The 72,089-nt window shown below is 40.6% G+C and overlaps 2 protein-coding genes across 4 annotated transcripts in view; one reads left to right on the top strand and one right to left on the bottom strand.

The window, feature by feature from the left end:
- Nucleotides 1–19,958: 19,958 nt before the first annotated feature.
- On the top strand, nucleotides 19,959–48,960 carry LOC120533180 (gastrula zinc finger protein XlCGF26.1-like). The gene is made up of 3 exons (XM_039759912.1): nucleotides 19,959–20,257; nucleotides 26,179–26,645; nucleotides 46,684–48,960. The coding sequence occupies exons 2-3, from the start codon at nucleotides 26,240–26,242 to the stop codon at nucleotides 48,174–48,176; spliced, it is 1,899 nt and encodes a 632-aa protein (XP_039615846.1). The 5' UTR covers nucleotides 19,959–20,257; nucleotides 26,179–26,239; the 3' UTR covers nucleotides 48,177–48,960.
- Nucleotides 48,961–70,046: 21,086 nt separating this feature from the next.
- LOC120533173 (gastrula zinc finger protein XlCGF57.1-like) overlaps nucleotides 70,047–72,089 on the bottom strand; it is a 47,518-nt gene continuing 45,475 nt past the window's right edge. For all 3 annotated transcript variants that reach the window (XM_039759903.1, XM_039759902.1, XM_039759904.1), the window contains one exon: nucleotides 70,047–72,089. This exon is cut by the window's right edge and continues 102 nt beyond it. In XM_039759903.1, the coding sequence (XP_039615837.1) occupies nucleotides 70,582–72,089 (1,508 nt within the window). In that variant the 3' untranslated portion in view covers nucleotides 70,047–70,581.

Below are 72,089 nucleotides of genomic sequence, written 5' to 3'. Positions count from 1 at the left end.
TCTGCCTCTCGCGTTTTGAAGAGGAGGGCTAAACGCACCCCAAGGAGACACGGTCGCTCCTCTGAAACCTCCTCTTAAATGGATATTCAATGGGAAAAAAAGTTTTTTTTTTACCTCCACTATGTAAGGTATTTTGTTTGACGTGTGCATGTTAAATCGGTTGTATTGACATGAGGCTCTCATTGTTGTATACTCCTACTGAAGACAAAAAGTGATAATATACGAGGTGTGATCACAAAGTATGGTGAATGTTGATGCAGAGCACCATCCAAGAGCAACGCAAAACAATTCAATGCCAGGTCCATCTTGTGACAAGTTTCAAGTTGTTTGATACTGTCAGTCGTTTGTGAGTCACTGTTTGTCGTTAATAACGTATATCAAGCAACGCATTAACATGAAATTTTGTTTCAAATTGCAAAAAGCTCAGGAAGCCCATCAGATATTAAAATCGGTTTATGGTGACACTGCACCGACAATTAAGACTGGTTACAAGTGGTTTGATCGATTTTGTAAAGGATCTGACTCGGACGAAGACAAGAAAAGATCAGGACGGCCTTCAACATCAATAACCAAATTTGAAACGGTTTCATTCTTCATCATGACAACGCTCCTTGTCACACATCCCTTCTAGTACGACAATTTCTTTCTAATAAAAACATTACGCTGTGTCCACATCCACCATATTCGCCGGATCTGGCACCGTGCGACTTCTAGCTGTGTTCCCTAAATTGAAAATGACCGTGAAAGGCAAACGATTTCAATCCATTGAGGACATCCAGGCAGCCACGAGAGCCCAACTAAAGACACTCTCGAAAGAAATTTTCCATAACTGCTCCGCAAAGTGGCAGGAGCATTGGGATAAGTGCATTCGAAGTGGAGGAGAGTATTTTGAGGGTGACTAGTAGTTCTAAATCTTTTATTGCAATAATTGTTTCTTTTTTAAAACATTCACCGTATTTTTTGATCACACCTCGTAGATGTATACTATTTGAAGAAAAATGAGCATTGCATGAAAACATCACATGAAAATGGTTGTTAATCTTTTCATATGTATAGAGTGGATATATACACTCTCTGGCCACTTTATTAGGTACACCTTGCTAGTACCGGGTTGGACCCACTTTTGCCTTCAGAACTGCCATAATTCTTTGTGGCATAGATTCAACAGGGTGCTGCAAACATTCCTCAGGGATTTTGGTCCATATTGATGTGATAACATCACACAGTTGCTGTAGGTTTGTTGGTAGCACATTCATGATGACAATCTCCCATTCCATCACATCCCAAAGGTGTTCTATTGGATTGAGATCTGGTGACTGTGGAGGCCATTTGAGTACAGTGAACTCATTGTCATGTTCAAGAAACCAGTTTGAGATGATCTGAGCTTTGTGACATAGTGTGTTATCCTGCTGGAAGTAGCCATCAGAAGATGGGTACACTGTGGTCATAAAGGGATGGACATGGTCAGCAACAATACTCTGGTAGTGTGGCATTTAAACAATGCTCAGTTGGTACTAAGGGGCCCAAAGCGCACCAAGAAAATATCCTTCACACCATTACACCTCCTCCTCCACCCTGAACTGTTGATATGAGATAGGATGGATGCAGGCTTTCATGTTGTTGATTACAAATTCTGACCCTACCATCTGAATATCACAGCAGAAATCAAGACTCATCAGACCAGACAATGGTTTTCCAATTTTCTATTGTCCAATTTTGGTGAGCCCGTGTGAATTGTAGACTCAGTTGCCTGTTCTTATCTGACAGAAGTGTCATCCAGTGTGGTCTCCTGCTGCTGTAGCCCATCTGCTTCAAGAGTCCAACATGTTGTGCATTCAGAGCTCCTCTTCTGCAGACCTCGGTTGTAATGAGTGGTTATTTAAGTTACTGTTGTCTTTCTATCAGCTCAAACCAGTCTGGCCATTCTCCTGTGACTTCTGGCACCAACAAGGCATTTTCATTCACAGAACTGCCGCTCACTGGATATTTTGCCTTTTTCAGACCATTCTCTATAAACCGTAGAGATGGTTGTGCATGAAAATCCCAGTAGGTCAGCAGTTTCTGCAATACTCAGACCAGCCTGTCAGGCACCAACAACAATGTTACTGTATGTTCAAAGTCACTTCAATCACCTATTTTGATACTCGGTTTGAACTTCAGCAGGTCATCTTGACAACATCTACATGACGAAATGCCATGTGATTGGCTGATTAGATATTTGCATTAACAAGCAGTTGAACAGGTGAACCTAATAAGTGTTTATTCAGTTGAAGTCAGATGTTTCCATACATATAGGGTGAATTATGATGATCCGGCCTGTTGCTCTGACGTCACATCTGATGAAGACCATGGAGTGGCTGCTGCTACACCACCTGAGGCCACAGGTCCTCCACGCCCTCGACCCTCTGCAGTTCGCATACCAGGAGAAGGATGGAGCGGAGGATGCCATCATCTATATGCTACATCGATCCCTCTCCCACTTGGACAGAGGCAGTGGTGCTGTAAGAATTATGTTTCTGGACTTCTCAAGCTCCTTCATCACCATCCAACCTCTGCTCCTTAGTGACAAGCTGACAGAGATGGGAGTAGATTCATACCTGGTGGCATGGATTGTGGACTATCTTACAGACAGACCTCAGTATGTGCATCTTGGGAACTGTAGGTTTGACATTGTGGTCAGTAGCACAGGAGCGCCGCAGGGGACTGTACTTTCTCCAGTCCTGTTCAGCCTATATACATCAGACTTCCAATACGACTCAGAGTCCTGCCACGTGCAAAAGTTCGCTGACGACACTGCTATTGTGGGCTGCATCAGGAGTGGGCAGGAGGAAGAGTACAGAAAGTTAATCAAAGACTTTGTTAAATGGTGCGACTCAAACCACTTACACCTGAACACCAGCAAGACCAAGGAGCTGGTGGTGGATTTTAGGAGACCCAGGCCCCTCATGGACCCCGTGATTATCAGAGGTGACTGTGTGCAGAGAGTGCAGACCTATAAATATCTGGGAGTGCTGCTGGATGATAAATTGGACTGGACTGCCAATACTGATGCTCTATGTAAGAAAAGTCATAGCCGACTATACTTTCTTCGAAGGTTGGCATCCTTCAACATCTGCAATAAGATGCTGCAGATGTTCTACCAGATGGTTGTGGCAAGTGACCTCTTCTACGCGGTGGTGTGCTGGGGAGGCAGCCTAAGAAGAAGGACGTCTAACGCCTGGACAAACTTAAGAAGGCAGGATCTATTGTAGGAGTAAAGTTGGACAGTTTAACATCTGTGGCAGGGTGACGGGCATTAAGCAAACTCCTGCCAATCATGGAGAATCCACTGCATCCACTGAACAGTGTCATCTCCAGGCAAAGGTGTAGCTTCAGTGACAGACTTTTGTCACCATCCTGCTCCACTGACAGACTGAGGAGATCGTTCCTCCCCCACACTATGCAACTCTTCAATTTCACCCGGGAGAGTAAATGCTAATATAGTTATTGTCTGCTTTTACATGCATTTTTTATTACTATTTAATTTAATATTGGGTTTTTTTTTGTATCAGTATACTGCTGCTGGATTATGTGAATTTCCCCTTGGGATTAATAAAGTATCTATCTATCTATCTATCTATCTATCTATCTATCTATCTATCTATCTATCTATCTATCTATCTATCTATCTATCTATCTATCTATCTATCTATCTATCTATCTATCTATGTCTGTGTGGGCCCATGGTGTTTATACTTGTGTGTTATTGTTTGTACAGATGATTGAGGAACCTTCAGGTGTTGCTCTCCATGAAGGGTTTAGTCAGGGAAATTTGGGTTTGGAGCCACAATGTTTCCCAATGAGAAATTATTTAGGTTCCATACCCACACTTCATTGCACCCCAGGTAATGCTGGGTACTCCTACTAGTATATATAGAAATCAGAAACATAATACTGGCTGATAGACTGAAATTTCAACTTTTCTTTTTGAAATAATAATAATCAGAAAGCACAACAACATACAATACAGGAAAACAATACTTACTGCAAATATGAATAACAGCCATCGCTTTCCTTCAATATGTGGCGTGACTGACCACCCTGCCCCACAGTTTGAGAACCACTGGGTTAATCCATGGTGTCATGTGCCATGTCTGCCTGCAGTATGCCGATGGCCCTCTTCCCTGACTCTGCTGACATTTTAGGCATTCTGATGTGGTCTTGCTGTGACTTAAGGCCTTTGTAAAGGTGGTCTGATCACTCACTGTTCCTCCCGCACCTCACTGGTTATTGTGTACCTGATGAGCTTTTGTGTGTTTGGTGATGAATCCATCTCTGCACAGACTGGATTTCTGCTCACTGGGAGTAAAAACAAAATGGTATTATTGTATGAATGTACTCAAGATGGAATTGTTATTATTCTAAAATATGTTGCATATTCTATGCAAATACATAGCAATATATCTCATCAGGCTTTATTATCCTTAAGTATAGGCTATTGTAACAAATAGGCGCTATACATAAGCACTCGACCCGACATAAACTCACACCCCAGGCATTTATAAAAGGCAAAGAAACTTTTATTTCTCTTCACCTGTGGGCACGTCTTCCCCGTGACCAAGAGGCGCAATACAGTCCCGAAAACCCACAAGTAAACACACAAGCACAAAACACTCTTCCTTTCCATCACCACTCCTCCCAATTCTGGCTCCCGGAGTGGTGTCTGCTGGCCTCTTTTATAGTTCACCCAGAAGTGCTCCAGGTGGTTGACTGCTGAGTTCTGAGTGGGGTGAAAACACTGCCCATACAGGCTCAGGAGTCCCAGCTGTAGCACCCCGCTGGCGGCACCTGCCGGATCCAACAGGGCTGCACCCAACTCCAATTCCCATGGAGCCCTGTGGGAAATGGAGGCACCGCTCCAACCCAGGGGGGCTGCCATCTAGCATCCCGAGGGATGTATTGCACAGTCCTTGGCTGCTACCCCTGAACATATATAATGTTATAATATAATATAATATAGCGACGGGCATGGACCCCGGCTGTCCGCCACACTATATGTGCATGCTATATAGCATTGCTGATAGTTGAAAGCTTGTTTTGAAAAAAAATATTGCTTAGTTGTTTTCATATTAAATGCCATGCTGTTGTGGTGTGAAATTTTGTATACACATTGATAAATATTTTGTACATCTTTATTTGTTAGTCAGACGAAGCAAACGTAATATTAGTGTTTTATTTAAATGATATAATCAATATAATTGATTGATAGTCCCAACCCTGAGTCTTTAGGGCTGCCTCATGATTTGAATTTTATGACAGGGTCAGAGGAAGTGCCTAAAGCCAGTTTGGCAAGTGATTCTCTGCAGGACTCTCTGGATCAGCTCCTGCATGGAGGCCAAACTACCGAGCTGGTAAGCATCAGCTGAACAAATGGTATTGGGGGCAGGTGTGAGACCCATTGTGTTGTACCAGAATTCGACTGGTCTAAAATCGACTGTTTGGGTTTGAATCAGAAGACATTAAGTACCACGGCGCCCTATTGGCTGTAGGATCTGAACAGAGAATGGATACATTCGGCTACTTTCTCTCACACCATTATAATATAAAGGACAACACACTGAAGAGCACAGCTCAGCCGACATATTGAGACAGGAATATGGCCTGTCTTGACGAACACTAGAAATGATGACTTAACGAAAGACATTTAAAGTAATTACAAGTCTGTGTGCCACCTGGAACTACACATCAGCATTTATCAGGGTGTATGGTTGCCAATATTCACATGTACTTTGCATATTGTAATTATTGTATGAATATTATCCTGTAGTAGTAGGGTGTTGTACTGTGTTAGAAATTATGGATGTAATGAGAAGATTGCAATATACAAGCTCAGTGGTTCTCAATCTGTGGGGCAGGCCCCCCTAGGGGGCTGCGAAGTAACAAAAAGGGGGGTGCAAAGTTGTGAAAAAAAGAAAACAAGAACCAAAAATATAAAAAAATACATCTTTTGAAACCAAAACAAATTAACTTAAACTACATTCTGATACTAGAAAAATAAATATAGAGTTACATAAATGTCAATAAATGTTAAGTAGGTATAATAAAATATGCATCTATGATATATCATTAATTTAAAAAGAACAAATTGGTATTAGTTGGCTCTTTTCAAAAAATGTTAGGGGGTTGCGATTAAAACTGTTATGAAAACTCGAGTCGTAAATACTTAAAGGTTGAGAAACGCTGGATTAGCCAATAAAATGTGTCATTTTGCTTGACTTCTCACTACTTTTAATATTATCAATAATACATTATTTAAAGTTGTGACTTAACTCCTGCTTGTCTTTTACTCTATGTAATTGAGTGAGGTTATAGATGTAGAATGGAAGGTGTGGTGAAGTTATAAAGTACAATCTTATATATAAACGTCTACACGTGGAAGTATATGTCTCTCTGTCTGTCTGTCTGGCCCGGAAGTGTGAGGCTACAGCATGAAGCTCAGAGAGCAGGCAAGATGGACTCAAGTTCACGAGTCAGAAGAAGAAAGAAGGACAAGGCTACAGCATGAAGCTGAAAAAAAGAGACTCCATCGACTAAAGTGAAACCTCAGAAGAGAGAGAAACTCGCTTAGCCGCTGATAGACGAGGGGGGCGAGCACATCGGCGAAATGAAACCTCCGAGGAGAGAGAAACTCGCTTAGCTGCTGATACACAAGTGAGGTGAGCCCATCAGCAAAACAAAACCTCAGAGGAGAGAGAAACTTGCTTAGCTGCTGATAGACGAGGGGAGCAAGCACTTCTGCAAAATGAAATCACCGACTCTGCGTTTCAATTTTTTTCTGACGATTTCAATAGTTTCTAGGAGTCCAGGCTTTTTACAGCACAGGCTTACACAGCTAGTACCTTATAAACAGCAGTAAGTCTATGGGATTTGAGGCATTTTGACAAAGGTTACACAATAAAGAATACAAAAGGGGAAAGCAGAGTAATGTAGAACTCTACCAAGACAAAACACAAGCCATGTAGGAAGGCTGCTTCAGGAAGATTATTTTTATTTTTATCAAAGAGTTACTATTACAGTATGTTTTGCTAAAATAAGCTGTTTAATTTAGTATAATTAAAAGAAAAAGACAATTGATGTGTGATGAGACTGGGAGATTTGAAGTAGCATTTTCACATTTAATGAAGTTAAAAAAATTGTAATTTGTTCTCTTTGCTTTTCTTTTTAAATGTGGGGGGAATGCATTGCAGCACATCATTAATTAAGAATGTTAATAATAAGCACTTTCCGTTATTTGGACATGACTCACAGACTTCAAATCAGCAGCTACAGATAGCCTATCGTACTTTTTGTTAAAATCTAGACGGTGTGGCCACTTCCTTCTCCGTACTCACAGAGCTATGGGCACCTTGTTATCTGTATGTGCCGGACTGTAGCTATGATCACACCCATGCAGAATATTCAGCCCCTTCAAATCCAGAAAGACGCCTTTAATCAGGGTTAAATGAAGCATGTTTCCTCAAACTCAGATTTCTAAATGAATAAGGAAAATGTAATAAATCAAACATGTAATTATTTGTACTGTGCTCTTTTGTTCTTTGTAATTACTTTTCCAAATTATCACCACATGGGTTCACGCACTTCCATACTGAAAAAACCGAGGGCCCAAAAAAACAATCATGGTTTATATTTTATGACAAAAGAAATTCAAAGTTAAGAGAAAAATCCAAAATATACAGTGGACTTGAAGGGCAAAATGCAAACACAAATTAACAAAACAAAAAAAGAACCGCATGAAATTAATAAAAAGTGACAGCGTGAAATAAACATTAAAAAGTGAGAGCATGAAGTCAACCAAAAACACATAAGGGCAATGATGTGCACCCTCTGGCTGAACTGGAGCCCTGATTCCCACCCCTTGAACTGCCTTGTTGAAGATGTGTGAACTAGGAGACAGTCGGAAATACTAAGAAAATCAACTTAATGTGTTAAAATTACCCCCACAGGACCACAAGTGCTCCGTTTCACAGCTGCTGTTATATGTGTGTATATATAAAATGAAGGGAACATCTAATCATCCCATTCTAACACCAAGTCGATGAAGCTTTAAGGATATCAGTCTGACCGGTTAGGAAGCGTAAGCGACTGTGGATCAACTTCACTTGCTCTGGTGAAGATGAAAGTGACAACAGGCGACCTTGTGATGGCTCGTATGGATGTGCCATCCTAGAGGAGCTGGACTACCTGTGCAACCTGAATGGGCTGCAGGTACCACCTCAGGCTACCAGGAGTGACAAGGACACTAGCAAAATGCAGAACTATAGAAGAATCCGCCAGGAAGTATAAAAAGAGAGAACAATTGTCTGTGGCCACCATTCTCTTTTTGGGGGCCGTCTTGCTGGTCACTTGAACAGGGTCTGCTGGAGAAACGAGGCATTTGATGGCCGAAGGTTTAAGTCCAGTGTACCGACGATTTGCCAATTAAAACACAGCACTTGCTGGAGACCCGCCCTCTCCGCTTTGACGAGTGAAAATGACAGATTTAAATTCAAGCCGTATTTCTTGTTGCATTTGGAAGAATACTGCAGATAAAATGACATACATAAGCAACACAAAAACGTATTTCGTGACACATTTATTTATGCTCGTATTTTATGCTTTTTCTTTATTTTATTGGCACATTGCACAGAATTTTTTTTTATTTATGCATTAGAACAACCTACACAAGAACAGGCCATTCAGCCCAACAAAGCTCGCCAGTCCTATCCACTTGTTTCCTCCAAGAAAACATCAAGTCGAGTTTTGAAAGTCCCTAACGTCTTACTGTCTACCACACTACTTGGTTGTTTATTCCAAGTGTCTATCGTTCTTTGTGTAAAGAAAAATTTCCTAATGTTTGTGCGAAATTTACCCTTAACAAGTTTCCAACTGTGTCCCCGTGTTCTTGATGAGCTCATTTATTTTGTATATACTGCACGTTTCAGTCAACTTCTTCTTTTAATTGGATTCCAGATCCAAAGTACGTTATTCCCAAATTCTGAATTTCTGTATCAATCTAAAAACTACATACTGGTTATGCAAAATATTTACTTAATACAGCAACAATTTGTGTTTTTAAAGGTCAACCAAATTCATTTTATTATTTCAGATCTCCTGGTTATTTAAGCCAGTATTTACTAAGATGGACACAAACGGGTAACACCCATTTAGCTGCTCTTTACCCTTCATAGATGATTCATTTCTGTTAACTCTCAGTATTAACCCCAGGGTTTAAAGAATAAATGCTGTTTTGTCTTTTCAAATATATAGCAAAAAATGACAACTATCTGAATCTGAACTGGGCAGCACGGTGGCACAATGGGTAGTGCTGCTGCCTTGAAGTTAGGCTTCCCGGGTCCTCCCTGCGTGGAGTTTGCATGTTCTCCCCGTGTCTGCGTGGGTTTCCTCCCACAGTCCAAAGACATGCAGGTTAGGTGGATTGGTGATTCTAAATTGTCCCTAGTGTGTTTGCTTGGTGTGTGGGGGTGTGTGTGTGCCCTGCAGTGGGCTGGCTCCCTGCTCGGGGTTTGTTTCCTGAGTTGCGCCCTGTGTTCACTGGGATTGGCTCCAGCAGACCCCCGTGACCCTGTAGTTAGGATATAGCGGGTTGGATAATGGATGGATGGATGAATCTGAACTTTATGGCCAGTTTCTATAAATTTCTGTTGGTGTTACCTCCATATACATAGAATTAAACAACACAATATTGACATCCTCACAAAATTACACACAGTAAACACAGATATATAAAACAATATAGCAAAGAAGAATTGCACTCCTGAATGAGAACATTAGAGGGTCAGCTCAGGAGGGATGGTTGGGAGAAATAGTCAGAGAGGAGAGATTGTGTTGGTTTGGTGCAGAGGAGAGATGGTGGGTATATTGGAAAAAGGTTGTTAAGGATAGAGCTGCCAGGGAAGAGGAAAAGAGGAAGGCCAAAGAGAAGGTTTATGGATGTGGTGAGAGAGGACATGCAGGTGATGAGGGTGACAGAGCAAGATGTAGAGGACAGAAAGATATGGAAGAAGATGATCCACTGTGGTGACCCCTAACGGGAGCAGCCAAAAGAAGAAGAAGAAGAAGAAGAAGAATTGCACTCCTGCACAGTAATATATTGGGTAAGTCTTATACATAATGAACATAATTTGTATTGAATGGAGAAGAATGGAAATCAGGAAGAGACTGAAGAATCAGAGTCTGTGTTTAACCAGAGTGACTGCAATAGGAAAGAAAGCATTTCTCCATCTAGTAGTATGGAAAATAAAATTAGTATATTCATGTATTAGCATAAATGAATATAGAAAAATATATAAGCATTAACCTTAGTGCAAATATTAATACAAATCAGGTCTGCTAAACAAATGGTTAAATAAAGGCACATGCCATATTTCTTTTTTAATTAAAGCTTAGCTCTAGCTACCAATATAACCTAGCTAGAGGACCCAGGAAGGGAGGATGATGAAATAAAAACAGCTTAAGGGTGGAATAAGGGAAACACCTGCTGGCTCAAGACCAACCAAAAATAAGCAAAGCAGAGAAAATAAAGATGAACAATAGACAGTAAAAATACCTATGGCCAGCTGCAGAAGGGAGTCAGGAGATAATAATGGTTCCCATGATAACTTGGGAAGCCAGCTAGCCAGCTGCATAAAGGAGTCAGGGGAAAGCAGCGAATGAGCTGCTTTGAGTGAGGTCAGAATGATAAGAAATGATTACATAAACTGTGATTTTTGAACTGTTCGGGGCTCGACTCGATTTGGCCAGATTGGGTTGAGTCCGCGTTATCGTTTTATTGCAATAAAGCTATATACTCTGTTTGCCTATCCTATGACTCCTAATAGCCTTCTTTTCAGGTAAAGCCTCGACAGTAGATGTTGCCTTTAGTGGCCAGTAACATTTCCTCAGTGGTAATAACTGAACAAGATGGTTGCCCATCGGGAGTGTAGTCTTTGCTTTTATTTCCTGACCCGTGATGCGTATACAGGACTTCAATGGAGTCCAGTTTCAGGCCTACAGTCTTTTGATGCATTGCCATACCAGACTGTGATGGAGAAAGTGAGGCTCCTTTCAAAGACAAACCCATAACAGTGAATCTGCACCAACTGGGACAGCTGAAACTTTTTAAGATGATGGAGATAAAGCATGCTGAGCTTTTTGGATAAGACCGGCTATATTTTCATCCCAGTTCAACATGTGAGTGATAGTTATGCTAAAGGAATGACAGTATTGACAGTAACATCATTTACAACTAGGGACACAGGAGGTGAGGAGCGTCTCCTGAAATCTACAATTGGTTATCAAGAAATTCAAGTTAAGGTTGTTGAGGGTGAACCAAGCAGGCAGCTGATCCACCGCCATCTAATATGGCACCTCATTGCCCTCCGTGATCAGGCCAGTCAGGGTGCTGTCAGTGGCAAACCTCAGCAGTTTAACAGATGGGTCACCGGAGGGGCACTCATTTCTTAGGGATCATTTTTTTCTGCGTTTTCTTACTTATTAGTACTGCATTTTTCCAAATGCAAAATAAGAAAAGGGAAAAAAAAGGTTAGGTAAATAAGCAATAAGGTTAATTTACGGGTATAAATGGCTGCCTGATTGTGAAATTGGTTGAAACACAAATCTACGCTTCACTACTTTACTTACAAATCAATAAGGAATAAGCACCAACACTTATTAAAAAAAAATAAGCATTTTGTGACACTCCCACACTTTCTCCGCTACTTATAATTTTGTTGCTTTGGCCCCAAAACCCACTTTTCTTTAACCATAACCACCTTTTGTCAGCTTTCTTGGTAGACTGGTAACTCTGAGGCTAAGGATCTGCGCTGGTATCTGGAAGGTTGCCGGATTAAATCCCATTTACTGCCACTGGGTATCCAACTCTGTTGAGCCTTGAGCAAAGCCCTCAACCTGAAAATTGCTCTAGGGGTGCTGTACAATGGCTGACCCTGTGTTTTGACCCCCAGAGGTCATGTGAGAAGACAATTTCCCCTCTGGGATTAATAAAGTGTATAAAATCAAACATGCACTGTGTGAACTGTCCTCCTGTTCATGCCCACTTGTTCTACAGCAGCGATGCTCAGTTACATCCTGGATGTCTGCAGTGGCTGCAGGTTTTTGCTTTAACCAGTTTCTTAATTATAATCCATTTATTTTGTAATAAAGCAATATTTTTTTTGGGCTTTGTGATAAGTGGATCATGGTATTGTGCTGATTTTAAATTAGTAGTCATGTTTGGGTGTGTGCAGGCACATTTTGTTCCATGGTTATTTGTAGTACTCTGGCCAATTGTACAATACATTACAATACAATACAATTTATTTTTGTTTAGCCCAAAATCACACAAAAAGTGCCGCAATGGGCTTTAACTGGCCCTGCCTCTTGACAGCCCCCCAGCCTTGACTCTCTTAGAAGACAAGGGAAAAACTCCCAAAAAAACCCTTGTAGGGAAAAAATGAAACAAACCTTGGGAAAGGCAGTTCAAAGAGAGACCCCTTTCCAGGTAGGCTGGGTGTGCAGTTGGTGTCAAAAAGAAGGGGGACAATACAATACAATACACAGAACAGTATAAAAATAAAAATATTACAAGTACTGACCAGAATTTAACAGTAGATGATATCCCATAATATGATTTGGATTTGTTTAGAGTCCTGGAGATCGTGGCCATCATCCTGCCTCCCCCTATTGGCCATTCCACGGCTGAGTCAGCGCTGGGCCAGCCAATCCGATGAAATGACTCCTCTACCCCACGGTTCGTGCGATCCTCCATCAGAGATGACTTTACCTTAGGCAGGCAAAACAACTTGGCAGGTGGGCTGTGGCACCAAGTCCCACATTTAAATACCGAGAAGAGAAACAGAATAGGTGAGGGTTAGTATCAAATTATAACTATCATGTTACTTATGTTTTAGTGCTAATGACTAACAACAGAGATGCAGTCTGTACAGTTAATCAGCAGCTCTAGTCAGGGTGTGCTAAACTGAAGTAGTGAGTCTTCTGCTGGGATTTGAAAGCTGAGACCGAAGGGGTATCTCTTATAGCAGCAGGCAGACCATACATACACGTGTCACATACATGTGCATCGTGTCTCAGAGGTAGTGGCTTGTCACACCCAGTTAAAGAGGACAGATAAAACGGAGCCTGCATGACAGAGAGGGGGACAGGAAGGGAGAGAGCCATTGTGGGTGAAAGGAGGCAGGCAGCCAGGAGGAGATCCCCTTACAGGAATGTAGGGCCGACACTCAGGAGGCTAAAGAGGATCACTCCGGCTAAGAGTGTCTGTGTAGAGTGACCCATTGTTCAAGCGACTCTTCTGTTTAAGACCAAGGAGGGGCAGTGGGAGACAGGGAGGCTCAGTAAGGTGACTCCCGGGGCCACCAACAGCAGCAGAGACCCAAGCTTAGAAGAACTGTGGTTGAGCGTGGCACCCAGCTGGGAGCCATGGACAGCAGGGACCCAAACCTGGGAGAGAAGATTGGCTGTGCAAGGACGTCTCTTCTGTCTGCAGGATCCCATGTGGGGTAAGCAGAGCAGACATCGGTTTTAAAGGGATGAGTTTTAAGAGACTGTGTCCTGCTTATTGATTTTTAACCTTGTTTTAACACATTCTTTATTGTGTTTTTAACCTCCACGTAGACAATGTGATTTTATTGGATCTTTTATGGAACATTTTGCAGCACTGCACTTTAATTTGAAAACTTTGATTGCTGATGATTTTAAATTAAAGCACTTGGCACTTATGCACCTTCTCGTTGCTGCATGTGTGTGCCCTCATTCGCCCGGCTCATCTCAGTAATGACTATCGATCATCCAGGTTCAAGAAGCTCCCCAGATGCAATGGGGAGGGTGGAGCCGACCCAGACCAACACAGGTTTACTTTTAGGTGACTCACTTGTTACAATTCAGAACCCATAATTGATTATTTCAGTTTTAAACTGCTGCATTGAGGTTTTTAAGTATTGCCTGTTTTCCTAAGCCGTTGGTTAATGATAAGGTGCAAATGACAAAGTATCCCCAGTTAACGTGCCTCCATTTAAATCTGTGTACATGCATCATGAACTGTATTAACAAAATGTTTGGAAGTAAATACAAGAGATGGGAAAGATCAAGAGGTTCAAATCTGTTCTGCACCACAAAATAATGTTTGCAGAAATTTAAAAATCTGCAGCATTGTAAAGATTTGTCTTGGAAGAACAAAATTACTAACAAACCACAAAATTAACGGCCAAGTTTCACTATCTGCTTACAAAACTGGTTGGAACGAAAACCTGCATTCACTGTAGACCTCCAGGACTGTAATTAAGGACCCCTGCTTTACAGAGTAGTCATGATCCTTAAAGCTTTCAGCTCAGATAAGGCATTGTCGTTCTTCATATCCTCAGCCTCTTTCAGGCTCCTATCTTTTCCTCTGTGAGTAACTCCCTTCTAATCAAAACCTATAACAAACATTAGAAACATTTTTAATTTCCCCTGTGGCCGTCATCTCTTTTCTTCTACTCCCTGCAGGAGACAAAAATGACATGTCACTGGATGTTTTAAAATGTGAGATTATTTTTGGTGGAGGACAGGATTCTGGCTTATCTGAGGTTCAATTAAAGAGGCTGAGGCTGGACTTAATGTGGCGGTTCTCAACCTGTGGGGCGTGAAGTAACAAAAAAGGGGGCTGGAAGATATGAAAAAAAGAAAACAAAAATCAAAAATATGAAAAATACATTTCACTGTGAGGCTGTCGCTGTATTTTTCAATCAAAAAATTAATGATATTAGAAATAACATAGTATATCCCTCCAACACTAAGGATCCCCCTAAACCCCAACATCCTGTTATAAACAAATTAAACTCTTTCACTAGGATAGATTTACCTGATTTACAAAAAATAATATCTCAATTAAAACCCTCCACCTGCGTCCTTGACCCGATACCAACAAGGTTTTTCAAAGAAGTATCAGGCGTGCTAATTGATAATGTTCTTCACATAGTAAATTCGTCACTAGATACTGGGGTCTTCCCAGACTGTCTTAAGACTGCTGTAGTTAAACCCCTACTTAAGAAACATAATCTTGACCCTCGCTCTTGAAAATTTTAGACCCATCTCTAACCTGCCTTTCTTAAGTAAAGTTCTAGAGAAGGCAGTCACTATGCAGTTAAATGACCACCTCAATAAATATGCTATTCTTGATAAATTTCAGTCGGGTTTTAGAACAAATCACAGCACAGAAACTGCACTCGTTAAAGTAGTAAATGACTTGCGGGTAAATGCAGACAGAGGCCATTTATCTGTTCTCATCCTCTTAGATCTGAGTGCTGCATTTGACACCATTGATCACAACATTCTTAGAAATCACCTTAGTCAATGGGTGGGCCTCTCTGGCAGTGTCTTAAATTGGTTTGAATCCTACCTGACAGGGAGAAAATTTTTGTTAGTTGTGGTAATTACAACTCGAAGACACATGATATCCGATATGGTGTTCCACAAGGCTCTATCCTGGGTCCGCTGTTATTCTCAATCTACATGCTTCCGTTAGGTCAGATTATCTCAGAGCACAATGTGAGCTACCACAGCTATGCTGATGACACACAGCTGTACTTATCAATAGCACCTGATGACCCTGATTCTATTGATTCACTAACACAATGTCTGACTAGTATCTCAGAATGGATGAATAGTAATTTTCTCAAGTTAAATAAAGAGAAAACTGAAATCTTAGTGATCAGCAATAATGGATACAATGAGGCTATTAGAAATAAACTGGATACATTAGGATTAAAAGTCAAGATGGAGGTAAAAAGCTTAGGGGTAATTGTTGACTGTAATCTGAATTTTAAATCACATATTAATCAGATCACTAGGACAGCATTTTTCACTTAAGAAACATAAGTAAAGTTAGACCTCTTATATCACTGAAAGATGCTGAGAAATTAGTTCACGCGTTTGTTTTCAGTCGACTAGATTACTGTAACGCACTCCTCTCTGGACTACCCAAAAAAGACATAAATCGTTTGCAACGAGTGCAGAATGCAGCTGCTAGAATCCTAACTAGGAAAAGAAAATCAGAACACATCACACCAGTCTTAGCGTCACTACACTGGTTACCTGTGTCATTCAGAATTGACTTTAAAATTCTGCTTATGGTTTATAAAGCCTTAAATAATCTCGCCCCATCTTATATATCGGAATGTCTGACACCTTATATTCCAAATCGTAACCTCAGATCCTCAAATGAGTGTCTCCTTAGAATTCCAAGAACAAAACTTAAAAGAAGTGATGAGGCGGCCTTCTGCTGTTATGCACCTAAAATCTGGAATAGCCTGCCAATAGGAATTCGCCAGGCTGATACAGTAGAGCACTTTAAAACACTGCTGAAAACACATTACTTTAACATGGCCTTTTTATAACTTCATTTTAATCGTAATTTAACTTAATCCTGATACTCTGTATGTTCAATTCATCATAACAACTATTCATGGTGGCTCTAAAATCGTTACTGACCCCTACTCTCTTTTCTGTTTCTTTTTCCGGTTTCTTTGTGGTGGTGGCCTGCGCCACCTCCAACTACTCAAAGCATCATGATGCTCCAACAATGATGGACGTATTAAAAGGCAGAAGTCTACGTGACCATCATCATCATCAAGCCCTTCCGTGAGAATCCTAAATCCAAAGAAGACTGTTTCATTTATGTTAGGTAGAATGCCCAGAGGGGACTGGGTGGTCTCTTGGTCTGGAATCCCTACAGATTTTATTTTTTTCTCCAGCCGTCTGGAGTTTTTTTTTTTTTTTTTTTTCTTTCCCCCCTGGCCATTGAACCTTACTCTTATTCTATGTTAATGTTGATTTATTTTGTTTTATAATTGTGTCTTTCATTTTTCTATTCTTTAATATGTAAAGCACTTTGAGCTACTGTTTGTATGAAAATGTGCTATATAAATAAATGTTGACATCTACTGAAACCAAAACAAATTAACTTAAACTAAATTCTGATACTAGAAAAATGAATATAGAGTTAAACAAATGTCGATAAAAGTTAAGTAGGTATAATAAAACTTGTAGCTGTGTATCGGCAGCAAAAAGTATAGGAAAAATGTTATTAAGGTTTAAAAAAAACATTGGGGGGTGCACGATTAAAACTGCTATGAAAACTCGGGTCGCAAATACTTAAAGGTTGAGAAACGCTGACTTAATGGCTCAATGAAAGAAATATAAAAATATCGGAACGGTAACAAAAGTTAAGCTTAAAACAATATTCACTATGCAACAACAATTTATTTTTTGTATAGCCCAAAATCACACAAGGAATGCTGCAATAGGCTTTAACAGGCCCTGTTTCTTGACAGCCCCCCAGCTTTGAATCCCTAATAAAACAAGAAAGAAACCCTTTTAGGGAAAAACATAGAGGAAATCTTGGGAAAGGCAATTCAAAGAGAGACCCCTTTTCACGTAATTTGGGTGTGCAATGGGTGTCACAAAATGGGGAAAATACAATACAATACACAGAACAGACCACAAGTAATCCTCTTCACAGATCTAGATGGCAGATCTATCATTGCTACCTCAGGAATACAATACAATAGTACAATATTACAAAAGTAATAGTAAAAGCTAAAAAACAAAATGCAGGAGTAGATGATATTATGAGGATTCAGATTTGATTAGAGTCCTGGATACCTCGGCCAGCAAGCTGCCTCCTCCTATTGGCTATTCCACAGCTGTGTCAGCGCTGAGCCAGCCAATCTGATGAAAGGACCCCTCTACCTGACTATTCCTGTGACCCTCCATCAGAGATAACTTTACCTTAAAACAACTTGGCAGGTGAGCCGTGGCACCAAGTGCCACATTTGAGTACTGAGAAGAGAAACAGAATAGGTGAGGGTTAGTAACAAATTAAAACTATCATGTTACTTACAGTATCTCACAAAAGTGAGTACACCCCTCACATTTTTGTAAATATTTTATTATATCTTTTTATGGGACAACACTGAAGATGTGACACTTTGATACAATGTAAAGTAGTCCGTGTACAGCTTGTATAACAGTGTTTTGCTGTCCCCTCAAAATTAATCAACACACAGCCATTCATGTCTAAACCGCTGGCAAGAAAAGTGAGTACACCCCTAAGTGAAAAATGTCTAAATTGTGCCCAATTAGCCATTTTCTCTCCCCGGTGTCATGTGACTCGTTAGTGTTAGAAGGTCTCAGGTGTGAATGGGGAGCAGGTGTGTTAAATTTGGCGTTATCGCTCTCACACTCTCTCATACTGGTCACTGGAACTTCAACATGGCACCTCATGGCAAAGAACTCTCTGAGGATCTGTCATCATGGAGGAGTGGAAGAGGATTCCAGTGGCAACCTGTGAAGCTTTAGTGAACTCCATGCCCAAGAGAGGTAAGGCAGTGCTGGAAAATAATGGTGGCCACACAAAATATTAACACTTTTGGGCACAATCTGGACATTTTTCACTTAGGGGTGTACTCACTTTTGTTCCCAGAGGTTTAGACATTAATGGCTGTGTGTTGAGTTATTCTGAGGGGACAGCAAATTTACAACGTTATACAAGCTGTACACGGACTACTTTACATTGTATCAAAGTGTCACATCTTCAGTGTTGTCCCATGAAAAGATATAATAAAATATTTACAAAAATGTGAGGGGTGTACTCACTTTTGTGAGATACTGTATGTTTTAGTGCTAATGACTAACAACAGAGATGCAGTCTGCACAGTTAATCAGCAGCTCTAGTCAGGGTGTGCTAAACTGAAGTAGTGAGTCTTAAGGTGGGATTTTAAAGCTGAGACTGAAGGGGCATCTCTTATAGTAGCAGGCAGGTCACTCCACAGTGAATCAATTTCTCAAAATCCTGCTTATTTAGAAAACACCTTAAATTCCCAACATTTTTAAGATGGATTGTCCAGATCCCAAGAGTCAGTTTATGTGTCTGAGTTAAAGTCTGCAAAGGTCTCTGCCACCCAGATCACACTGCACCCACCCAGCCCCTAATCCTCCTGAGGTTGGTGTGCCCACAGGAGGGCAGTCCCATGTTACATTTTCAGGCTGTGTCCAATTGAGCCCCATGGTAGACCCAGCCACCAGGCGCTTGCCTGCGGGCACTTCTCCCGGGCCTGGCTCCAGAAAGAGGCCCTAGTAACGCCATACTGGGCAGAGTACTCTTTTTATCTTTATAGAGACGCATTATTAGGGGGCAGTGAATAGTTAATTTACAAAAAAAAACTACTTAAAATTGCAGTTGTAGTCCAGTTTTAATGAAAAGCAGTATAGATTTTTTTCAGAACCATTACATATTTTATTAAGAGTCTTAACATTGTTCTTGTATTAGTACATCAAATGTCTAATTAGAATCAAAGCAACCTTGAATATTTTTGACCTGATTTTTTTTTACTTTTATTCAAGTATTCTGTACTGTGCTTTTACTTTTTATTTCGGTAATGTTTTTAAAAATAACAATGAGGTTACTTGTGTACTGAATCAGTCTATTGCTCTAGCCATCTCAATTTTTATTTGTGTAAAGAGCTATCAGGAGGTTTCAATGTACGGTCCATATTTAACTAGCGGTGCTGACCATGTACTGTGTTGACCATAAGACATAGGCTACTGCGCCGGACGGAGGCGAAGTTGTACACCAAGTAAGAGCTTCAGTGGGGAAGACGCGAACTTGAGCGTTGTGTTATATACCATACCTGCATACTCGAAAAAAGCCAGTCTCTCCTCAATATTAAATGGCACGGACAATCCTGTACTATAAATTAGGGGAAAAGAGAAGGGGGTTAAAATGTAGTTTTAGGACACGAACAACTACAATTCATTAAAGAAAACGCCTTCCAGTATAAAATAAAAGCACGAACTACAATTCCAAATGGCGTGAAGACCTCTCTCAAAAATTCTGTAACGTTCAGATAGCGTTGCTAACGAAAAAAAAAATGTGAACAAAAAAAGAGACCAACGGGTTTTCCAAAGCCAGACTTTGAGAACGCGCGTGCACGTAACCGGTGGGCGGGGCACCACGACGGTACAAACAGAGCATGCGCTAAACTCACAAGAGCTCAGGCAGGCTGCAGGTTTCCTTGTTTCCGCACTCCTCATGAGATGCGCCCTGTGCATGTTACGCGCGAATGTTTAATGGGTGCATACGGAACAGTGGGCCGTTTTCGTCAGATTTCGGGTTGTGACCAACTTACGTAGGATTTGTGCATTGCCAGTGGTAACGAGAATCAGATCACCGGTAGACCGAATGGTAAGTGAAAGTTTCATGCTGTGGATGTGGGTTTTTCAGTAATTCTTTTTTTCCAGCCTGAAGGCGTATTCATCTTTGTTTTTTTTTTTTTTTTTTTTATCTTTCCTTGCACTGTGCTTGCTTTGTGTTTCCTCTTTTATAGCTTCGTTCTGTTTAGGACTGAGTGCTTTCACGGGTTCGCTTTGCGTGTCTGTACCGTGGACAGGCCTCAGTATCTCCGGTTCCCTTCACACTGCTGAGTCCCGTTATAAAGCAGCGGCGCCTGGCTTCAGAGTAGCACTTTTTAACCGCATATTTCTTAGTGGAATTCATTCACATTTTGAGGCAGTGACTATTTGATCCTTAAAATGGTGCGCAATTTTATGCCATTGTTTTTTTTTTTGTTTTTTTTTTCCATTGCCGTAGTGCATTATGCTGGGCGAGGGTAATGAAGGCGGCTCTGACCAGCACCCATCTGCCTCCACTTCAGGATATTCAAAGCTCTCACTGCGTTAGAAAGGCAAGCTCAATGGCTCTATACCAAATACTTTGCATAATCCCCTTTATAATGGGGAGGCCAAAATTGCTGTTTCTTTTGTATGTACGAGCACTTTATATTTTGTGATTGAAAAAGGATAAAAGATTTTAGAGCATATACCCATAAAGAAAAGGGCTGATTATTGGAATTCAATTTGAATAAAAACAAATCAGATATGGTTAAGCTTAAGTCTTTTTTTTCTCCTCTTCTTTGGCTTAAAAGTGTTCATTAGTAAGAAATGAAACACACTTTTATTTTATTTTTTTCCCCTGGGTAGAATACATACAGTACCTGCAATAGTTGAATTGGTCAGGGAGGCACTTCTTTGGATCACGTTGGTGTTACAAACTGGTAGTGCGCAGAATCAAGTTCAGCCAAATGCAGTTCGTTAAAGCACAAACGTGGTCACTCGTCTAAAGGCTCATGTTCCTTTAAAGAGACGTGACACATCTGTAGTCGGCACAAAAGCTGTGTTTAGTAACATATTGGGTAAATGAATACTACATGTTCAACCTGCTTTCTCCTAATCTTAATTTTGTTGAACTCATCGGTTGTTTGTTTGATGCAGGACTGTACTCTTGTGTGCTCAGTGAAGTGCCTTGTGGTGATGCACAGTGTTACTGGTTCATTTAGCTTCCCACCTGCGTAGCCAGTTTAGAGAGTCTGTGCAAATCCTTGAAGCACTGTGTAAAAGGCACAAGTCTGTCCAAAACACGCTCGCATGCACTACCGAAATTGGGCCAATTTAGAATTAATGTGATGTCAGCTGGAGCACACTCTGAAGAATCCACCTCGACAAAGGGCATAAATACTGTAAACGCCACATTGAATCCAAGCCAAGGCAGAGCCTAACCCAAGAATCTGAACCTGTGAAGCAACAGTTCTAGCCACCATCCGTCAGTGCCGCCTGTTTTTGAATTGGCCTGAACTTGAGCCGTACTATTAATTTGCCTCATTGTGTTGTGTAAGCGTCTCAATAAATGTACAGGATCTCGTGTTGAACTGGTACCTGATATGAAGGAGGTGACATCCTTCACATCTCCTATAACTCTTTGATAATTTTCTATGGTGTGGTGTGCTGGGTTGGTAACTTCACTTCAAGAGAGGCCCACCGGATCAACAAGATAATTAAAACGGTAGGCTTAGTTATGGGACCCACACTGGATCCTCAGGAGAGAGTAGAAGAGGAGAGAAGTAAAACCAAACTGAGTGTTGTTATGAACAATGCTGCACATCCTCTCTCTGACATGCCAATACTGAGGACCTTCAGACAACAAATTATTCTGCAGAAGTGTGTCAAGATATGCTGTGGGGGCTCCTTTATGCCAACAGTAATATAACTGCATAATGCATCAATGTGACAGCCATGTCCGAAGTTTTTTCTTTTTAATTATTTGCTTTTTAGTCATTCTAGTATGTGTGTATATTTATTCATTTGTTTGCATATTTATTTATTTATTTATTTACCTATTAGTATATTTTTCATTATTTTTAAAATTTTGGCTCAGAGTGTCACTGCAATGGATTTGAAACAAAGCAATCAAGATGTTACTGAAGTGTAGACTTTCAGCTTTATTTCAAAGGGTTTAATAAAAACATTGTATGAGGTTTTTTTAGGAAAGAGAGCCATTTTTATAGATGGTCCCCCTAGTTTCAGGGTCTCAGAAGTATTTGGACAGACTAACATAATCATAAATATAATGGTTGAAACTCCCTGTACAGACAATGACTGCCTGAAGTCTGAACCCCTGGCCATCTCCAAGTGCTGGGTTTCCACCCCGGTGATGCTGTGCCAGGCCTTTACTGCTGCTGTCTTCAGGGGCTGCTTGTTTGTTGGACTTTCAGCCATCAGTTTTGTCTTCAGCAAGTGACATGAAATGTCCAGTTGGGTTGAGGTCAGTCGATTGATTTGGCCATTGAAGAATATTCCACTACTTTGTATTGAAAAGCACTTGGTTTGCTGTCACATTATGTTTTGGCTTGTTGTCCATCTGCACTGTGAAGTGTCGTCCTATCAGTTCTGCAGCATTTGCCTGATTCTGAGCAGACAGTAAAGCACCCTGCACACTTCAGAACTCATCCTGCTACTTCTGTCAGCAGTCACATCATCAATAAACACCAGTGAGTGACTGCCATTGGCAGCCACGCATGAACAGACCATAACACGGCCTCCACCGTGTTTCACAGATGATGTGGTGTTCATCAGATCAGGAGTCTTCTCTTCTTCATACTCTTCTCTTTCTATCATTCTGGCACATCTTGACCTTCATTTCATCTGTCCAAAGAAATCTGTTCCAAAACTGGACATGCTTTTTAAAAATTTTTTCTGTCAAAGTCTAATCTGTCTTTCCTCTACTTGAGGCTCACCAGTGGTTTGCACCTTGTGGTAGTCCCTCTGTCTTTACTTTCACGGAGTCTTCTCTTGATTGTAGACTTTGGCAATGGGTGGTCTACCTCCCAGAGAGGGTTCTTGGTTTGGCTAACTGTCATAAAAGGGTTGTTCTTCACCAAGGAAAGAATTTTGTAATAATCTAGCAGAGCTGTTTTCTGTGGTTTTCCAGACCTTCTGGTGTTTTTGAGCTCACCAGTGTTTTCCTTCTCTTTAAGAATGTGGCAAATGGTTGATTTGGCCACTCCTGGGGCCTCGTGTATAAACGGTGCGTACGCACAGAAATGTTGCGTAAGAACTTTTCCACGTTCAAATCGCGATGTATAAAACCTACACTTGGCGTAAAGCCACGCACTTTTCCACGGTACCTCATGTCTTGTCGTACGCAAGTTCTCCACTCGGTTTTGCAGACTGGCGGCACCCAGCGTCAAAGCAATGCTACTGTTCTTGTGTGATTACTCATTATTTTCTGACGCGGCTTTATAAATACACAGAAACTAACCGCATATTGTTTATTAGTGTAATGCATCTGATTGTAATTAACTTGTAACAATATAATGGTCCAGGGAACAGCCATAGTATTCCAAATACCATAATTGCTTTAGCGTTGTTACTCTTACTTCTTCTTCTTCTTCTTCTTTCAGCTCCTCCGTTAGGAGTTGCCACAGCAGATCATCTTTTCCATATTACTCTCACTGCGACTCGAGTATTTATATCACTGTATCTGAGTGATCGGAAGAGAATTATCGGTATACAGCTTTAAGGACACGCTGTCTCAGCCACTGCAAAACGTTTTAAAGCCTTTCCTGTACGGACCTCGCGGTTCAGAAACAGTTTAATCCCAAGAACTTTAAATGCATTCAATCAATTGCTCCTTGTAGAGCGGTTTGTACTTATAAGTACAATCACCCCACTGTAAACTTGCACTACAGTTATAATATCTCAAAACCTGGGCCACTTTATAAAGCGCGTATTTACATATGATGACAATATCATTTTAATGTGAAATGAAGCAAAATATGTTTGTTAAATTATACAGTTAAAACTTTAACTTCATTTAAATAATCTGTATTGTTAATAATTAAACATGTGAGGACACGGTGCCACAGCGCTAGCATGTTCACGTATTGTTCCTGCTTTGCGCTGTATATTTACTGATGCTGGCACAACACTGGAAGGATAGATGGATAGAATAATTAAACACATACAGTATTATGAAGATATTTCAATATTCCTTAAAAGTTTTGAAGAATCGTCGTCGTAAGGTTACAGATGGCTTAACGTCTATTACAGAGCTGATTGTGTGGCGATTGGGTATTTGGGGAAAGAAAAGTAAGGACAGGAATTGGAGATTAGCACGTTTGAAAGAGACAGTACTGCTACAATAATTTCATCGAAGGTCACGCACAATCACGCACCGTATTCCCCTGTTTAATAACGTGCTTTAGCTCCTATCATCATGAAAATGACATCACGTATACATCTCAGTATTTTAATTATTCAGAGAGCTGTAATATCACAAATGTAATGGATTCTGTGTCCTGTCGGAGAAAGAGAAAGAACAGAAGCACGTAGTGATTCACACACACAGAGCACATAGAAGATCAAATACAAAACAAAGCATTTAATGCGCTACTTTAGTTACGATGGGATTTGAGAAACTGGTTAATTAAATGATTTTAAGATGAAGTTTATGATGTTCTACTTTAATGACAAAATAAACTGTGTGATTAAAGTGGAAATGTTGAGATTGAAGTTGACATTTCGTGCTTTTTTCTCCACCGTGTGCCTATTTTTTTTTCTCTGTACCCTAATAAGCTTCCATATGACACTCAGACGGTGGGCTACAACTCGGATTTTCAGGGCGACTTTGATATGTGACAACTTCTTTTTTTTTGTCGGGCACTGTGCGACTTTGTGAACTTGAGCTTTCGAGTTTCTCCAACATGCTATGTCACTCGATCAACTTCCTTTTCTTGTTTATTCCACTGTTTAAACCAACAAATAGTACGTTTTTCTTTGCCTCCACTTGGTATGCGCTGAAATTCTTATATTTTCTCTCTTGCTTTTGCCATTGCCTTTTCACAGAACGCTGAGCTTAAGGGGGATTTATATTGATTTGCATATTCAAAGAGGCGTAATTCTGGGAGGAGTTGGGGCGGGACAGAAGGCGCGTGCACGTGCGTTGCTTTTCACGCTGATCGGGATTTATGGAGCGGAAGAACACGGAATTTGGAGCACACACAAGTTCTTGCATCTGGAATTTTCTATGCGTAAGCACATTTAGGCTTTTGTGCTTACGTCATGTTACATTGCGAATTCTACGCATGGCGTTATATATGAGGCCCCTGGTGCTTCTGCCGTCTCTCTGATGGGTTTGTTTTGTTCTCTCTGCCTAATGCTGGCTTCTTTTTACTTCCATGGACGGCTCTTTGGACCTCATATTGAGGTCATATTCCACACTTGGAATCCACTCCATGCTTAATAGTTTAATGAAATAATGAGGGATCTGCTCACACCTGGCTATGGAGCAGCTTGGAAGGCAAATGTCCAAATACTTTTGAGATCCTGGAGACAGGTTTGGGGGCTATGCAGAAAAATGGCTGTCATTCCTAAATGGCTCATGCAATCTTTTTGGTAAACCCCTTAAACTAAAGCTGAAAGTCTACACTTTAATCACATAATGATTGCTTTGTTTCATCTTCAGTGTGGTGGCGCACAGAGCCAAAATTGTCCCTGTCCAAATATGACTGCAGAATGTTTTGCTTCATGGTTATGTTTAAAATGTGCAGGATATGCCAAAAGGTACAATTTGCTCGGGAATGGGGAGCTTGCCTCATTTCATGCTGTTGTCCCTTTTACTGCACACATCTAAAGATTTTTACACCCCAGTTATTTTGATATAAATCATGCCATAATCATATTTTTACAAATGGACTGTACTTCAACCTAAACTGTGTTTTTCTTTTCTAATGTGTGCAGTTCATCAAGAATTAACCCTTGTCCTTTCCACAGGGAAGACGAAGAAGCTGCCCTATTTTGTCACGTTTGTGATAGGAGCTTGACATTTTAAATCATGGAGAAAACGATTGTAAAAATTAAGGAGGAAGACTGTGAATGGGAATGGATCCACCCAGAACAGGAGAGTCTTTGTATTAAGAATGAGCATTTTAAAGTGGAATCAGTAGACGTGAAGGAAGAGACGGAGCAGAAGTGTGTTGGCGGTGATTTGCAGACACATGACGACAGGCCTGATCATATCAAGGAAGATGGCCGCGACTCCAAACTTTTCTCTCCATTTGAAGGTGCAGGTGAAGCGATTACCAAATTAGACTCTGCTCAGAGTAAGCGCTCTTCTTTCCATGAGCATTCTGTTAATGTGAAGTCTGAGTCATCCGTGTCGCACTCAAAGAGGGCTGAAGGAGCGGCCTCAAGGATGACCTCTGAAGATCAGCCGCCATCTGCAAGTCGGGGCGCAAAAGGTAGGTGTTAAAAAATTAAATACGTGTATTTGTGGTAAACCTAAGCATGGAGTAATGTTTGTTTATGCTGCAAAATAAACTTGTTTGTTGTAAATTACATTAACAGTCATGATGTTAACATTTGAATGAAACCTTGGATAATATAAGCTTATTTTTACTTTGTAATTTTATCTTAATTCGGCAAAAAGCTATTACTGAGTAGTAGGCATAGGCGTTGTCAGCAACTTGACGATGCAGTTCATATTAGGATACCATCATGGCCAACGTGTCCCAATACGACTAGTTCAGCTTTCATCACATAAAGTGTGCTGATTTTTGAGTCCGATATTGCAGAGGCATCTGTCCCTTTCAAAGAATTGCCCGGGACAGGGGATGTGGACCTGCCGTAGTGTCCTGCCCCTTGGACCTCCCTTTTGAAGGTACTGGCAGTGCATTTATGTCAATTACAGCTTTTCAGGATTAACAAAATACTTCCTGATGAATTGCATTCTGAATAAGAGCCTTGCCTGCTTAGTAGGTATTGTTTATTAACTACTTCAAGCAAATGAAAACTGCAGGACCCTTTTATGCAAAAGCACCGACATGCGACGTGCTACCAGCTAAGGTACAATAAACGAAACTGATGAAGTCAAAAATATTGAATAGTGACTGGTGTACAGGGCATGGAATTGAACGTACCATACCGTACGAGCCCCATTAAATAAATGAAATCCAATTGCAAGTAGGTAATCAATCAATCACTCACAATGAAATGCTTATTTCAGGCTGAGAAGTTGTTATTTTGAAAAAAACTCTTGCTTCTTCCAAAATGTATTGTTGTGGTGTGATTTACTACTGATTGGGAGTTGGGCTATTTGCTAGCAGCAGTCTCATTGATTTAATGCAAGTTAATTTTTCTACACTGACCTTCACTTCAGTATTGCATTCACTCATACAGAACTCGCTGTACATGCCAGGATGCCTCCACGCTAGGACCACCGGGGGAGCCAGCCTATTCAGAGCGTTGCCTCCCCCGGAACACTAGATGGCAGCCCCCCTGGGTTGCAGCGGGGCCTAGGACTTAGGCAGGGCTTCATGGGAGTTAGAGTTTGGTGCAGCCCTGTTGGGATCCATGGGCGCCGCCGAGGGGTACTGCAGCTGCTGCTGAGCCATACAGAGCAGTTCTTCTGCCAAACCCTGAAGTGCTGCTGAAAATAAGTCATCAAGCACCTAGAACACTTCTGGGAGCATTAGAAAAGGAGCCAGAGCTGGGAGGAGGAGGATGATACCTGCCGGGGAAGAGTGGAAAAGAAAATGAATGAATGAATGAATGAAAGAAAATAAGAAAATTGTATTGTTATTGTACTTGTGTTTGGGACTATGTTGCTGTGCTTGTGGGAGAAAGCGAAGACATTTCCCACAAGGGAAAAGAGAAAATAAAAGCCCTGTGTGCTTTGAACTTGTGTCCTACGCCTGTCTGTGTCAGGGCTCTCCTTTACAATATGAATACACACATTTTCTTCAGATTTAATCGGATGAAATGTAATGAATGGCCTAAAATGGTGAAAAGGTAAACGGGGAAACAGTCAGAAGTGTAAAGTGTAGGTTAGAAAAAGTGGAAAAAAAGAAAATATCAGAAGACAACAAATGGGCTTATGTAGCTAATGTAATAGGTTACAACCTTCAGATGTTCTGTAGACATTCAATTAAATGAAGCCTTGCAAGTTGAAGCAAACAATTTGCACAGTTGTCCCAACTTCTGTTGATTACTTAAAATCCTCTGTTTATCTTCAAGCAGAACTGGAACAGACCGTTATTACACCATCTGAGGTACTACTTGGGCAATATTATACTGGCATAGAGCAAATAAGCAATGGCAAAAAAAAAGTCAATGAATCATTAAGTGTACAAAATTTGATTAATTTTTTTTTGGATTTTTATTAAAATTTAATAACATTCCATACAAGTAAATCAGGTTTTACAAATATAGGTTTAGAACAAATCAACCCCCCACCCCTGAGAAAGAGAGAGCTAGGCTGGTAGAGTAAAACTTTAAGCTAATAAAAATAAGTAAATAGATAAATTAATCAATTAATAAAGATAAATGGAGTAAAAGAGGGGAGAGAACCTGCTTCCTCGATTTAAATGCTTATTCTAAAATGTTCTTGATTAGATCCTGTCAAGTTTTGAAAAAGTTTTGCACAGATCCTCTAAGTGAGAATTAGATTTTTTCCAATTTCAAGTAGTATGTAACATCAGTTACCCCCTGACTTAATAGAGGTGAGTTACGATTCTTCCAATTGAGCAAGATAAGTCTACGTGCCAATAGTGAAGTAAAGGCGATTCCAGTTTTTGTCCTTCTCCACTTTAAGCCCCTCTGTGAGCCCACCAGACACAGCTGTTAATGGATTAGGAGGGATTGTGACACCCAGGCTGTCTGAAAGGCCTTTAAAGCTTTTGGTCCAGAATGGTGTTAATTTGGTGCAGGCCCAGAACACGTGACCCAGTGAAGCCGGAACTTGATTGCAGCGTTCGCAGGTTGGATCTTGCCCCGGAAACATTTTAGACAAATTGTAAGCAAGATAGATGCTCTCGATGTATAATTTTGAGTTGAATAATTCTATGCTTTGCGCATGTGGCGCTCGAGTTGATTCTCTGCGTTGCTACTTTCCACTCCTTTTCTGATATGTTGAGTGTTTTATTGGATCTTTAAAAGGGAGGGACTGTAAAATAGTTTTATAGATTACAGAAATGCTGTCTGAGAACTCAAGACTGATCAATATTTTTTCCGGCATAGAGGTAGGTGGGAGGTGAGGAAAATTGGGCAGGTTCTGTTTAACACAGTTTCAGATTTGAAGGTAGTGAAAGAAATGTTTCTGGTAAGTTAAATTTGGAATATGATTGTTCGTAGGATACAAAGACGTTGTCTAAGTACAGATCTCTAAGTGATTTAATCCTGAATGTTTTCTAGACATTAAAAACTGCGTACTTTGAGAGGGTGGAAAAAGGTGGTTCTTGTGCAGAGGTGCCACAGATAAAAGCTTTTCTATCTTAAAATACTTCCTCCATTGGTTCCATATTCTGATTGAGTGAAGCATATATATATAGCAGTATATTGGTGATAACTTGCATTGATTTGTGGCACACAGCAAGGAATTTAAAGATATACTGCAGGATTTTATTTCTATTGTGGACCAAGCCTATGTATGTTCATCTATGTCCAGGTTTTCATAGCTTGTATATTTGCTGCCCAGTAATAGAACTGAAAGTTAGGTAGAGCCAAGCCACTTTCTTCCTAAGGTCTTTGTAGGGTTGTTCTTCGGATATGTGGATGTTTTGAATTTCAAATAAATGAGGTTATGGTTGAATCTAATTTCTTAAAAAATTGGTTATTGATGTATATTGGAATGTTTTGAATTAAAAAGAGATGCTTCAGAACGATATTCATGTTAACAATGTTAATTCTTCCAGCTAAAGTGAGATGAAGGGTTGACCATCTATGCAAGTCTTAATTTTTTCCATACAGATGGCATAATTTTGTTGATAAAGAACTTTGTTTACTTGTGATGTTTACCCCTAGGTATTTAAACTGATCTGCAATAGTAAAAAGTAAGGTGTCCAATCGAATACTGTGTGCTTGAGAATTCACTGGAAAGAGCACACTTTTTATTCATATTGATTCTGAGACCAGAAATTTTTTTGAAATTCTGTTAGTGCTATTAAGACTGCAGGCATAGTATTTTGTGGATCTGATATATGCAGTATCATATCATCTGGATATAGAGAAACTTATTTTCTAGTCCTTCTCTGATAATCCCCTTTATCTCCGTAGCATTTCGACAGTGAACCGCCAGTGGCTCAATGGCGATTACAAAAAGCAGTGGTGACAGGGGGCATCCTTGTCTAGTACCACACTCGAGTTTTTAAAGTAGTCTGAATTAACGTTGTTATTACACACTGAGGTTTCTGGATTGGTATATAGTAGTTGGATCCATGCACAAATGTTTGAGCCAAACCCAAATTTCTCCAATGTAGTCAAAAGGTAGTTCCATTCAATTATATCAAATGCTTTTTCTGCATCCAACGATAATATCATCTCTGGGGTGTTCGGGTGAATATATTAAATTAAACAGGCATCGAAGATTGGAAGCCAAGTGTCGGCCTTTAATAAATCCTGTTTGATATCCTTGTGATATTACCGAAGGCAGCACTTTCTCAATCCTTCTAGCTAGGACTTTGGAGAGTATCTTAACGTCATTATTTAGAAGTGGCACTGGTCTGTATGATGTACATTGTAATAAGTCCTTATTTTGTTTAGGAATGACTTTAATTAATGCTTGGCGAAAAGTTCGAGGTAGAATTTCATTGTCGCTAGCTTCTGTAAATGTTGCTAATAAAAGGGGAGTTAGCCGAGTTGAAAATTTATTATAAAATTCAGCAGGGTAGCCATCAGGGTCTGCTGCTTTCCCATTCTCAAATGAGTTTATAGCATCTAGTAATTCTGATTATACAAATTTATCCAATTCCTCTGCACTGAGAAGATCTACAGTATTTGTGATATCTGTAAAGCGTCCATTAGATTGTGTTGTCTTCTGTAATCTCAATAGAGTATAAGGATTTATAGTAGTCTCTAAATGTGTGCATTATACAGTATTTTTATGGTCAATGATTTTGTCTCCGTCTGAATTGGTAATTGCTGGGAATGCATTGCGAACTTCCTGCTTGTGGATTTGTTGAGTTAAGAGCTTATTAGCTTTCTCTCCATGTTCACAGTATTGATCTCTTGATTTAAAAATGAGCTGTTCAGTTTCTTTGATTGTTAAGAGGTTGAGCTCTGAATGCAGAGCCTGCCTTTTCCTATGAAGAGCCTCACTTGGACACCTGGCATGTTCTTGATCTATTCTAGTAATTTCGTTGATTAGCTCGGATACCTTCTTGGTTTCCAATTTTATTTCTGTGGGAAAGATATTAAATAATCTGTCCTTTTTAAAAAGCTTTCAGGGTTTCCCAGTGTATTCCTGCAGAAACCTCCTGAGGATGTATTTATCTAAAAAAAATATTGATTTGCTTGGATATAAATTCTGTACAGTTCTCATCTGCTAATAAAAGTGGATTAAGACGACAGCTGCAAGTAAGGAATGTGGGGCATAGTGATTTCAGCTCCAAAATCAAAGGGGCATGGTCAGAAATAACAATAGTGTCGTATTTGCAGGATTTAATCATAGGCAAGAAATGGTTATCTACAAAGAAATAATTAATTCTTGAGTCACACTGATGCACTGGTGAGTAGGAGGAATATGCTCCTGAGTTTGGGTTTAGAAATCTCTGATAGGTTGTGATCAGTTACAAACTGTGTAATTGTCTTTGCAGTGTTAGATGTCATTGCTCCTGTGGCAGGAGACCTATTTAGGTCTGGATTTAAAACACAATTGATGTCCCCAGTCATTATAATTTTATGAGCGGTCACACTGGGAAAGGATGCAAATACATTTTGCATGAAGTCCCTATCATTGACATTGGGTGCATAAACATTTATCAAAATCACTTTACAGTTAAATAAATTACCTATGATAATCGCATATCTCCCTTCAGGATCAGATACAACATCTGATACTACAAATGAGACTGCTCTATGTATAAGAATTTCCCACACCTCTGGTTTTCTTTGTATCGCTGGAATGGAACATTTGGCCAGTCCAGTCTTTGTGCAGCCGAAAACTGATCTTTTCTTAATCAATGGGTCTCCTGTAAAAATTCAGTTTTAGCGTTTATACCTGTTAGGTGAGAGAATACTTTCTTTCTCTTTAATTCGTGATTCAGGCCTTTAATATTCCAGTTCACAAAGTTAACTGCCTGGTTCTGGAGACGGTGCTTCTGAACTGTTGTTGTAATTTTGTATTCTTAACTTTGACCTTAATTTTCAATTTTCTCAGGAGGTATTGCCATGAAGCATATTATTACGTACATTGGCACTTATAATAATAATAATAAGGATTAAAAGGATAGACTAAAAATAGCTTGCTCTCTTTCTCTCCTCCCCACGTGAGGCTGGACCATACTTCACAAAGTCCCAGTCCTCTGACATACCTAGAGAGAGGGCACGTCCTAAAACAAAACAAGCAGTGGTGTATGAGAAATAAAATTGAGATATCTATTGCCAATACAGTCCAGTTACTATAAGCATAAAATATAATTGTCAACAATCTTCATCCATCCATTATCCAACCCGCTATATCCTGACTACAGGGTATCTTGAAATAGTAAAACAGTAAACCCAGGGAATGATGTTAATACGTAGCCCTGGATAAGCATCATAATTCAAATTTTTGACTCCTCAAAGTAGCCCTCTTTTTCTGATCTAACAGCCAAACTGTGATAGCCCTTTTGATTCAGAATGCCAGTCACTCTCTGCAAGTCACCAACTCTGTCTCCAGCAAAAGAACCCCAGGACCATCACACTTCCTCCTCCAGGTTTGACAGTTGGTGTCTCACGCTTTTTAAAGCATCCTGTCATCAACTTGATGACATACAAACTCCCTGCGTGGTGAACCAAAGATTTCAAATTTGGATTCATCAGTCCATAAGACTTTCTTCTAGTCTGCAGTTCCACAGCTGATATTTCAAGGTGCTATTTTGTCCTTTTAAGGAATGGCTTTTTTTATTGCCACTTATCCTGTCAAACCTGCAACACAAAGGCTCCTATTCACAGTACAAACCGAGATTTGCTTTTTTTTTTTGACCTGCAATGTTACGCTGTGCTTGAAGCTGTTGTACTGTGAGGCGCCTGTGATCACGCGAGCTATGGACCCTCATAAACCTGTCTTCTTATTGGTTAGTCACTTTGAGTCTGCCACATCTCTTCCTGTCAAGAGTTTTTTCTAGTTTCCAATTGCCTTTATGGTTGTGTCGGACACCACAGTGCTTGCTTACACTTTTTTTTATTTTGCAGTTTCTCTAAATGAAAGGCCTACACTTCTAAGGTTAATAATACTTTGTCTCATTTCATTTGTTAATTGCCATTATCTCTGAAATGTACAAGTTTCTACAGTGTACTATTGTCCAAGTTGTGCGTCAGAGGGTGTAGTAACCCATTCTGTCCCAACTCTGCTTTAAGACAGACAGACAGATGGTTTTTAAGTAATCCATACAAGTTGGGACACCTGTGCAAATTGTTTGCTTCAACTTGCAAGGCTTCATTTACTTAAAGATGTTCTGCAGCAATTAAAGTTGTAACCTATTAGTTGTTCCCTGAAGAAGGCCCATTTGTAATATTGTGATATTTCCTTTTTTTCAGTTTTTGTTAACCTAAACTTTAAATTTTAAACCTCTGGCAGTTTACTGCTTACCTTTTCACCATTTTAGGTCATTCATTGCATTTCAACTGATTACACTTGAAGAAAAAACCTGGAAAAAATGTAATATTCAAAAACTTTTGACTGGTAGTGTATATTGAAACATGATGCAAGATGAATAATGCACACCCAGCAAGCAGAACATACAGTATGTGGTAACAGACATACAATACATTACCTTATGACCGTGGATCTCCAGCTTAGCCCTGGGGATTCCACGAGGCTGCAGGTTTTTGCTCCAACAAACTTCTGTTTTGAATTGGATTTTTGCCTTAAGCTGATTTCACATTATGTTACTTTTTGTCATGTGATATGTCAGATTTGACAACTGCAGTTTCTGTGCGTCATGTCCAGTCACGACTGAAAAATCGCAGCCCGCATCACATTTAGAGTTTCCAACGTACTCCTGCTTTTCCCCTTTCTCTGATAGCCAATAGTATGTTGCCTGTTGGAGCTACGTTCTACAAAGAGAGAAGAGGCTTTCTCCTGGCAACCCTTCCAAACAAGCCCTACTTGTTCAGTCTTTGTCTAATTGTACTGTCATGAACTTTAACATTTCATATGCTAACTGAGGCCTGTAGAGTCTGACATGGAGCCCTTGGGGTTTGTGCAGTTTCTCTAAACATTGCACGGCCTGACCTTGGGGTGAATTTGTCCACTCCTGGTAAGACTGGCAACCATCTGGAATATTTTCCACTTGTGAATAATCTTTTGTACTGTAGAATGATGGCCTTCAAATTGTTTTGAAATGGCCTTATAACCCTTCTCAGACTGATGAGCATCAACAATTGCTTCTCTAAGGTCATTGCTGATGTCTTTGCTCCTTGACCTTGTGTTAACACACACCTGGATGCTCCAGGGCAGAGAACTACCAGAACCTCTGCTTTTATTGAGGTGGTCACACTTGCTGATGATTAGTTAATCAGGGGGCATTTGATGAGCAGCACTGGGCTGCTACTAACCCTCTTAATTCCGTCATTCTCGGCATACGGTTTGCAGCAACCATGTCCCGGATACGCATGCCACCTTCGTACTTTTCAACAATCAATTCAAATTTACGTGAAAAAACACAAAATCATGTTTGCTCCCACCTTCTGTCCAGGAGCCCTTGAACCCTACACCGTCGGTAATGTTACCAATGAGCTTAGCAGTGAAGCACAACAAAGCAAGGGGAAGGTGAAAAAGTGCAAAGTGCTTTTAATAAAACAATCAACAAAACAAGGTGTTCAATTTAAAATGCAGTGTCCAAAGTTCCAATAAATAAATCCATAAAATCAGAAGTGAAACGTGGAGGTTAAAAACAACAGAAAAAAGTCTCCTTAAAAACGGCGAGGTTAAAATACAGCAGGAAGCATTCTTGTGTGTGTTTTTTTTTTAATTTAAAAAAAGCCCGTTGCCTTTTTACCTGGTGGCCCCTCTGCTTCCCCCGTCTGGGCTTCTCAATAGGGGAGCTGACCTTCACTCTACCTACTTCAGCTGTTCAGTTCACCTCTCTAATCCCTGGCTCCGGTAGGCTCCTCCTAACAGCGACTTGGGATCCACAGCGACCAGGGTGCCTAGGCTGGGGAATACACTACCCCTTACGCGGGGAGTCATCCTCCTTCCGGTCAATCCCGCTCCATGATCACTCAGCGGGAGTGACCACCACTACTATTCCCCGGGTGTTGGCCCAACACCCAGGCTCCATGTTCAGCTGCAACGCGAAACTACACACACACACACACACACACTCACTCTCTCTCTCTCTCTCTATCTCTCCTGCAACCTCCGTCCATCTGTTCGTTCTTTCTTTTTCCTCCCTTTCTAGCCGACTTGCGCTTCTATTTATCATGAGCGCATGGCAGCTGTGGCTAATTGGCAGCCCCAGGAACAATCACGAATGCCGATGGTCTCAACTGTGCACTTAGGTGAGAAACGCCCACATTGCGAATCTCCCTGAGAGCCACTTCAGCCACACAACAACACGCCCCCTCACCAAACCTCAAGTGCGGTGATTATTTATTTTAAAACTGGCCTTTGACAGGAGCTGTGGACCCACTATACCACACATGTGAAAATTCACAGAGAGTTATAGCGTGGGTTGTTCACTGCATGCTTGCAACTTGCACACTAACGCTCGTGGGCAGTCGTGGCTTTGTCTCGAGAGAGGTAAAGAAGGGTAGTGCGCGGTTTTCTGGCACGCGAGTCGTATTCCAAGCAAAATTTTTCGCGTCCAAACAGGACGTATACCAAGTTGGACTTATTCCAAAGCGGACGTATATCGAGGTACCACTGTACAATATACATGTACATAGAGTGCAGTAAGTGTGAATGGTTCATAAAGTGGCTCAGGTTGTGCAGTATTCTAACTGTATAGAAAGTTTACAGTGAGCTAATTGTACTTATAAGTACAAACAGTTCAACAAGGAGTACTTGATGGACGGATTGAGTGCGTTTAAAGTTCTTAGGATGAAACTGTTTCTGAACCGCGAGGTCCGTACAGGAAAGGCTCTGAAGCATTTGCCGAATCGGAGAAGTTCAAATAGACTGTGTCACATATCTGAGGCAGCGTGCGCTAGAAGCCATACCCCAATAATTCTCCCGCTCTCCACACAACCCACTGTAGAGCTTTCCAATCAGCTGCTGTACAGCTGTGATTCCACACTCCGATACAGCGGGTTAAATACTCAGTAGTACACTGAGACTAACAATGCTAAAGCAGCTATGGTATTTGGAATAGTTTGGCCATTCTGTGCACCATTATACTGTTACAGGTTGATTACAATCAGGTGCCTTAAATGTCCAAACAATATGTGGTTAATTTCAGTGTATTTGATAAAGCCGTGTCAGGGATATAAATGTAAAAAAAAATAATGGTAATCCACCCAGGAACAGTAGCACTGCTTTGACGCTGGGTGCCGCCGGTTTGCAAAACCAAGCTGAAAATGTGCGTACGCAAGGGTTTGAACTGGCGTGAGAATGTGTGTGGCTTCATGCCAAGTTTAGCATTTATACATCGCAATGTGAGCATTGAAACAGACGTACGCAACATTTGTGCATATGCACCGTTTATACATGAGGCCCCAGATGATTTTTTTTTTTATGTCCTGATACATTAAAGTTTAGAATTGAAAGAGGGTCTATTTTCTTTTTTTACATGACTGTATTCATTGTCCTCATTTTAACCGTGCATTGGTAGCTCAGTCGAATGCGAAAGGGGCTTTTCAGTTATGATGCTACACAAAGCGGGTGGAAGAGCACATTTAATAAGTCAGACTCTCAGTGACTCAATGTGTATTTGTGCGTAGTGAAACGGTCAACTCATTTGGCTTCAGTAGATCAGTTAATCTGCAGTATGAGGAGGCTGTTCAGCCACGGAGACCAGAGGTGGACAGTCCTCCACCTTATATACATTGGTTGGACAGAGAGGGCCTTTTGTCATTGATTATTTGAAAATGTATGCAAAGAGTAAGATGTTATTTATATTGACATTCACTCATGGTCTATTGTCCTAGTTATGGGATGTGCCCTTAGCAAGACCAAAAGGATTTCGGACACTACTTGGCACAACCTTGGCAGTTACAGCACTGAAAACATGCCTGGCAGTTTTTTAGTGTTAAAAAACATGCATGTAATTCTGTATTCAAGCCCCTGCAGTTTGGCATCATCCACAAATGCCTTCTCTCGATAGGCATTCTCTATCACCTCCACTGGACTCACTCGCATCTGTATAAAGGATGTAGTGCTGTGAGGATCATGTTCTTTGACCTTTCCAGCATCATCATAATCATCCCCTTGAGGGCCAAGCTGTACTGGTTTGGATTGGAATTGCACCTGGTTAACTGGATACCATATTACCTCACTGGTAGACCTCAGCTTGTCAGACTGGGGAACTGCACATCAGAATGTCATCAGGAGCTCCTCAGGGGACTCTTCCTTCCCCTTTGTTCTTCACCCTCTACACATTGATCTTCAGTTACAACTTGGGGCCATGCCACATGCAGAAGTTCTCAGATGACATTATTGTGGGGTGTTTCAAGGTGGACAGGAGGAGGAGAAGGAGTATAGGAGTCTGGTGAATGACTTTGTGGGATGGTGTCCATCAAACTAACTGCTGTTGAAAATTTCCAAAACCAAGGAGATGGTTGTGGACTGCTGTAGGTCTAGACCACCACTGAGACCGGTCTGCATTGAAGGGGCTGATGTAGGAGTAGGTCAAGACCTACAAATAACTTGGAGTGCAGTTGGATGACAGGCTGGACTGTTCGGAGAACACAAAGGCTATGTTCAGGAAGGGGCAAAGTTAGCTCTATATTCTGAAGTGGCCGAGCTCCTTTAACACATGTACCAAACTCCTGCAGATGTTCTATCAGTCGGTGGTTATGGTGGTGTGCTGTGGGGGTAGCTTGAAGAAGAGTGATACTGGTTGTATTGACAAGCAGAATCTGTGGTTGGAATGGAAATGGACTCTTTGGTCACAGTGGCAGAGAGGAGGGCACTGGGCAAGCTGCTGATGAACATCACCCACTATACTCCACCACAGATGAGCAGAAGAGCTTGTGTAGTCAAGAGATCCTTTGTCCCCAGAGCCATAACACTTTTTAACTGTTCACAACAGGAGCAGGGGGTGGTTGAGCTCTGGGCCTGATGCTACTTCGTTGCTCATAAGCCATATTAGCTATGCACTCTATCCGATATATCTTACTACTGTATAACTTTTTCATAATGTGTCAATTTTAAACATGTTATCCCATCAGCATAAACGATGTCACTTTATTTTACTTTAATATTCTGTCACTTTAATATTATGTGCCATCTGTCACTTTGGTAGTAATATTATTTGCACAATTGTCACAAGATTACAACCCCAGCGTACTTATTCAATGTAATTTGTATAGTATCTACTTAAAATGTTTGAATCTAACTTGGTATAATTCTTGGCTACTGGTACTTAAATTTCCCTTAGGATCAATAAAGTATCTATTTATCTATAAAATTGACCTGTCACTCCAAGACTTTTTTGTGTTTGTTTAATTTTAATAAACAAAAGTAGTAATTTAACAGATGAACATCAACGTTCAGAAAAGAAAGGCAGACTTATGCAAACGCTACATTTGTACACTTTTTGAACTTTCCAGTTAATTATAGTTTAGCCATGGAGCTTTGAGACAAAGTTCAAAAGGAAACGCTCTCCGTTATTTTTTTGCTTTAAGTGGTGAAAAGGAAATTTTTTTTTTTTAGGCTGTGAAATGCAAGGAAAAAAACATTAACGTTGTTGAATTAAAATAGTATCATTTTATTAACCATTGATTCAGCTAAATGTAATAAAAAATAGACCTGAATTATGAGGGCCCAGCTTGAGCAGCAAGCCTGTTCCAGAAAGACCACCTTTGTAAGGTGAATTTTTGTGTGAAAATTTAATATAAATTTAAGTCTTTGGTTGGTTGGTTAGATCAGTTAAGACCAATTCCTTGACCTTAAAAATTAAATAAAAAAAACATTAAAAATACCCACATTTTTGTTAAAATAACACAAATACATGGAAATTAACAGAACTAATATATTATTCATAACAAAACCCTAATACCTGTAAGACAAGTCTCTCTTATCAGTTCCTATTTAATAAGGGTGGTTACCTGTACTGAGAAGCAACACGAGTCCCTACAGATAATCAGTGACTTACATTTAAATATCATCCTAGTTTCGATCATGGTAACTGTAAAATGTAGCTTCATTATGATTCCTAGGAAAAGTAGTAATAATAATAATTCTATGTATTCCAGAATTTGTTGTTGTGGTGGTCTTGAGAGAAATACACTGGTGTTCACTTATGACGATGTTTGGTTCAGATGGGCCGGTCGTAAGTTGATCTGGATGTAAGGCACACCGGTATATTTATTCAAACCTGACTGTATGTATAGTACTGTATCATTAGTCCCTTAAGTTATACCGTATATACTCGCGTAGTGCTGGGAGCTTTACCGGTTCATACCGAAAACCGTTTCTTATTTTTGTTATGGATTTTTCTTATACTGCAACACCGGTTTAAACAGCCTAAACAACATCTGGAACGTGGTGTAGCGGTAAAATGTTTGAAGGGAGAGGGGCGACCTTTTTTCACTGCTACACCGCTAAACACGCATTAAACCGAGTATATGCGTTAGTGGAGGTATTGAGAGGTGAAAATGGATGGTGAACATTCTGAAACTGAAGCTGTAGCAGGCAATAAAGTTAAACATAACGACACAGAAGAAGTTTTGCAGAAAAAAGGAGATACTTTGGTTTTAAAAGGTCGGATGTGGACCAAACAACTATTTATTACAAATGCTGTCGAGCTAAAGTTGTCGCCGGACACAGCAACACGAGCAATTTGCTGCACCACCTTAGCCGCAAACATTCATTGGAGTACCATGAATGTATGGAACTAAGACTGGCACCCTCCACATCCTTGGGTAAAACTGAAAAACTTAGAGAACATTCGAGTCAGACGTCACTTGTGTTTGCTAGAGGTACTGTCTATGACAAAAAAAGCAAGCGGTGGGTCGAGATAACCAACGTCATTGTACTGTGGAGAAAGGCGGATTCTGGGCTATGATCAAGACCCTGGATCCCAAGTCGCAGGTACTTTAGCCAAACGGCAATCCCCAAGAACACAGAGGGAAGTTACAAACAGAGGTGGCTACAGTCCCCGACTATTTAACAACAGCAAATATGCGGTCAAGATGTACAATGGAGCCATATCTGAGCCTGACGATTCATTTTATAAGTGACGACTGGCTATTGAAAACTTATTGCCTCCAAACAGAGCAGAGGCAAGTGGCCATCACAATGGACAGTGGAGCCAACATCAAGGCTGTCAAGATTAACAGTTGGACTCCAGTGCTTTGGACACAGGCATCACACAGCCATAGGTATGTAATAGTTATTAAAATAATATTTTAAACAATGGTAGTAAAAAACATACCATAGTAATAAGAAATGGTATGGAAGCGTATTAAGGCCACGGTGAAGGAAAAAAAAAACTGTTTAGAATAAAGTCGACATGACTTTATTCTCGACATTTCCACTTTATTTTCTACGTTTATCTTGAGATTAAAGTCTACATGTTGACTTTATTCTCATAGTTTGTCATTAAAGTAGAACATCGTAAACTAAACTTCATCTTAAAACGAATATTTACTAGATTTTCTCAAACCCCGTCATAAATTATGTAGCACATTAATTGCTTTGTGTTAAGTACAGTTAAGTGTTCCCCGACCCATGTTAATCGCTACGTGCTTCTTATACTGACTTCCTCTTGCACCAAGAGGAGGCGCAGGCGGCGATCACACAGAATATGTTACTTTCATGATATTCCTGCTCCCTGAACATTTAGAATGCTAAGATAAATACTTGATGTCATTTTCATGATGAAATGCACTAAAGCAGGTATTAAACATGCACGGTAGTGAGGCGGTAGAGCTGCTCCCTCGTAGAAAGGGGTCCCGGATGTTTCCACCCTTGAGTTTGCATGTTTTCTTGTATTCACCCTGCGATGAGCTGGCACCCCGATCAGGATTTGCTCCTGCCTCGCACACGATGCTTGCTGGGATGGGCGCAACCCTGAACGGATGAAATAATTAAAAATGTATAACGAAGATTTTGTAAAGTTCATAACTAGTTTTAATTTCACAAAGACATTTATCGTGTGGCGATTGGTTATGTGGAGAAAGAAAAAGGAAGGATAGGAAGTGGTTGTTTGGTACATCAGTCAGAGACAGCATACATGCAATAAAGAAAGCCCACTCAGAATAACATCCATTGAATTCTGTGTTCGTGTCTCCGGCCACCAGATCACAAACCCAACATTTACACAATATTTAAGTTAAAGCTGTGCGGTACCCATTCATACATCCAGTTTTTTGGAGCCACGTCACACCTGCCATAAAGATCTCCACACTGAACTTACACCTGGGGACCCCTTTCTGCAAGGGAGCAGCTCTACCGCCACACTACCGTGCATGTTTAATACCTGTTTTAATGCATTTCATCATGAAAATGACATCAAGTATTTATCTTAGCATTCTAAATTTTCAGAGAGCAGGAATATCACAAAGTAAATGGATTCTGTGTGGTGATCGCTGATTCTGTGTGGTGATCGCTGCCGGCGCCTCCTCAGTGCGGAGGAAGTCCGTTTAAGAAGCACATACTGATTAACAACTGGGCCGGGGAACACTTAATACAAAGCATTTAATGTGCTACATTAACTTATGATGGGGTTTGAGAAAATGTAGTAAATTAAACATTGATTTTAGGATGAAGTTTAGTTTACGACATTCTACTTTAATGACAAAATAAACTATGAGAATAAAGTGGAAATGTCGACTTTAATCTCGACATAAACGTTAAGATTTAAGTGGAAATGTTGAATAAAGTCAACATGTCGACTTTATTCTCGACATTTTTTTTTTCCCAAATACTCTTCCATAGAAATGTATAATGAATGTGTATATAATCAATTTTCTGTTATCTCTATTATCAGTCAGTGCAGGTAGTCCCCTACTTACAATGGTTCAACACCTTAGATTTTTCGAAGTTACAATGTTGAAAGTTAGATGATGATTTATATAAAATTGTGTAAAATTTTGAAGTTAGCGCGGCAAACAAACGTTTCTGTGAGCCAAGCGATACAGCACGATACGTTGCTGGAAACTCCCACGTTGTGAGATGCCTCAGTCTAGCTAGCAATCGATAGAGACTCCGATTTTGATGCAAGTGATCTGGAGACGTAGATTGAAAACGAAAGTGAGGTACCGGGATCAACTGATCGGTCCCCAGTTGATTGTGGTGCTGAACACATTCGTGTAGCTGACGCACCCATGGCAACATTCACCTGGGATGTCCGCCACTTACGATGACAGGAAGTACAAACCATATTGTGTCACACTGCAATAGTGCCTCGCAAAGAGAGCCAGGCAGCCAGTCTACCGTGCATTCCTACTGGCTGTCGAGCCGCCCCCTGCGCAGCTGGAAACTGCAAACAGGTGGAGACAGCAGGCACGACAGGCAGTAACAGTCGTTTTATGTTGATGTGTGAAACCATTGCTTTGTGCACTTTTCAGAAAACTGAGTTTTTTGGAAAAATTATTCAGCCGTCAGAGTTAAGTGGGCTCTGCGTGCAGTTCCTTCGGCCAGGTTATGAGATTTACGATCAATTCGACTAGCGATCTGATGTGTAGAAAGCAACTCCATCGTAACTATCATAATTTTCCAGTAACGCATGACGCGAGATTGACATTTAACTTGCTTCGTGCGGGTCTGTGGAAATTTGTAAAGGAGTTTATAAATGGGACTATCAATAAATGAATCTCTTGTAATTAACATTTGGATTAGCAAGCCAATAGAATTGTTTGTGGTCTTTACAGAGACGGGTATGAAAGATGAACGCATACGACGTGCTGTTGGTGTCTGCAAAAAAATTGTCTCTGCCTTCTCGTACTCTTGGAAGAAAAGGAGGGACCTGGGCATTGCTCAGGATGAACTGGGCCTGCTCACGACTGAGCTGCCTACCAGATGAGGGACACGTCAAAAGACGATAAAGAGTACTTGAGCAGGAGAGAGCCATTAGTCAGGTTCTAAATGCGGACAGAAAATGAAGGCACTTGGTGCTCAGCTGGCAGGATGTGGATGTGCTGGAGGCAGTGAACAAGGTGTTGAGCCCACTCCAGGACTTCACAGATACCTTGTCAGGAGAACACTATGTCAGCGTCTCCTACCTCAAGTCTGTACTCCATCTCTTCAACACAAGCATTCTTGCTGGGGAAGAGAATGATACGCAACTGACTAAGGATGTGAGGGAAAACGTTCTAGCTTACTTGAATGAGAAATATTCAGATCCTGCCTTGGAGGACCTCCTGGATGTCATCTCTTCTTGAACCATGATTCAGAACAACCTACCTAGAGAATGAAAAAGTGGAACACATTATATCCAGAGCAGCAGAAGAAATAAAATCCCTAAAGGATCAACATGAAGCCAGCACTGGCATGTCCGCACTCTCAACAGCTTCTGGTGCAGCAGCAGAGCCTGTTCCTCCTCCTGAGGGGAAAAAGAAAAAAGTCTTTGTCCAGCTTTTTCAAAAAGCACAGGACGGGCAGCATGGGCTCCAGCAGTGTTAGACTGTCAGATGAGGAAAGCATCAAAATGGAGCTGAGAACCTACCTGCAGACCACAGAGGTTGACAGTGATGCAGACCCTTTGGAGTGGTGGAAATGCCACCAAGCAGATTTCCCCTGAGTTGCCAATCTAGCCCGATTACGTGTGTATCCCTGCTATACCAGTTCTCTATCTGAAAGAGCTTTCAGCACTGGTGGAAAGATTGTCACGTGTCACAAGGCAGCACTGAAACCAGATGCTGTTGAGTGTCTGGTTTTCCTTGCCCAGAATTTGTAATGGCTAAGGTTTACATAAGTGCCTTGTCCATTATGTTCAAATGTGTGAATACACGTGTTCTTGTTTTATTTTTCTTTTTTTCCCCAACACGTGAATACTGCGTAATGTACCTGGGCTTGAAGCCTTGAAGTAATGGTAGTATTATTGGAATTTGCACTTTTATTTATTTTATTGTTGTTTAAATATTATGCAGTTTAATGATGGGATTGTTGAAAATATGTTGTCAAAATAGTTGTTTGCAAAATTTGTTCAATAAAAATGTTCTATATTTTGAGTGCAACTGTCATGCAATGTGATTTCTTCTCTTCATTAAAAACTATCACTTTGTGGGGCCAAGCAAACCTGTATTAATACTTGTGTGCACATTAATTTTTTTTTTTTTTGTACAATGTACAATTCTCATGACAGTGAGATAGGCTATTCTTAGCCAGTAAGTGCAGTAGAAAATGTGGTTAACATCCACGCATGCATGGGGGGAAAAAAATACCATAGAATACCGTGAAACTGGTATAATTTTGAAAAATACCGTGATATAGAATTTTTTGGTCATACCACCCAGCACTATACTCGCATATAAGTTGGGTCTTGAAGCCTGAAAAATCGATCATAAAATCGGACCCCGACTTATACGCCTGTTCAAAAACATGACACTTTTTTTTTTTTGAACATCTTGCTTCCTCCAATTCTCGCACCAGTTTCTCAGACACATCAAATTTTGTTGCAACAGCGCAGTTACCAATTTCTTTCGCGACTTTTCATATTTTCTTCTGATCGATCGCTCCATCGTAGATAAGGGATGCTCTTACGATAAAGGTGTATGAGGGTGTGAGAAACAAAATGGTGCAAAAGTTGCTTCGAAATAGTTTGGGTATTACCGTGTGGTCACGTAGGCACACTACATAGGGGGGAAAAAAAGGCTGTGTGCTCCGTGATTGCTCTTTCAGGTGGGCGTTAGCATGTAGTAAACTCTTGGACCAATAACGTGAGTTTTCTGAATTCAGCTTATACGACCGACATTATAAAACACCAGAAATTTATACTGTAAAATGAAATCCAGACTTATCCACAGTAGAACCTATCCGCTAGTAAATGCGGTATTTGTTTTATATTTGTTCTTAGCACTTTGTGTAGATTTTCTATCATTGTTTTTGTAAATTCATTTTTTATTTTGTTTAGTTATTACTGTTACTCACACAGATGCCAAACCTTTAAGAGCTTCGCTGATCCTTTCTTTGTCTGATGTTATGTTATGTCGTCATCAGTGTTTGCCTCATTATAACTGTGCTGGGGGCAGACTTTGAGCAGTCGCATGCTTTCTGTGGTAACATTGCAGCCTGTTAATAATAAACATTAACGGATCAAGGAGTTCAGTGTGGTTTCATTAACCCCTTGTGGTCAGTCATATGAAGCGGTACATTGTGAGTTACAATACAGAAGCATTGGAGGTTAACTGGATTCAAAGCCAGAGCACAGCAATCCAGTGTGGTGAACATCGGTTTCAATGGGATAACTTACAATGACATTGGCTTTCTTTCCATCCTCATATTGCTTGTTCACCTTCATTTCTGTGTTGAGATCAATTGGCTTTTTTCCCTGTAATTTATAGAAAAAATAAATAAATAAAATGTAACTGAATGTAGTCAAAACCACCGCAGGTAATAAAGTGAGATTGAGATGAAGGAGTCATAGCATATAGAGCTGATGTAGCAAAAACTGTTTGTCCACAAGACGTGGCAGCGGTCATGCATTGAACAATCATAAAGCGTGTTTTCGACGACTATCTGTAATGGGGGCCCCCCGGGGGGTGTTAGTAATTCTGAGAGAGAGGTAACAAAATGGCACCAGTAGTGTTTTGGATAGTATCTTACACCATTATCTAGTTGTGCCAGTTTCATTACTTTTTCATCTCATTGGATGTGGCAAATGGTGGTAGATTAGCAAACTGAGTTACTTAAAGACACATACAAGTGGGAAAACAAACTTGTATAGGAAAATGATGTCCCTAATTAAAAGCATTATTTTATATTGCCACTAAAACACATTAGTACAGTGAGGCTTGAACCCTAATCATTTATTTATAATTCCCCAGACTCTTGCTAATGTTCTGAAAGCACTTTGTCTTTTGACTTCTCTATCTAATATATAAAGTTGTGGAAAATTGCATTTGACACTAATCAACAGAAAACTGGAGAATGTGTAGTTGTGGTGGTGTTCTTCAGGTTATTCCAATGGGCAAAAATGTATCTTCTACTTAAAGTTTGCTTCTATTTACATAATGTTCACTTATGTCTTTCTGCAGATTTACAAGACGTTAGTCTCTCCCCACCTTCATTTCCTCAGACCTCCCTTCCCTGCAAATCACAGCAGCCACCACGACAGGAAAATGTGACGAAACCGAAATCTGACTCGGAGATTTTGATACCAGCTATTTTCCAGAAGAGGTCTCTACCTGTTGTCAGACTAACAAGAATAGATGTTATCTCCTTACAAAAACAAGTACAAAATTCAAGTCCATCTGCTTTATATGCTTCCAAAGAAAGCAGCAAACACTTGAAAAACAAATCCAACTGCAGTAATGAGCAAGACCGTGATAAGAAACACAGGCCACATTCATGTTCAGAGTGTGGCAAAAGATTCACACAACTATGCAACCTTCAGGTACACAAACGAATTCACACTGGGGAGAAGCCATATTGCTGTTCTGACTGTAATAAACGATTCTCCAGCAATAGCTATCTTCAGATCCACAGAAGAATTCACACTGGGGAGAGGCCATATACCTGTTCTGAATGTAACAAAAAATTCACCACCAGTAGTACCCTTCAGAAACATACAAGAATTCACAGTGGTGAAAAGCCATATTGTTGTTCTGACTGTGGCAAACGTTTCTTCAACAGAAGCAGTCTTGAGAAACACACAAGAATTCACACTGGTGAGAAACCATTTTGCTGCTCTGAATGTGGCAAACGATTCTCTGTCAGCTGCCATCTTCAGAAGCACACAAGAATCCACACAGGAGAGAAGCCATATTCCTGTTCTGAATGCAGCAAAAGTTTCTCTACCAGTAGCAGTCTTCAGAAACACGTAAGAATTCACACTGGAGAGAAACCGTATTGTTGTTCCTTCTGTGGCAATCGATTCTATGACAACAGTCGGCTTCTGAACCACACAAGAATTCACACTGGAGAGAAACCATATTCTTGCTCTGAATGTGGAAAACGGTTCTCTACCAACAGTCGCCTTCAGAAGCACAAAAGAATTCATACTGGTGAGAAGCCATATTGCTGTTCTGACTGTGGCAAACTCTTCTCGGATGGTAGTAGTCTTCAGCGACATAAGAGAACTCACTCTGGAGAAAAACCATACTGCTGCTCTGACTGTGGCAAACAATTCTCCACTAGTAGTGGTCTTCACACTCACAAAAGATTTCATACAGGAGAGAAGCCGTTTTGCTGTTCTGAATGTGGCAAACGGTTCTTCACTATTAGCAGTCTTCAGAAGCACACAAGAATTCACACTGGAGAGAAGCCATACTGCTGTTCAGAATGTGGCAAACGATTCTCTGACAAAGGTGGTTTTCAACAACACACAAGAGTTCACACGGGAGAGAAGCCCTATAGTTGTTCTAAGTGTGCCAAACGATTCTCACAAATGAGTGGTCTTCAGAATCACATAAGAATTCACAACGGAGAGAAGCCATACAGCTGTTCAGAATGTAAAAAACGATTCTTATCAAAGTACAACCTACTGAAGCATACAAAGATTCACACTGGAAAGAAGATTCCTTCCTGAGAGAAGCCATTTTATTGTTGTGAAGGAAGTGTTTGACATTATATACCATTCCATGGAAACATTAGAAAGGCAGCAGAAAAGGAGAGTATAAATGATTATCCCAGCAAAAACAAACCCCTGACAGCCATATACTGCGTATGTAATATTTAGATGCTGGCCTCCTGGCTCGGCCCCATATGGCTCAATAATTGACATGGCTTAGCAGATGGAAACTAAGGTCAAGAAATGAATATTCGATTGTGCTTAGACAAGATGGTGAGCCACACACAATGGGTAAAGTATAAACAGAACAAGTCAAAAGAGGCAAGTGCCAGGTAGTGTCGCATTTTCTCATATAGCTAGGGACAGGGTCCAAGGTGGAACAGATTTGACAGATGTAACCACTCCAAAATATTTTACAGACTATTACACATGTAGACAGGTAAGAAGTCCCACTGCAAACCCTTTCCGGTCCCACCGCTTTGACTTGCGGAAATACCAAAGACAGCTGAGGCTCCACCTTGGAGTTTGTGAATGTGTTCGTCATTGAAGGGGCAGAAGAAGCAAGGGCTGTGTCATTTTATGGGGGCATAGGAAAGCACTACAAGTATCCATCTGTTTTTTCATTCTTTTATTAAAGGACAGAAAGAATAAAAAAAAATGTAAATGCTGGGCTCGAAACTGCAAATGAAACAGCCACAAATGCACCCCCCAAAATCCCTTCCAACAGCCTTAGCCAAAGGTTTTGAGAATGACGCAAGTATTAATTTTTTTACAAAGTTTACTGCTTCAGTGTTTTTAGATCTTTTTGTCAGATGTTTCTATGGTATACTGAAGTAGAATTACAAGCATTTCATAAGTTTCAAAGGCTTTAATTGACAGGTACATTAAGTTTATGCACAGAGTCCATGTTTGCAGTGTTGGCCCTTCTTTCTTTTTCAAGACCTCTGCAATTCAACCTGGCAATCAACTTCTGGGCCAAATCCTGAGTGATGGCAGCCCATTCTTGCATCATCAATGCTTGGAGTTTGTCAGAATTTGTGGGTTTTTGTTTGTCCACCCACCTCTTGAGGATTGACCAAAAGTTCCCAATGGGGAGTTTCCTGGCCATGGACCCAAAATTTCCATGTTTTGTTCCCCAAGCCACTTAGTTCTCACTTTTTGCCTTATGGCCCGGTGCTCCATCATGCATTGTGTGTCACCAAACTGTTCTTGGATGGTTGGGAGACATGGCTCTCGGAGGATGTTGTGGTCCCATTCTTTATTAATGGCTCGGGATTGGGGGGGCACAACTAGTGCAAAGCTTGCTCAGGAATGGCAGTAGGCAGGTGTGAGTGCATCAGCATGCACCGTAAGGGAGGCGAAGATTTTTGGAGGATGGCCTGGTGTCAAGAAGGGCAGCATAAATGCCAAGAAAAACACCAAGGACAGACTGATATTCTGCAAAAGGTCCAGGGATTGGACTGCTGAGGGAAAGTCATTTTCTCTGATGAATCTCCTTTCTGATTGTTTGGGGTACCTGGAAAAAAGAGAAGGTAAGTGGCACTACCATCCGCCCTGTGTCAGGCCAACAGTAAAGCATCCTGAGACCATTCATGTGTGGGGTTGTTTCTCAGCCAAGACAGTGGGCTCAAACAATTGTTCCTAAGAACACAGCCATGAATAAAGAATGGGACCAAAACATCCACCGAGAGCAACTTCTCCCAACCATCCAAAAACAGTTTGGTGACCCACAATGCCTTTTAACTAAGTGGCTCAGGGAACAAAACATCAAAATTTTGGGTCCATATCCAAAAAACTCCCCATTGAGAACTTGTGGTCAATCATCAAGAGGTGGGTGGACAAACAAAAACCCACCAATTCTGACAAACTCCAAGAATGAATTATACAAGAATGGGCTGCTATCACTCAGGATTTGTCCCAGAAGTTGATTGCCAGGGTGAATTGCAGAGGTCTTGAAAAAGAAAGAAGGGCCAACACTGCAAATATGGAATCTATGCATAAACTTCATGTAATTGTCAATAAAGGCCTTTGAAACTTATGAACTGCTTGTAATTCTACTTCGGTATACCATAGAAACATCTGACAAAAAGATCTAAAAACACTGAAGCAGCAAACTTTGTGAAAACCAATACTGCTGTCATTCTCAAAACCTTTGGCCACAATTGTACACCACGTCATTCTCGGCTGATTTCATTAATAATTTTATTCGGTGATTAAACACCGTGGATAAGGTGCATGTAATCTCTTATCACAATAGTAAAGTGCTAAATATCAGACTTCATCTAGGGTCACATTCAGTGACCGACCGGACCAGTGAATTCCACACTGAGGGTAAAGCAACACAACCACAAGCGGCTGCTTGAAGGTTCAAAGCGCTAACTACAGGAATTTCCCTGGCGGAGATGAGATACGGAGAAGCAAACTGTGTGTTGTGACTTTTTATTCAAAAGCAGGTGAAGGTATTTGGGGGATCTAAATGTATAAGTGGCTTGCTTTATTTCACGATAGACCTGGAGAAGATCTGGTGCAGCACACTGTGGGAGGACTTAAACATCACCTTGACACGCACACACCGCTGGATCAGTCCGAGTTTTATGGGGGCCAAGAAAGAATGGAAGGATAAGTTGGGTATTTTTCCGAGTCTTGTGTTATTTTGTTCACAATCAGAGTCTACATTCATTTGTCAGAGGAAATTGTGTCCTTACGCGAGGCATTGTTATAAAGTTTAAATAAATCTGTTTCTGTTCTTGTGCTTTAAAGCTTACCAAACATGTCCATTTTCAAGCCAATGTTGATCCATGCCTTGGATGTGGTGTTTTACAATATGGGGGAAATGTCCTGTCGTTTTTGGAATTATTTTTATGAGATTCTGCAATTTTTAAAATGTGCCCGTCTTCCACCCCCAGGGTCTAGATTTCTGTTACTTAAGATTTTGACAAATATTTATAGTTGAAATGTCCTGCTGTGAAGACGTAGAAAGGCAGTGTGGCACTGAACAGTTTTAGACACTTGTTTGCTTTGGTGCCATCTTTTTATTTAATTTTTTTTTGCGTACGTGAAAGCCCCAACCGTGACCCTCATTGTGAGCGGACAACTGAAAAAGAACGCATTGTTACCTGATGCAGTGCCAGAATTCTGTGATTAAAAAATGTATTCCTGTACTTCCAATTTCTTTTGGCTGCCATAAACACACCTCGGAAATGTGGAAGGCATGACTCCTGAAAGCAAAAAGCTTCAGAGTGGACAGATTTGGTAAGATTTTTAAAGGCTCTTGTTTTTATGTCCAGTATGCCCATTTATTTTAAACTGCAAGAACAGACACAGGATTTTTCTAATTTATTTACAAACACATTTAAATGTTTTTCAAGTTAATATTGAAAAATGTAATTATACTTCAGAAGACCTGAAAATGAATGTCAATGTGTTTTAAATGATTGCTCATGAAGAACTGGCCTTCCCTAAATTTTAGCTACTAAAGCAGGGCTGTGCAACTCCAGTCTGGAAGGGCCGCAATGGCTGAAGGTTTTCATTCCAACCATCTTCTTAATCAGTTACCACTTTTTACTGCTACTTAGCTTTTGTTTTGCCTTGATTTTAATTAATTTGACTCGGACCCCTTAGTTTCAGTGGGCAGCGTCGGTCCTTGAGGGTTGTGGTGGCTGCAGGTTTTTGTTCCAACTCCGTTTCTTAATGAGAAGTCAATTATTGCTGATGAAGCACTTACTGCTCAAGTGACATTTTGATGCTTCATTTGTTTGTGGTCTTGTTTGTTAAGGTTCCATCCATCCATTTTCCAACCTGCTGAATCCAAACACAGGGTCACAGGGGGGTCTGCTGGAGCCAATCCCAGCCAACACAGGGCGCAAGGCAGCAACCAACCCACCGCAGGGCTCACGCACACACTAGGGACGATTTAGAATCGCTAATCCACCTAACCTGCATGTCTTTGGATTGTGGGAGAAAACCCACGCAGACACGGGGAGAACATGCAAACTCAACGCAGGGAGGACCCGGGTCTCTTTACTTCGTGGCAGCAGCACTGCCATGATGGATGGATTTTAATGGTCTTGCTTGTTAAGGTTTCCCACCCTTAATTGGTTATTTCAGTCTTGAGCAGCTGCATTCACTGTTTTTTAAAGGCTCCTTATTAGCAATAAGATGCAAATGACAAGGCAGCCAGCAGTTCTCCAACTAGCTTGTCTCCAGTTACACTTTCATCGATTCATCATGCATTATTTGGTTTAATAAAACTCTTAAGAGAAAAACGTGACTGACTGAAAATGATCCGTTTTAGGCTTCTAATCATTTGGGTGAAGCAGACTAATAAGCCAAAAAGTCTAAATAAGGTCAGAGATTGGCAAAGATCGGTTTCTTATTAAGCAATTGAGTTGGAACAGAAAAGTGAGACATACAACAAGGCCCCACATCACCAGCTTACCTGTGCGGCCCTCCAGGATCGGAGTTGGACACCCCTGTCCTGAAGGAGACTAATGGAAAGAATGTGTTAAATATAAAACATATATGACAATGGAAAGGAAGGCATGTGCCAACTGTGTTAGCTGTATTGGAAATGCTGAAACTGGCACAGAGGTGCACAACAGGGTACAACGAAGGATGGCAAAAATCAGGAAACCGGAGAAGACACCATAAGTCTGTTCAATAACTAATTTGAGTCAAATTTGATGACTAAACAGATTAGTTAGATTAAATGTAGGAACCAGTGGTGCTCCAATATTTTATTTTATTTTTAGTTTGAAGCCCTGTAGCTCGTTCAATAGACCTTCCAGTATGTCATTTATGTGCCCATTAAACCCTGGACCTATGAAGATGGGAGGGGGGGGGGTACAGTCAGTGGTGAACTACATACACATGGCCAGACAGCAGCCTGCCTGCACCGCTCAAGCTTCTCAGTGCCAGAAATGGGGGCACCACTACCACCCCCACTTTTATGAGCTATAAAATAAGAGGAGCAGGGAGTGGGCAATCCATTGAAGTGTGATGTCTGTTACCACCACGCAGGTATTCTGGTGAGCAAACACTGAGAAAGTAAATTTAAGCCAAACGTTTTTGTTTTTTTGAGAGACCCTACTTAATGGGATAAAAACCTAAGAAATTACCCACCTTCATAAGAAAGCTAGATTGGTTGTGTCACCTTTGTCACAGTGTTAATTTCCTGTATGTGCTGTTGTGATGTGTAAGCATACCTTTTATTTATTAAACAATAAAACAAAAAGCACTCGCCTTGTTCATTTAAATGAAGTATAAAACGTGCATTTTAAAAAGCTCCAATTTTTGTAATTTAAGTTTCAGGACAAACGGCTTGGCGATTGTTATTAGTAAATTAACTGAAGTGGCGCAGGGGCGACATGTCACACGGATCAAGAATCCAAACACTTTTACCATGAAGGTGAATATTACTGAATACTGAGCGGAGCTTAAAACAAAAATAAAAACAAGGAGGTCAAAGCATAGAAATAAAGTGTTACAAAAATACAGAATTTAGGGGGTCTTAAAAAGCCAATTCCTTATGTTCTTTTGGTCCAATAAAGCAGACTGCTGTTGAATTAAAAGCATCACCACTCCCTCTACCAGAACTCTCTGGTAAGGAAACTGCTTTTTTTTTTGGGCAGAGTCCAAGAAACCATTTCCCACAGAATTTAATGTGATACAAAAATGTATAATAAAAATTTTGGATGCGAGTGTCAGTAGGCTTTGTGCCCTCGGAACCCAGTTACCCAAACTGTTCTTTAACGTGTTATTTACCACTCTGATGCTGATCTTTCTGATCATAAAATGGGTCCTTACAATAATCGATTGACGAAAAGAATTCATAATTAATTACAGAATTATGGTTTTTTTAGGGCTCCTCTAGAGTTCCTCTTTCTCTTGAACTTTTCAGCTCTAGGCCATCCTCAAGAAATGGTGGGCTGCAGGTTTTCACTTCAACCAATTTCTTCATTTGAGCCCATTTATTTACTACTAAAGTAATACATTTTTTGACTTAGTTTTGGTTATCTTCCCTGTTACAATTCAGAACCCTTAATTGCCTATTTTAGTTTTTAGCATCTGCATTTACTCAAGAAACTGTGAAAAACAGACAGACACACACACACGCACAGAGACTGGGTTATCATGGTATTTCCCTCTTCTTACCCTTTGCCTATTTTCTTCAGGGATAAGTGTACTCAACAGGTTCGTTATTGGGTTGGTCTACTGTCACACCTTAAGATTAACACACACAGACACAGACCGTAATCACAACAGTGCCCTATGAGTGACATACACACACACACACACACACACACACAGCTGATCAATCTCTAGCACTTTAAACCACACAAGTGCCTTAGGAATAACACAGCCTGTCACTCTCTCCGCACTTCAAGAGACTTACTTATTATCAACAGGAACACAATGTGATGTTTAAAACATATCTCAGACCTAAACGTTACTTTTGGTCTCCAAGGATACATTTAAACTTACAAAGGCTCAGCATCCTTGACTATAGGCCATTTTTCAGCCAATATTGCCTTACTTTATGTACTGTTCCCTACTTTTGGGTACAGCTCTCACCCTCAGCTTTAATAAACCTCACTGCACAGAGCGTATAGCAAATCTCCGGCTGCAACAGATGCTCAAGGAAATCTACCTTATTACTTCAGTCACTCTAGACATTAAGACGAAGCATAGAAAGTTAAAAACAAAATGGTATTTATTATAGGAATAATAATAGCAAATATAACCAGGAATACAAGAAAGTAAGATTGAAAGTAAAGTCTGGAGATTATACCTCTCTATTATAATTAAAAAAAACTCCTGGGACAAGACTTTTTCAGAGAGATAGTTTCAAGTCCCGCAAGGCTAAAAAAAAGTTCAACTGTCTTCCAAGATGTTTCAGGTTAATGAGGATGGAGGTAAGCAGGTAAGTTAGATTAACTCACTAATCAAGGTGCTGGCACATGGCAACTTGCACACACAAAAAGTTCTCGGACATTAAGGAGCCTGTACTGACCCTATCGAATAACCTGAAGGCCATGTCAGAATCTGCACTTTGGGTTATTTTTTTACAGCCTATTCCTAAATCATGGAGATATTGGTTTACTCTGTTATTTTGGCACCCATTGCATGCCTAACCTACCTGGGAAGGGGTCTGTTTTTGAAATGTCCTCATGGTTTCTCCCATTTTTCCTGCAAGTTTTGTTTTTTGTCTTCTTAGGGCAGGGGTCCCCAGTCACGGTCCTGGAGGGCCAGCTAATTTTCCCAATTAGACCTCAGTCCTCGCTGATCATGAAACTTGCTGTTTATATATGACTTGTTACCACCTTCATTCATCAAAGACAGATTTTAGTTACACTGTAGATCAGGGGTACTCAATCACGGTCCTGGAGGTCTGCAAAGTCATCTGGCACCAACCATACAAAGATGTTTTTTTAAGGAAATGACAGAAGAGATAAATAACCGTAATACATGGAGCAACAACCAGTGGCAGAAACTCTTTTGTGAAGGAAGGAGTCCAAAGTTAAAATTTCTGGTATACAAAGATATCTCTCTATTATAATAATAATTAAAAAAAAACGGGTTGAGACGTGATCTTCTTGGAAGACACTCTGATGGCCCATGAGACAAATGGACAGCCGCTGCATAGGCATTTAAATTATCGATGTACAGCAAGGCAGACCAAGCCAGCAGCTGATTCACCCGCATCTCCTAGGCATGTGTTCAAGCTCCAAGAAACAACCCCCACCCATAAACACACTGGGCAGAAGTGTGAAGTGTCTGGCACGAAACGAGCAGTGGGCTTTACCCCCTAGTCAGTATTAAAGAAAAAGTGGATGAGAAGTGCTTAGCATCTACATTTAGGCTGTGCCCCTACCCTATCAGATCATTGATCCTCTCTGGCATCATCATGATCTGGAATAATACATCAATATGAAATTAAAAGTTGGTAAACTGAGAGCTTCACAGCCATGAGCTGCCCGGCCAGGAACACTCCACTTCCAACAAGAGAGACCTGCTTAGAAATCCCATGGCTCTGAGGTGACCAAGACAATCCACAATGACACACAAGCACTGCACAGAGATTATTGTCAGTGTGCGCTGGTCTAACTGCTTTCTAAAGTAACTGAACAACTGGGAATGAAATACTTTTGGAAGTCAGCTTAAATTTACAGCATGTTAAATCAAGGAGGGCAGCAGAAAATGGAGGTTATTTGCTTGTTGTTTTCTGCCTTGAACTGTTATATTAGTAGGAGGAAACTGAGCTGTGTGACATAGATTGCATTCTTCATGTATCACGTCAACCACTTTGATAAATACATGATATGAAATTTGACAGATATAAACAAAACTGTGTTGCTAGACTTGCAAAACAGCTCCACACACAATTAGTGAATTAATTGTTTAGTGAGTAAAACTGAACTAAAAAAAAAATAAGATAAACTAAAACCTGAATATGCTGCAAAAAATAAAACTAGACAAAAATTCAGAACTAAATTAAAATATAACCAAAAGATATCAGAAAACTAGAAACACACATACTGCCGGCTGCCTTCTGTGAAGCATGATGGCAGCTCTGTCCGAAACTTGGGCTGCACTTCTGTTAGTGATGCATGGGATCAGGTCAAAAGTCATGGAATGGTGACTGCTGGGAAGTAGAAACACATTTGAAGGTTTTCAGGGCAGACATCGACTTTCTTTGCTAGAAGGAAAGTTAGCCTCATTGATTTGACCTGCACATGCATGAGTAGCGAAGTGCAAATCACCTCTAAAATGGCATCGACATCTGGCGAGAGACCAAAGCGAATGCACAAAGCAAAATATTCCGTCAATGACATTTTGCGTATTATCGCCGAATCAGACTCTGACTTGTTGGACTCTTGATTTTGATGCAAGTGATCTGAACAGTGGCGTAGCTAGCTTGGTGAAGGCCACTGTGCAGCACCCTCAGGTGGGTCCCTCCTGTCTAGCATAACTCTTAGTAATTTATTTGTAACTAAATCCTAGCGGCAGGCTGGGCAGTGGCGTCACGCTGGTGACAAACAAACCGGCTCTCTAAATGAAATTTGTAATAACTTTTTAGATTGCTTTATTACAACTGCTGTAATAAAAAAAAATGAATTGTGAACGGAATGTAGAAGGTGTGGGTAGTAGTTGTCGTACATAAATACGAGGTGAGGCACAAAAATAACCAGATTGGTAAATATATATATAAATGTATATTATATATATATATAAATGTATATATATATATATATATATATATATATATATATATATATATATATATATATATATATATATATATATATATATATATATATATATTATTGATGACTTACAGCATTCTAAACATTGTCACCTCTCTGACTTTGTCTCCCAACCATCCAACTTGAGCTGACCCTCTAATGTCCTCATTTCTAATCCTGTCCATCCTCGTCACACCCAAAGCAAATCTTAGCATCTTTAACTCTGCCACCTCCAGTTCCGTCTCCTGCTGTCTGGTCAGTGCCACCGTCTCCAATCCATATAACATAGCTGGTCTCACTACCGTCCTGTAGACCTTCTCTTTCACTCTTGCTGATATCCGTCTGTCACAAATCACTCCTGACACTCTTCTCCACCCATTCCACCCTACCTGCACTCTCTTTTTCACCTCTCTTCCACAATCCCCATTACTCTGTACTGTTGATCCCAAGTATTTAAACTCATCCACCTTCGCCAACTCTACTCCCTCCATCCTCACCATTCCTCTGACCTCCCTCTCATTTACACACATGTATTTGGTCTTGTTCCTACTGACCTTCATTCCTCTCCTCTCTAGATATATATATATGAGTCCAATTAAAAACAGAAGTTGGTTGGAACAAAAATCTGCAGGCACACATTAGGGGATGTTCCCATGTCCCCAGGACTGAGTTTGGGAATCATTACAATAAAGCAATGATGTTGAAGGTAAAGCTTCACCACTCCCTTTACTAGAAATCCATCCATACATCCATCCATTTTCTAACCCACTGAATCTGAATACAGGGTCACGGGGGTCTGCTGGAGCCAATCCCAGCCAACACAGGGCACAAGGCAGGAACCAATCCTGGGCAGGGTGCCAACCAACCACAGGACACACACAAACACCAAGCACACACTAGGGCCAATTTAGAATCGCCAATCCACCTAACCTGCATGTCTTTGGAATGTGGGAGGAAACCGGAGTGCCCGGAGGAAACGCATGCAGACACGGGGAGAACATGCAAACTCCACGCAGGGAGGACCCGGGAAGCGAACCCAAGTCTCCTAACTGCGAGGAAGCAGCGCTACCACTGTGCCACCGTGCCGCCCCTTTACTAGAAATATCTGGTAAAAATACTATTTTTTTTTTTTAAAGCAGAGCCAAAGAAATCGTTTCCCACAGATTTAATATAATACACACAAGACCAAAACTAAGAATCTGTAATAAGAAAAGAAAACAATGTAATAATAATAAAAATAGAAAAAAACAACTTTTTATGTGAAAGAACAGTGTGTCACAGGCAAGTCATATATACGAGTGTTAGTAGTAGTAGTTGTCATACATAAATATATGTAAAATGTGGATCCACTTAACTTTTCCAAGACAGCTTTGTGAGAAAAGATGATTAAAATGTAACATAAGCTAGAAATTAGAAACTGTTCTGTGCTATGAAATGAAACAAGTTAAATTTGTAGCAAATTAAAACCCACAACACCGGCCGACAGGATACTACTACACAATCGACCAGAAAATGGACATCATAAAGTGGCCACGCTCACAAATCCTCACAGAAGTGACACTAATGCACAGTAAGCCATACTAAGGTACACAAAAAAAGGATTACATATATGTTAAATTGTTAAAGTTTACAAAAATGGAACTGACTGACAATTCACAAATCAGATTACTTAAAATATCACTTCTTCTTCTTCCGGCTGCTTCCGTTAGGGGTTTCCACAGCGGGTACCTTAAAATACTCACTTGCGTGTCTTCTGTTTCTCAAATGTCTCAACAATGTTTAACATGTCAAGTTGTCTGGCGCGCTCGTTTAAGATTGTGGTGAGGATGATCGTTCACACGCAGCAGAAGTCACTGGTATAGTCAGCAGTAACATGTAAGCCGTGCAGACGACACTGGAAGTAGACGACAGTGCACAGTGTACTTCGAAAACAGTCGACTTGATTGACAAAATCGATTTAAAACATTCACTAGACGACTACAATTGAGTGGAAAACGCCGGTGAAATGTCGGTGCTATAGCGTTCAGCGAGAAGATCGGCAGCAGCATATACAGTGGTGTGAAAAACTATTTGCCCCCTTCCTGATTTCTTCTTCTTTTGCATGTTTGTCACACAAAATGTTTCTGATCATCAAACACATTTAACCATTAGTCAAATATAACACAAGTAAACACAAAATGCAGTTTTTAAATGATGTTTTTTATTATTTAGGGAGAAAAAAAATCCAAACCTAAATGGTCCTGTGTGAAAAAGTAATTGCCCCCTTGTTAAAAAATAACCTAACTGTGGTGTATGACACCTGAGTTCAATTTCCGTAGCCACCCCCAGGCCTGATTACTGCCACACCTGTTTCAATCAAGAAATCACTTAAATAGGAGCTGCCTGACACAGAGAAGTAGACCAAAAGCACCTCAAAAGCTAGACATCATGCCAAGATCCAAAGAAATTCAGGAACAAATGAGAACAGAAGTAATTGAGATCTATCAGTCTGGTAAAGGTTATAAAGCCATTTCTAAAGCTTTGGGACTCCAGTGAACCACAGTGAGAGCCATTATCTACAAATGGCAAAAACATGGAACAGTGGTGAACCTTCCCAGGAGTGGCCGGCCGACCAAAATTACCCCAAGAGCGCAGAGACGACTCATCCGAGAGGTCACAAAGACCCCAGGACAACGTCTAAAGAACTGCAGGCCTCACTTGCCTCAATTAAGGTCAGTGTTCACGACTCCACCATAAGAAAGAGACTGGGCAAAAACGGCCTGCATGGCAGATTTCCAAGACGCAAACCACTGTTAAGCAAAAAGAACATTAGGGCTCATCTCAATTTTGCTAAGAAACATCTCAATGATTGCCAAGACTTTTGGGAAAATACCTTGTGGACTGATGGGACAAAAGTTGAACTTTTTGGAAGGCAAATGTCCCGTTACATCTGGCGTCAAAGGAACACAGCATTTCAGAAAAAGATCATCATACCAACAGTAACATATGGTGGTGGTAGTGTGATGGTCTGGGGTTGTTTTGCTGCTTCAGGACCTGGAAGGCTTGCTGTGATAGATGGAACCATGAATTCTACTGTCTACCAAAAATCCTGAAGGAGAATGTCCGCCATCTGTTCGTCAATTCAAGCTGAAGCGATCTTGGGTGCTGCAACAGGACAATGACCCAAAACACACCAGCAAATCCACCTCTGAATGGCTGAAGAAAAACAAAATGAAGACTTTGGAGTGGCCTAGTCAAAGTCCTGACCTGAATCCAATTGAGATGCTATGGCATGACCTTAAAAAAAGGTGGTTCATGCTAGAAAACCCTCAAATAAAGCTGAATTACAACAATTCTGCAAAGATAAGTGGGCCAACATTCCTCCAGAGCGCTGTAAAAGACTCATTGCAAGTTATCGCAAACGCTTGATTGCAGTTATTGCTGCTAAGGGTGGCCCAACCAGTTATTAGGTTCAGGGGGCAATTACTTTTTCACACAGGGCCATGTAGGTTTGCATTTTTTTCTCCCTAAGTAATAAAAACCATCATTTAAAAACTGCATTTTGTGTTTACTTGTGTTATATTTGACTAATGGTTAAATGTGTTTGATGATCAGAAACATTTTGTGTGACAAACATGCAAAAGAATAAGAAATCAGGAAGGGGGAAAATAGTTTTTCGCACCACTGTAATTCATCGTCAGCCATCGAGGTCAGAGTTCATGGTAACAAGACATTGAATGTTGAAGCCACTGCATCGAGACTGAAACCCCTGTTTTAGTTAAGTCATTAAAAGTAATATATATATATATATATATATATATATATATATATATATATACACAGCTCCGAGTGGGTCCCCCAAGCTCGTAGGTCCTTGTGCTTTGCACGATCTGCACAATCCATTGCTACGCCAGTGGTTCTGAAGATGGGGATTGCAAACGAAAGTGAGGTACCGACTTCAGCTGATCGTGATGCTGAGCACGCGTGTGTAGCCGATGCACTTACGGCAAGGGCACTTGCAATGACAAGAGGTACAGACCAGATTGTGTCGCACTGCCACGCAAAGACATGCCAGGCAGCCTGCCCGCCACGCATTCCTACCAACACTGAACAGGCGCCGACAGCAAACAGACGTTTGACGTTGAATTTCACGTGAAGCCATTGCTTTGTGTGTTTTTCAGAAAACTGAGTTGCCTGCAACAAATTCTCAGCCCTCAAAGAATTAATTTAAAAAAACAACCTTTTAGGACAGGTTTCATTTTTCATCATGACAACAACCCTAAACATGCTGCAAACACAGTGGAGAGTGGCCGTTGCGCCATCATGCTGGACTCTCCAAATATCGACAACATGATCACAACCACAAGCATGGGGCAGAAACGTGCAGACTGAACACCAACAGGGCCACCTCAGAGCCCTGACCTCAACGTAACTGAAGCTGTAGGGGTCATGTGGAGTGACAAGAGTTCAAAAAGCTGCAAAGGTCAAAGAAGAGTTTGGGCAAATCCTGCTAAGAAGAAGAAGAAGAAGAACTGACCAGAGGACAACTTGAAAAACTCAACTGTAGGAGGCCAAATCGGACTAATTCAACACTGCATTCCAAGAGAGATTACATAAAATATGGACTTGTTTTAAAACCCGTTTACTTCTTTTTACTGTATTGATGTTTCTTTGCATTTTATTCTAAAATTGTGTGACGTTTTCAAAAGCAAAGACACACTTAACTGCCCAAATACCTTCAGGAGCTTTAAAAAGAATCTTCTAATGGGCTGAAGACTTTTGCTAAATTAAGTTCCAGCTTAAGACCCTCAAGTGCTCACATCCTTCTATGTGATCATTCGTGACATGAATACAAAGACTCCGTCCCTAAAATTCACTATACAGACGTGTTTCAGATCAGCACTGAGTGAAATGTAGAGTGAATATCAACTCACACATCCCGTCACACACACACGGTATCATTTTACGCCTTGAGCAGAGGATCATGGGAGCGAGTGCTGTAACGGTTTACACATTCCTGCAGGACAGAAGATACATTAGGCTTTTGCTCTCCATAATGTCTTTACGTTTACCTTGGAAAAGCTGTTGAAAGAAACGGATGTCACCCGGGGGAATAAAAAAGAATTTGAAACTGAACCTGCATATCGTCAGGTCGACGGCGACTGTCCACTTGAGGTTGTCTTGCTGCTGTGCCATTTTCTGTACTGCAAAAAACAAGACATGCAACTGGAATTGGAAGGAGTTGCTTGACTTTAAGTCGAATTGCTTTTATGAGCCGTTTATTAAATCTACTGGCAAAATACCCGCGCTTCGCAGCGGAGAAGTAGTGTGTTAAAGAAGTTATGAAAAAGAAAAGGAAACATTTTGAAAATAACGTAACCTGATTGTCAATGTAATTGTTTTGTCACTGTTATGAGTGTTGCTGTCATCAAGGATTTGATTATCATTATTTCTTTCAATCAGGTTTGTATTTGGAGGACGTGTTGTGTTCAAGTTACATTCCGTGTTTGTCAACCGTGGTAAAGATAACAGGTTTCATTCATCGAAGTGTTCACTACCCAAATCGGTACTCGTGAATCCAAGATGTTTAACAGGCATTCCCGGTATTAAGTTGTGGATTTACCTGCGAGTATTTAGCGGCAGAGTGTCTATGAACTTGTGGAATCGCCTGCGAGTATTTAGTGACAGTGTCTCTATGAACTTGTGGAATCACCTGCGAGTATTTAGCGAAAACACGCCTATTAACGTGTGGATTTTTCTGCGAGTATTTAGCGACAACACGCCTATTAACGTGTGGATTTTTCTGCGAGTATTTAGCGACAGCGTGTCTATTAACTTGTGGATTTTTCTGCGAGTATTTGGCAGCAGTGTCATGAAGTTGTTTTCGTCTAGCTGCATCAGAAAATGTACCACAACGTCTGACACGCCTCCTTTTTACTGTTTTCTCACAGCTTGGATTGCTGCTGACGGACGGCCTTATATGGGCAGGCAGTCAATTACGTGGGAGGCGTGGTGATGGGGGATGCAACTCTGACTCACACGGCGACCGAGCTGCAGGCTATGAACGTATACATGTACGTAAGTAGGATTCAGTTATGACCATTAGGCGTAGAATTTCGAAATGAAACCTGCCCAACTTTTGTAAGTAAGCTGTAAGGAATGAGCCTGCCAAATTTCAGCCTTCTACCTACACGGAAAGTTGGAGAATTAGTGATGAGTGAGTGAGTCAGTGAGGGCTTTGCCTTTTATTAGTATAGATATGATAATGGGGTTGAGGTTCCAGGCATCAACTTGTTTTACAGAGATGAGAATGGGCTACACAAGCAGTATGAGATTTTTGGAACTAGGCCGAAATTGACAAACTGCAACTTGTGAGCGGTCAAAAAAAAACCCTAAAACCATACAAAAATCAAAGAAAGACATACGCATGATAAAACCACCAGTAGAGCAAGCAGTGCAGTCAGAAATATACAAAAATGAATGACAAACATTACCCTAAAAATGACAATAAAACAACTGTGTAACCAGTGCCTGTTACGAATGGAAAGTGGTTACTCTTTGTGATCCAAATTTTTATTGAGAGAATACAACTAGTACAAAATTAACTATTTTCAAAACAATTTTAGAATATAAAACCACACTACCACAATGATGAAAGAATAAAGACCCTCCCTGCCGTCACCCAATTCCTATGGGCTATGACAGTAGAAAAGAGGGACCGGACACATGGAGAAGAGAGCCTCAGCTTGCGAGAAGGTTTGATGTGTAAACAGCAACACACCCAGAATGTCTTCCCAATTCAGGGCACAAAGTCGGTTCCCTAAGTTAACAATCCATTTGTCACTTTAGAGAATTCAAGGAGCATCACTTTGTAGCAGAAGGATTTCAAAATAAGGGCAGAAAGAACACAATTGAGAAGAGAAATGCCGTCACCCATCCACACCATACTCCACCACCTCATTGCACAAGGGGGGCCCACGAGGAAGTGTCCTGCCTCCACCGAGACGACTGCATTACGGGGCGAAGAGTAAAACGATCACATTTGGTCCTCCCATTTACAGAAGATGCTGAAAGTGTGCGTCAATACATCTCTGTGCCCGTTACAGCCTGCTCATGTACACCCTTTGGAACATCGCGGGATCGGGTCACTTTTCCGTAGGCCATCTTGTATCTCCCAGACGAGGCTCAACCCTTCAGAGTCACAGTCCTCAGACATGTCGGACCACCACACAGCCCAGATATAAACACATTGTGAGAATGTGGCACTACCATAGTGAGGTTACTTTAAAGCTCTTTTTAAATCTGACAAATAAATAAAAGTGCCACAACTTAAAACTCTAAGGTTAACCATTTAAAGTGACTAACTGTGAAAAATTCTTCGCAGTGTTGCTGCATACCAGTGTTTCTCAAATAGTGGGGCGCGTGGCTCCGTCAAGGGGGGCGCGTTTGACCTCGGGGAACATGCTTTTTTATTTTTCTTTTAAATTTTTTGAATTTAGAATGCACTTTAAATCTTTTCTGTTACATTTAATAAAGCTATTCTTTGTTGTAAATTGGTCCATATTTCTTTCTTTTTTTATTCTCTTATACGTTAATAAGGGGGCGGCACGGTGGCGCAGTGGTAGCGCTGCTGCCTCGCAGTTAGGGGACCCGGGTTCACTTCCCGGGTCCTCCCTGCGTGGAGTTTGCATGTTCTCCCCGTGTCTGCGTGGGTTTCCTCCGTGCGCTCCGGTTTCCTCCCACAATCCAAAGACATGCAGGTTAGGTGGATTGGCGATTCTAAATTGGCCCGTGTTTGTGTGTGTCCTGCGGTGGGTTGGCACCCTGCCCAGGATTGGTTCCTGCCTTGTGCCCTGTGTTGGCTGGGATTGGCTCCAGCAGACCCCCGTGACCCTGTATTCGGATTCAGCGGGTTGGAAAATGGATGGATGGATGGACGTTAATAAGGATACAGTGTTATGCAGAGGTGTACTTATAACAATTTCATAGACAAATGATACTATTTATAGTCGCGCGAGATGTTTTCTTCTTCCTAGGAGGGGCATGACAGAAAATAATTGAGAAGCACTGCTGTATACAGTGATACTTAAAAATAGGACCTGTACATTCAAAAAAAAAAAAAATCTTTAAGTAAAGAAAAATTATTTTAGCATTTTATTTTACTTATCATCATCTAACTAACAAAATATTCCTGTGGCTGAAAATCTTTGTGAAGGCCAAAAACACAAACACTGAAATCGTGCTGCTTCGTTCCGGACTTCCCTGAGTTGACTTGTGCTATCGGTTACGATTTTGGAGCACTTGTTTCAGTTGTGGTAATCAGTTATTCTGGCCTGCCATTGTGCGTTCTGTTTTGTTGGATTGTCACCAACGTTTTGGGACAAGCTGAACCTGACCAAGGCCAAATTGTTTACCCATTGACGGTCAAGCAACATATTCTGTCCTCCCAAAACAATATGGTTTCTGAATATTAGATGCTTGGTAGCACTTTAGGTTAGGAACTGCACAAATGCATCTTCTTCTTTCGGCTTCTCCCGTTAGGGGTTCCACAGTGGATCATCTTCTTCCATATCTCCTAAACTACAGGGTCACGGGGGTCTGCTGGAGCCAGTCCCAGCCAACACAGGGTGCAAGGCAGGAAAGAAACCCCAGGCAGGGCGCCAGCCCACCGTAGGGCAACCCTCTCATTTCTAATCCTATCCATCCTCGTCACACCCAGTGCAAATCTTTGCATCTTTAACTCTGCTACCATTCCTCTTTTACTCGGATTCAACAAGACCTCACCAAAGGCTTCTTTAGGTCTTCATTACTCTTCAGTAGGTGTCTGTGCTGTGTGGCATATTGACATGCGGGTAAAATTACTTGTTAATATGAAGGAGCCACATTTTCCATACTCAATATGTAGTACTAGGGTGTTGTACTGTTTTAGCCATTATGAATGTAGTGAGATGTCAAGTAAAATGACAACTTTTATTGGCTAAACTAAAAAGATTACAAATATGCAAGCTTTCGAGGCAACTCAGACCCCCTTCTTCATGCAAGATGTAATGCAGAAACTGGAGTTTCCCTGTGTTTATATCCACACACTAGGACAAGAAACAACATTGGGAAATCTTTAAGTGAGACATCTTAAATGTAAAAAAAATAATAGACCCCTTCAGGCTAAGGTTCATTTAAGAACAGAAGAGAACAACGTCTGGTCAAGATCTTTGGATAAGATAACTGTCCATCAAAGTCTTTTGAGGTTTCTGATGAGCTTTTCCATACAATGTGGGTCTGTAGACAGGTTGCCAGCGTCAGTCTGAGACATGCAAACAATCCTCATATTTTGTTATAAAACTCTTGTCTCTATTGCTGCAATGTTATATTTTAGCATGAGTTTGACTTCCCATTATTCTTTTCTCTCTTGCTGTGTTTTGAAGTTGCCCATGAGCACTGTGACTTTAAAGTCCCTCTCACAGTGCCCATGGCTGTTGAAGTGGGCCGCTACAGGAACATCTGTGTTGCCATGTTTAATGTGGAATCTGTGGAAATTCATTCTCTGGCGGAGTGTTTGTCCAGTTTCTCTCACATTAGGGTGCAATGTCAGGACATTTCATGCAGAGAATGAGGTAGACCACATTAGATGAACTGCAGGAAAATGATCCGTTTACGTGAGGTTCTAGTCGGCAGTGTGGTATAACTATATGGTCCGTATTATAAATGTGGGCACACGTTTTACATCTTTTCTGTAGGCAGGGAGATGTGCCAATTTCTGTTGGTCCACTTAGGGACCTTCAGACAATTAGTTGCTGCAGGTTTGGTGGTTGTCTGTATGCCAGGAGGGGAGGTTCATGAAATACATTTTTCAGTTTTTGGTTGTTGTTTAGCACTGGCTGAAGTTCTTTTATAATTTTTTGAAGTGTTTCAAGATGTGAGTTGTAGGTGACAACAAGGGGATGCAGTTCCTGTTGTCTTTGTTTTTATATTCCAGATGGTTGTCTCTGGGTATGGCAGTAGCTCTTCTTATATGAGTGTCTATTGTTTTGGGGGTATAACCTTGTCTGAGCTCCTGCAGTTGCTTATCCCGGTCACCTACAACCCACATCTTGAAGCACTTCGAAACATTATAAAAGAACTTCAGCCAATGCTAAGCAATGAAATATTTATTTCAATAAAAGGTGTCATTTTGCTTGACTTTATACTAAATATGGAATGTCAAGAGAAACGTTTCTCAGTTAAGCCACCACAGACCACCCTAAAGTGAAGTTGTTAGCAGGTTGCCTGGCAGAGATGAATAAACACTTTACTGATGCTTTGTAAGTGTCATGAAGACCCAAAGAAGTGTTTGTTAAGGTCTTGTCACACGAGTTTAGCTGCTGCAAAAATGCCTTTATTACTCATGTAGTCTCAAGTGTTACCTAATGCTTACTAGAAACAAACTTTGCAGGAGTGCCAGTTTGAGGAACGTAACCCAAGGTAATATTACAACTTTTGGACTAAAATCTTTTTTGCTTTAAGGTCTCAACTCAACTGGTTTTTGAACTTCTTACCTGCCCCACCAACTACAATTCCAACAAGTCCTGAATGGTGTCTTCCATCTCCCAGTTTTCTATCCACTCTGATTTGCTGAACCTTTTCAGATGTTCACAGCTATTGCACGTTCAGAGGTCGCCACTATAATCAAACGGGACAGAAAACAACAGACACCTGATTTTTTTTTTTTTTTTGTATTTCCAAACACTTCAGATTTCTCAATTATTTTTTGGTTTTATTTCACATTTCATAATATAGTCAGTGTCATCTCCAGGCAGAGGAGTAGCTTCAGTGACAGACTGCTGTCACCATCCTGCTCCATTGACAGACTGAGGAGATCGTTCCTCCCCGACACTATGTGACTCTTCAATTCCACCCGGGGGAGTAAATGCTAACATTACTCAAAGTTATTGTCTCCTTTTTTTATTTTTATTTATTTTCATTTTTATTACTGTTTAATTTAATATTGTTTCTTTGTGTCAGTATACTGCTACTGGATTATGTGAATTTCCCCTTGGGATTAATAAAGTATCTATCTATCTATCTATCTATCTAGTCTTAAAATTTCTGATTTATCATGTCTCAGTTATTAGTGGTTCTCATATCGCATTTCAAAATATTGCCTTCAAATTCTTGCTTATCAATATACTCTTATTCAAAAACACTGCCAGATTCTCTAATTTAACTGAAAGAGCGCTGAACTTCAAAATGATTATTTTAGCATAAAAATACTTCCAGAGGGGACTAAAGTAGAGATTTTGTGATTGCCTTTACTACACTATTGGCACGCAGACTTATCTTGCTCATGTGGAAGAATCCTAACTCTCCTCTTTTAAGTCAGTGGGTAACATTATAATAATAATATATATTAATAATTAATTATTAATAATAATATATAAATATTATATATTATTTGAAACTGGAAAAAAATCAAATGTTCACTTACAGGATCTGAACTTTTTTAAAACCTGGCAGGATCCGATCAATAACAATTTCGAATAACCATTTAAATTGAGAAAGCAGATTCTCTCCACTCTTTTTAATTCTATTTATTCATTTATATATTTTTACTATTATTTAGTTAGTTTTATTCTGCTGGACTAACTTTCTTTCTCATGGGTGGGGGATGATTTGTAAAAATTATTTTTTTTTTTTTTTAAAAAGACTCATTTTCAGTTTCAGTGCTTTGAAATATAGAAAAGAAAAGAAACCTTCATTGTAAGCTCTGCTATTCAGCAAATTAGAGAACTGGCTGAGGTTCTGAATGCTTTTGCCATGTGCTACATACGGACGTTATTGATATTACACTTTGAAAACGTCCACATTTTTATGTAATATGAAATAAACAAAAAGCATCACCATTTGTTTTCTCTTCATTTTCCATATTCCTCCATTCTGTGACTTCCATTGTAAGATCACAGCAAGCCTGAACCTTGACAGTACCACGTCCAAAAGAAATGCCGTCTGTGGAGTTGATGCCTGATTTGATAAAATGATGGTTGATGTAGCTGAGCTTTGGGCAGGATTAATAGAAGAACAAGAAAAACCTGATTAAAACAATGAAGTTTAGCCCACGCTGAACCGTCAGAATGCATACATGGAGTTAGTTGATCACAATAGCAGAACAATCACAAACCAGGGATGACTTTAATACAACTTATTTGTGAAACCAGGACACCGCATTGAGAAGTGCAATTGAGTTTTGGCCCAAAGTAACTTACTGAGAGCATCCTAAGACCATTACTGTCAAAGAACTGTTGGTCACATTCACAACGGCAACATGGCGCCTGTCCTGGGTCAAGTGTGTTGCACTCAAGGCAGTTTTCATTGGAAAGTCATTTGCTACATATGAAACACAAAGGAAGTTTCTGTTGGGGCTACCTCTTCATTTGCCTTTGTGCTCTGACTTGACACGTGTGCTTCACGGCCTAGTGATGACATTTCTTGTGTTGCTTCATCTTTTATTCTCTTACATTTGCAGATAGGGTTTTGCATTGTGACTGCATTGTTCCCTTTGTCCTTTCTCACAGCTTACATGGGATGATAACAGATAAGAAGTGGTGGCTCTCAGGCTAGGGATCTGCACTGGCAATCGTAAAGTTGCCGGTTTGAATCCCGTAAATGCCAAAAGGGACTCTGCTCTGTTGGGCCCTTGAGCAAGGCCCTTAACCTGCATTTGCTGAGTGCTTTGAGTAGTGAGAAAAGCGCTATATAAATGCAAACAATTACTTAATTATTATTAAGAAGGTTTAAGTCACACGTGTGCAGGATTCTGGTGTAGGAATGTTAGTACCTTCAGGTTGTGGACGCCATCTGGCTCAGATGCCTTTCAGGTAGCAGCAGCTTTCTTCATCAATTCTAATTTTATTTGCCATTACCACAGGCTACTGTTTTTTCTACCAATGGGGGTTTATGATGTCTGACCATCCATTCTACTCTGATGTGTTCTATGGACTTTCACTTATGATATTCTTGAGATTTTTTCAATCTTAAATTTTCTCCTCCCTTGAAGTTCTAGGTTTTTGTTAAACTGTCATTGACAAAAACATCCTTCATTATCTTTCAATATTTATACTTGGATCCTCTAGGTTACTGTGAGGTGTCTCAAGGTATTATTTGCCGTTGTACATTTCTTGCCTGTGTGTGTTATAACACTACTTATTGGAAATTTTCTGCGACTTCACCTATTCTTTACAAGGTTCTGTTAACGCCACTTCTTTTTTCTTTGTTCTTTTCTCACCCGTATGAATTCGCATATGGTTTTGAAGATGGCTTTTGTGTAAAAAATGTTTTCCACAATCAGAGCAGCAGTGCGGCTTCTCTCCTGTGTGAATTTTCGCATGTTGGCGTAAACCACCCCTGTCAGAAAATCGTTTGCCACAGTGAGAGCAGCAATACGGCTTTTCTCCAGTATGGATTCTTATGTGTTTCTGAAGACTGCTATTAGTGGAGAATCGTTTTTCACATTGAGAACAGCCATAAGGCTTCTCTCCAGTGTGAATTCGTATGTGGATCTGAAGCTGACCATTGGTTGAGAATCTCCTGTTACACTCAGAACAGCAGTACGGTTTCACTCCAGTATGAACTCTTGTGTGACTCCAAAGTTTGCTACTGTTAGAAAATCGTTTTCCACATTCAGAACAACAATAAAGCTTTTCCCCAGTGTGAAGTCTCGTGTGGTTTTGAAGACCATTCATTTGTGAGAATCGCTTCCCACATTCAGAACAACAATATGGTTTCTCACCAGTGTGAATTCTTCTGTGAATCTGAAGATTGTTACTTGTAGAGAATTGTTTACCACAGTCAGAACAGCAATGAGGCTTCTCTCCCGTGTGAATTCTTCGGTGGCACCAAAGACTGCTACTAGCAGAGAATCGTTTGCCACAGTCAGAACAGCAATATGGTTTCTCTCCACCATGAACTTTTCTGTGGCTGTGAAGACCATACTTTGAAGAGAATCGTATGCCACAGTCAGAACATGAAAATGGTTTCTCTCCTGTATGAACTCTTGCATGGCTGTGAAGACCATAACTTGAAGAGAATCGTGTGCCACATTCAGAACAGCAATACGGCTTTTCTCCAGTATGTATTCTTGTGTGGATCTGGAGGTGGCTACTCCTAGAGAACTGTTTGCCGCATTCAGTACAAGCATAAGGCTTCTCTCCAGTGTGAATTTTTGTGTGAGTCTTGAGGTAGCTACTCCTGGAGAATTGTTTGCCACATTCTGAACAGCAATAGGACTTCTCTCCCGTGTGAGTTTGTGTGTGGCTGTGAAGACCATACAATGAAGAGAATTGTTTGTCACACTTGGAACAACAATATGGCTTCTCTCCAGTGTGAACCCTTTTGTGAGTTACAAGACTGCTGCTGGTGGAGAACTGTGTGCCACAATCAGTGCAAGAATATGGCTTCTCCCCAGTATGAACTCTTGTGTGCATCTGGAGACACTGTGTACTTGAAAATTGTTTTCCACATTCAGAGCAGCAATATGGTTTCTGTTCCATTTGACCCTGCTTATCTTTGCATTGAGAAGTATTCTTAGATGTGTTCTCCGATTCTGTGCACACATCTAAGTCTACTAAATTCTGATTTTGTTCCTTTTCGGTGTTCATGGAATCTAATTCCCTCTGAATCACTTCAGGCACACAGCAGTGAAAGAATGAGGCCAGCAACAAACTTCCTGGTAGAGATG

The sequence above is a fragment of the Polypterus senegalus genome, chromosome 8, assembly GCF_016835505.1.
Source record: "Polypterus senegalus isolate Bchr_013 chromosome 8, ASM1683550v1, whole genome shotgun sequence".
Taxonomy (NCBI): domain Eukaryota; kingdom Metazoa; phylum Chordata; class Cladistia; order Polypteriformes; family Polypteridae; genus Polypterus; species Polypterus senegalus.
The sequence above is the reverse complement of the archived record's forward strand: the minus strand, read 5'-3'. Positions and strand labels throughout refer to the sequence as shown.

Bases quoted from the DNA above. Each gene is read 5' to 3' on its own strand.
- LOC120533180 (XM_039759912.1), top strand. From the start codon at position 26,240: ATGGAGAAAACGATTGTAAAAATTAAGGAGGAAGACTGTGAATGGGAA. The intron at 26,646-46,683 runs GTAGGTGTTAAA...GTCTTTCTGCAG, and splicing joins TGCAAGTCGGGGCGCAAAAG to ATTTACAAGACGTTAGTCTC.